Genomic DNA, 72,089 nt, shown 5'->3' with positions numbered 1-72,089 from the left:
AATGAATTCATGAATAAGAAGGACTAGTAGTCCCAAGCCTATACTATAAATCAAATTGAAAACTATGTCTAAATAACATCTTGTTAGCTTCGAAAAATTTTCAGTTGATCGAATAACCCAACCGACTTTATACCAGTTAAATCTTACAAAATCTAAACCAAAATTTTTTGATATGTTGAATAATTCAAAATTATTTTAAATAACAAATATAAATCTCATTTAAGCAAAAATTGTTTAGTCAACTATGCATATAGTTCTGAGAGATTTTTAAGAACAAAACAATCTCAAACATAACCTAAAATTGTATGACTCCCAATATGGTTTATGTTTGAGAGAATCAAGAATAATGATATGTTAAATACCTACGTACCTTATAATGTGCGATCAAACTTCAAAAGCAATTCGTGCTGATAACGTGTTGTGAAACTAGCCTAATAGCCAAACATGTGAGAAAGAGATGTAGGGAGAAAGATGGAGATTTCATTTATTAGGTGTGTAGAATACAATGAGATACAAGACGATATTTATAGGAGATGAAAACTTGGGGATAAGCTAATCTATATTAGGTATTGATAACCATAATATTAATATAGGGTTAGGTTATAATAGGAAGTATAGTTTTTGTAGGAAGGATAAGAAGTAATTTTGTCTATTGATTTTGAATATGGAGGGTTGAGATTAGTTTAGGGGGAAATCAAGTGTGAACACAAGGTAAAGGGCATAAAAGGAATAACACATTTGTTGACTTTCTCTCTCCACATGCAAGGCACATGCCAAATTCCTCCATCATTTTAAAATGTTCATAACTTTTTTTTACGTCGTTTCTATTGAAAAACAAAATCACCATAATAACGAGTGTCTTTTTATCTTTCATATGAGTACCATATTGTAATATAAAATTTTAAAAAAAAATTAGTGGGTTTTTTACAAATTGTGTTTTACCAAATTGTGTTATACAATAGTATTTTTCATTGTGTTTTTTTTATTGTGTTTTTTCCATTGTGTCATACAATTGTGTTTTTTTCCATTGTGTTTTTTACATTGTGTTTTTCATAGTGTTTTCCATTGTGTTTTTTCGGACTTTTCCGGCGAGGTGGTGGCGGTGGGTGACGGTTATGGTAGTGGTTGTAGAGAGTAAATATGTAATTGGGTTTTATGTAAGTGGGTTTTTGAAATTAATGTAAGTGGGTTTTGATATTTAAGTGTTAGACTAAAATACCCCCCTTCCTAACCTTCTTAGAAAAATCAAACTTCTTATTTGAACCTAACCCTATTAATATATTTATAACATATATGATATATTGGTATGCATAACACTAAAACAAAAGCCTATATCGTCTTGTAACAGGAGAAATATATTAACACAACCTCATTATACAAAATATCAAATATGGACAATACTCGATGTAGTTTCAATCAATAACCTTTCTCAAACACATGATCCACAGGAAAATTAATATTTCATATCATACAAGTTAATCTAATATGGCAAGAACAAAGACACCAAGTCCTAGGCTAGTAGTGAAGAATAAGTCGTCGGGAACAGAGAGTACAATAATATTTGCGTTTGGTCTTGTACCACAAAGGAAGGAAGCACAGTCTCCACTGGCTCTCCACATCCATGGCTTTTATCAAGCCGCCGCAGTACGGACATGATCCCGGCGCGGGTTGTTGCCCGACGATTCGCTCATCTTCATCGCACACAAATACTAAACACATCTTCTCCGAAATTCTTTAATTAACCGCCCCGCGTAGTTATTAGTTTCACAAACAATCATCGATGACTGTACACATTTATAACACCTCCGGAGATGTTTATGTTTGATTGAGAGAAAAGTCGAGAATGTTCTCCCTGGCAACTTGAAAGTAGAACATTCCAGAGTACTAGGAAAAGTAATGAAGAGGAAAAGTTTTTAAAATGTGGAATTATTTTTTGCCTTGCGCTTAACACGTCATATTTATATTTGTGTGTGCGTGTTTTTATAGGAAACGTAAGGAGGAAAAGTTTTTAAAATGTGTGAAGTAAAGGCGTGTTTGGGATTGAGTTTGAAAAATGCTTATTGGGTTATTAGTGTTTTCAAAATGCCAAAAAATTAAAATGTGTTTGGCAATCATAATAATCTTTCTTATTTTAGATTTTTGAAAGGGTTGAAAAACAGTTTTTCAAAAGCCCTAAATTCTGACTTTTTGAAAAAACCAATAAGCTAATAAACATTTTTCAAACTCAATCCCAAACATGATCTAAATAACCTTCTATGAATGCCTGTAAACGAACTGGGGCTGAGCACGGTTCGGTTCGGTTTTTAGGTGAAACCGAAACCGAAAAGTCGGTTTTTCAAATACACAAACCGTTTGGTTTTCAGTTTTTCAGTTTTTTTTCGGTTTCGGTTCGATTATAATCGGTTTTTTTTGTGTGTGTAGGCATTGCAAAAAAATGAAAATGCATGTTGTATTCAAAACAGAAAAATAGGCATTTGCTACGTGGAACCAAACGAATACAAACTTGCAAGAGTACTAGAGTTTAAAAATTCAACAAAATTTTTAATCAAAAGACACTAAAAGTTTAGTTCCAATCTTCATTCTTCATCTTATTCATCTTCAAACTTTACTCCTAATCTTCATCATCTTCATCACTATCAACGGTAGATCCTTTAAGTGTTTTGTTTCCGGTCATAACATCTAAAAAAATCCACATATAATTGTATTAATATTTAAGTAAAAACAAATATCGGTTCGGTTCGGGTTTTTTCAGTTTTTTAAAAATGGAAACCGAACTGAAACCGAAAATTCGGTTTTTCAAAAAAATAAAAAATTAACCGTCAGTTAATGCTTCGGTTCGGTTTTTTCGGTTCAGTTAATTCGGTTTCCTACTCACCCCTAAAACGAACCAAACGTTCGGTGAACTATTCGTGAACCGTTTGGCGGGAAGTTCGTTTATGTTCGTTTATTTGATAAACGAACGAGCATGCCCAAAATATTTGTGTTCGTTTAATTAAACAAACGAACATTAACACATGTTCCGTTCGTTCATTTATGTTCATGAACGTCCATTTATGTTCGTTTATGTCTGTTTATTTATGTTAGTTTATGTACTGATATAAAATAATTAAATGTTATCTAGATAGGTCATCTGCTTAAAGGTTTTATATTTGTTAATTTGTGTTCATTTAAGTTCGTTTATGTTTGTTTGTGTTTATTTACATTTGTTCATGTATGTTCGTTTATCTTTGTTCAATTATGTTCGTTTAGATTTTAAACAAACGAACACAAATGTCCCTTTTTAAATAAACGAACATGAACATAAATACTTGTTCGATTAAGTGTCCGTGTTCTTTTAAAGTTAAATGAACAAATACGAACATGCCCTTGTTCGTGTTCATTCGATTCGCTTACAGGCTTTCATTATTCACATTGATGAATACATCGGTCTCAATCTCTAGGCTCTGCCGATTTTATATGTGTTCGTTTGTGTTCGTGAACCGTTCGTGAACACATTAATTTCTTTAATGAACGAACACGAACATAAAATCTCGTTTGGTAAGTGTTCGTGAACCGTTCGTAAACACATTATTTTCTTAACGAACTAACATGAACAAGGCCTTATTCATGTTCGTTCGGCTCGTTTACAACCCTACTTCAATGTTATAAAAAAATATCCAAATATAAATTAATTAATTGATTTAATTGGTGTGATTTAACCTTATGTAAGGACTGTTAGGTACACTTGTTATGGTTATTAAAAGGTAGTCTCTTAATAATCATTAAGAGATTACCAAACAGCCCCGTAGTATTGTTGTTTGTTTGTTGGCGGCTCTCCATTGTTGTGGAGTAAGCTTGCTCGGAGTTTGATGATTATTTACAAAAGTATACGGTTTGGAGAAAAAAAAGTAAACAACCTTCTTTTACTTTGATTTGCACAAAGGCTAAATTGTATGAAAAACAACTTTGTATATATGAAAATCTAAAAGGTTACCAAGTATATTTTCAATTTTTCATTAAGACTCGTAAATTTTTGTAGGAGAAAATTATGTAAACAAAAATATTGTTGTCAGGAACAGGATCTCGTGCAACACAAACAGTTGACAAGAATATAGTTTCAAACCGCCCTAACTAGGAGCTAATCTTTTCAAGCTAATCGTTTCTCCGGTCTTCTAATGAACGCTCAAAGCACCTTAACTAGGAGCTACTTGATTGGCATCCCTTTATATGCAAGCCAAGTTTTAACAACATATCGGTCTCGGTCTTATAATGGTAAACCGAAGCACTAAAACCGATTCAAACCGAAACCGGAAATGGTGATATCGGTCCGCCCTCGGTTAAGGATTCTGCATATCAATTGGTCTCGGGTCGGGTAGGGTCGATTTCATCACTTTGCACAGCCCGCACCATACCAAACCATCACCACTGAACCACCAACACCCTACAACCAACACCACACCACCATTGTTCGTTCATGGGGAAGTTAACATGCAAATTAACTTAGCGTGCTAATTGTGCGAATCAAGTCGTGTAATTATATAAATATATATACAAGTAGTGCAATTATTTAATTACATCATAGTGTATATATAATTACATTATAATTACAATATGTACAATATGTTGTGTAACTATAATTCACTACACTATAATTACAATATGTTGTATATATAATTACATTACTTGATTCACACAGACAACACGTTAATTTAATTTGTATTTAATCCAAACTCGTTTGTTCATATATAGCTACCCCCAACATAAGATCCAGCACCACTATCTTCCATCTACGACCACCGCCGCCATCTATGGCCAAACCCCATACCCCACTTGATAAAGACAAATGTTTGAACAAAAATGACAAAATTAACCAAAACCATTTCGTTTTTCCATTTAAAGAGGTCAGCCCTCTCTTAGTGGAGATGCAAATTTGATTCTCACATGTGCCAGTTCGAAGGATATCTAGGTGAAAGGACGAATCAGGGCTTCAATCCTGAGTTCGAACCCGAGAAGGGGGCAGTGGTTCACGGATCCATCAAGTTCCTACACATCAGGAGGCACAGTCTCACAGCGATCGAGGAGTCCATCCTAAACGTAACCCCGAAAAAAGTAGGTTTACAATATTTGCCCGTTAAAATTTTTTCTTCACAAATAACTTAAAACAAGAGCGTAGGGAAAAACTCTGAACCGGCACTCCACTGCCTTACAACATTAACCGGAAGAAATGGCCGCCGCCGCCGCCGCCGCCGCCACGTCATCGGCCGACGAATTCGAAGAAGAAAGCATCAGCAAATGGGAAGCCATCCGCCTGAAAACCCTAGCCGACCAAACCTACACTAATTCCTCCAACGATCTCAAATCAGCTCTCAAATACGCCAAACGCGCCCACCGTCTCTGCCCTACACTCCACGGCGTATCCGAAACCCTAACCGCCTTCAAAATACTCACCGCCGCCGCAGAGTCCGCCACCACACCTCACTGGTACAAAATCCTTGACCTAGAACCCTTTTCACATATTAATTCAATTAAAAAACAGTATGAAAATTTAACCCTAGTTTTACACCCCGATAAGAACCCGAACACGTCTGTTGCGACCGAAGCGGCTTTTAAACTCGTAGCCGAAGCGTTTAGTGTTTTGAATGATAAGATTAGGAGACAGGAGTATGATATGAAACTTAGAATTAGTATGCATGGTGCGGTGACGGTCGAGGCGTTTTGGACGGTGTGTTTGTCGTGTCGATGGTTGCATCAGTTTGAGAGGAGGTATTTGGGGAATAAGTTGTTGTGTCCTAATTGTAAGAGGGGTTTTGTGGCCGTGGAGGTGGAATACGGTGAGAAGGTGCGGACGGATGATGAGAGGGTTTTGAGTCGGAGGGAGTCGAAGAGGAAAATGAGTAGTGTTGGAGATATTATGAGGAGGTCGGAGTTAGCTAAAGAGAGTGGTGGGATGAATGGTGCGGTGAGTAAACGTAGGAAGGCTGGGAATAATGGGAAACTGAAGGAGAATGGGAAGATGATTGATTATGATTATGATTATGATTACGATGACGGTGACGATGACGATGGTGATGATGAGGAAATGATGACGTTAGCTGAAATGCAGAGATCAGTGAAGGCAAACGTGAACGTAAGTAAATCGAAAGTAAACGAGAAAGATAAGATAAAAAGAAGTGGATCGACAAGTAGTAAATCAAAGAACCAGAATCTTGATGCAATGACGGTGGAAGACTCGGACTTTTATGATTTTGATGAGGGAAGAGTGGAAAAGAGTTTCAAGAAAGGACAGATATGGGCTTTATATGATGATGATGACGGGATGCCAAGACATTACGGTTTGATTGATGAAGTGGTGTCAACGAAGCCGTTTCAGGTCAACATGTCATGGCTGGAACCACAAGTCAACGGTGATGATGCGTTAACCAGTTTAGAAAAAACAGGATTTCATATATCTTGTGGGAGGTTTAAAGTTTCCACAAAAACTTCAGTCGCATCTCTTAATGTGTTTTCACATATTGTCAACTGTGAGAGAGCGGCTCGAGAGGTTTATAGGATTTATCCCAAAAAGGGTTCAGTGTGGGCCCTTTATAATCAACTAGATCGTGACAAAAGACGTTATGATATTGTTGTGTTTTTAACAAGTTATAGTGAGGTACATGGGTTAAGTATGGCGTACCTTGAGAAGGTGAGCGGGTTAAAAACAACTTTTAGAAGACGAGAAATGGGTTGTCATGCGATTAAATGGCTTGAAAAACACGAGGCTCGGTTATTTTCTCATCAGATTCCTGCAAGGAAGCTTTCCCAGGAAGAGGTCCCAAGTCTTTCTGGAGATTGTTGGGAATTAGATCCTGCCTCGCTTCCTACAGAAATGAGCAAAACATGAAGCCGGTCAAGTTTGGTGACCCGACCCGACTCATTTTTTAGTAGCATTATAAGGTTCCTGTTTCGATCTGTTTGGTTGAACTTTTATGTTCATCGATTGACTGTCTAAAATCCGTTTTCAATGTAAATGGTGCTGCATCTTTACTTTTACATAGGCAAATGCCCGGGTCTTTGTATGTAAGTATTTTATATTTATGTTACAACTTGAGAACGATAAAGAACCCTTGCTGCCATTTCCATGTTCATGCCAATTTAACTGCCATATTTTATCTGAATATTGTTATTTTCTAAAGATATATATTCTTTTTTACTTGGATTTACCAGTCAACGTTTTGAGCAAGTTTTGGACTCCCATGTTTAGTGTTTAGGCAGTTTCTTCTTCAAGTCTTCAGAAAGTTCTATGTATTAATTCGAACTCTTAGGGCGCGTTCGTTTCACGCTTATATGTGTGATGCTTCCCCTCCTTTAACTACATAAAGTGCCCAAAATTCCAAAATTTTTGTTTTCGCTTAACACCCTATTTCTAAGAATCGATAGAGAGTCATATCGCAGAAATATGTCTCGGTTTTTTCAAAACCAAACACGTGAAAAAAACTTCTTCAACTTTTTAACCTTTGTAACCTTTAAAAGGTGTTTGTTAATTCATCTTGGGACTTGATCTTATATATCAAATGTTTTTTACTTGAAATTATTTAACAACTTATTATCAACTCTGAAGTGAGAATACATGATACAATACATAGCTAAGTGTTTTAACTCAAAACAATAATACACAAATTCACCTCAACTTACCGTACGCTTGTGGGCGTATGGTATGTCGCTCCTTTTCATTTCAGCGTACGCCCGACATACAATAGTAGTTATGGGTGTATTGTACACTCGTAGGCATATTGTACACCACCTACATGTTTGAGTGTTTTCACTTTAAACACCATTCCAAGTTAACTACATCAAAGGTAACTCATCCATTACAACATGTAGTTCATTCTGTAGTCAACTTCAAACAAAATTCAACATGGCAATAACTTTTAACGCCTTTTTAGATCCATTACCCCTTTCTGACTCCATATAATCACTTAGTCTAGTGGTTCTACCAATTCAGCATAATTACACATAAACCGTAAATTATTACCAACATAACATCAAACAGAAACACACTATACGGTATACACTACATTGTCGATTCATTAGCATTGTATAATACTTTAAAGCGACATGCTCAACTATGGTTCTTAAGTTATAACACACAACATGATTAACCGAATGATTAAATCACATCCAAATACTATCACTAACCCTACACTTGGAAATAATCACAAGTGATTTACCCAAAGTCGATCTAAGGAAGTCCCCTTCCGATCTAGGTTATAATACTTATATAGTGGGAATAAAAAACCGAAAACGGTGGAAGAAAACTTGACACGGACGTAAGCTACGTTGGATCAGTGTAGCCTCACACCAGGCATAAAAAAACCTTACGCCAGACTTTTCTACATTATGTGAATAATTACGGAGCAGGCCTCACACCAGGCATAGAAAACCTTACGCCAGACTTTTCTACGTTATGTGAAAAATTACGGAGCAGGGATATGCGTTCCACAACATAGCCTACGCCCTCAACCCAAATTTCACCAATTTCTTTATTTTCACTTTCGTATGCTTTCCGAGCCTTCTACATGCTTTCTCCTTCTCGAGTTTGGCCAAATCTCTACCCTGGTGCTCCTAAAGTTTTCATTTAAGCTCTTGTAACATGCATGCACAAAACTAGACAAAGTAAACACATTTGATGCAAAAAAATTTTTTTTTCTTTGAACGACCAACAAAGTCAGGCACCCGTGTACATCCATTGGTAATAGGCCACCCACGCCCACGATCACAAACAACACTAGTGACCAGGCCCGCCTCCCATTCCTGGGGACTCAATTGCCCATAGGCCCACTATTGTAAAACCCTTAGCTCGTGCACGACATTTTGTCAAGAACGAGACTTAAACCAGTGACTTCCCTAGAGAAAGTCACTGAGGTACCGCTAGAGCATTGTTCATTTGGAATATTATATAGTTCCCATGTTTTGCATTTCCTAGCTGCATGTTTCCCTTCTTGCTAATTAGAGTATTGGAGTTATATTGGTTAATTAATTCCCTTGCATGTAGCCTATAAAACGCTTGGTGATTATGAAGCAACTTGAAGAAGAAAACTGAAGTAAAAGTTCTTATTTATGTTTATTGCATTTTGATTCTTGGGAGACTACAAATCTCGAATCCGGTATCTATCACCATCCCCTATCTTTCAACCTTGGTTTGTAGTGAACTAGTGGCATCTAACCTTGACTCCTTTTGACTTTGTTGACCTGCTTCCATAAACACCCTTTAACCTTGTAATCTCTAGTTTCATCTTTCCACACCTCAGTCCTCATCACTCCTGTAGCTTTCCATATATACTCCTTTTGACCTCCATAAACAGGAAATAGCAGTCTTCAAATCCCCTGTACTCTAACTTCTCAAAAAATAAGGACTTAGGGATTTCATGTCCAAGGAAATGAACTAGAAAATGTAGATTACTGATTCATGGGCCATATTTGCAACACTCCGGTGCGGTTCTTGATTCCCATTTTTATTGGTCCTCGGTTTCGGTCTTGTTTGCCACCGAACGAGAACACCATAACTTCATACTAGACTATCAATCTAACTCATATCCATTGTGATTCATTCCAAATTAAGAAATAAACATCAGAATTCATACTAGACTAACAAATACATGGCCATTTCTCCATACACAACAAGGCCATAAATTCATATGAAAATAAAAAGACAAGTTCAAGAAAAGTAAATTTATAAACGATGCAATACAAACACGCAACAGTCAAATGCACTAACATTAATCTAGATGCCACATAAAAACATTTTTGAAGTTCAAGTCCAAACCATACGCCACGTTAATACATTCTAGACCTAAAAATACGCAAAATCAATTTTAGCTACAGTGGAGGCTCGAGGGAGCTTCAATAACTTCGTTGCAATTATCAATTGATCACGGGATGCTAGACGACAGGAGGGACAAATAAGACACTTTTCTAAGGAAGGGGAGCACGCAAGTAAGTATTTTGTCAAACACATTTCATTCTCTGAACCAGCAAAAGATGTAAACATCACAATCCGAAGCCCTGGAATTGGGTCAACATCCTGCAACAGTAACCAACCAGTGTTCAAATCTAAAACTAAATAAGTATGAGATTATATAGTATGAACGATACTTACACATTGAATTGCTAAGATTCGAAGGGTCTGCAGATTTGGTAAGCTTTTAATCAATTCAAAAGCACATGACAAGTTCAGACCATTGCCTAAATCCATTCTAACTAAATTTAGAGCCTTGAGGGAGAGAAAGGCGGTGGGGAACTTCTTTTTAGCGCCACCTTCTGTCAACTATACAAAAGTATAATGAGAGAGAGAGAGAGAGAGGGGCTATGTTTCTTTAAAGCAAGCAAACTTCAAAGGCACAACTTAGCATAAATTACCTGGTAGTCTTGAAAATCCAGTTGAAGCTCTTCAAGTTTTGGAAGAGAACCCAAAAGCTCAAATATATTGTAGGAATTTATGATCGTCGTAGTGCTAAGATCACACAATGACAAGGTTAATACTTTGAGATTTTAAGTTTTGCAATCTCAATAATTTTTAATTTGCCTGAACGATACAGTTTCAATTTCTCAAGTAAGGGACACCGAGTAATAAACTCCCCAAGTTCACTGTTTTCTCTAGCCAGTTCTAAGCTCAATAGGTTTGGAAAACCATGAAAAGTAGGTGGCTGAGGACTAAAACAACAATTACAAAGATTCAAATGTTCCAACTCTAAACAAGAGAAAAGATGGGTCGGCAACTTCAAGAGTCTTCCATCCAGATGCCTAATAGTGAGGTCCTTGATTCCTTTACCAGACAAGTTCAAAATCCAATGACTAATATCTTCATCTTCAACATTCAAACCGTCATGCACTGAGAGGAAAAACTTTGTAATGGCTCCTCTAATACTAAGAAGAAGCCTGCTAATTATAACTCTCATTTGATTGTTTTCAGCTTTTTTTTTTGATAAATATGTAAGAAAGTTGTCACCCAATATGAGTTGGCTAAGTATAGTCCACTTAAATCTCCAGTTTCTCGCCAAGATACCCGTCCTCACCGCATCCTGTATCGGCAATCGATCTAGTATACTGGTTACCACGTTGTCTGGCATGTTGCTAATGAAATCTCGAGGTGCTTTATGTGCCCCGTCCATTATTCTACATGCATATATTAATCATATCATAAACGTAAATTACAAACCCTAGAAGGCTTGATTTCCCCAATTTTTATAAGCCCTAGGTTCAGAAACCTAGCGATTGAGCATGGGTATCGAGTAAACATACACGATTCAGTATCGTTGGTGGTGTTTATGGTTGAGTGAACGAGTGATTTCGGAATTGGTACAGAAAAGGAAGGAAGCAACTCATGTTCTAACCTTTGGAATGAAGAAAGCAGAACGCGGTGTCGGCCGATGAGTGAGTAGTTGCTCCGGCCGAATGAGTTTCAACTGCCGGCGGACAAACAACTGGGAGTTTGGGATGGCTTATTTTACGGGGTGTTTGGTATTTGCTTATTTTAGAGGGTGTTTGGCAAAACTAGCCGCTGGTAAGTGGAGGATGGTGGCTGGAAGCTAAATTTTTTTAGAAATATTAAGATGTTTAGCAGAGTAGCTGAAGGTTTTAATAAAAATAGTTGTGTGCCCGTGTAGTGCACTGTTCTAATCTGAAACCTGTTCTGACCTAACCCATTTCGACTCAAAACCGTACCAACACGAACCGAACTAAATTAGCCCTTTTTGCATCGAATCATTCCGACCCTGATTTGGTCTTACACATGACCCGAGCTCGCCTGACTCGATTTGTTGCCAATCGTAACCGGTAATCACATAATATGTTAATTTTTTAAAGTTAAAAAAGGTATAACAATACCATACTCAAATTAAAGAGAATAAAATGCTCATTTTTATAATGTAATTTTTAAAAAAAAATATTAACTCAAAAAGTGTTGGGGGTAGTTGATTTTCAATAAGGGTTAAATATATAACTATTATATAAATTAACAAAAGATGATGGGAGTTCAAGTACCAAAATTATAAAAGTTTAAATATTAAAAGCTTGTAGCTTTTTTTAAACACTACTAGTTGGAGCTTTTAGCTTCAAGTTTTTTCTCATAACCTAAAAACTTCAAGCTATTCCAACCAAACAAGACTTTTTATTAAATAGGAGTTTTTCTTTAAAGTTTGTAGCTAAAAGTTCTTTGCCAAACATACCCTTAAGCAACACTTATGACTAGTGTGTGTGGGGTGCGGTTCAGTGTGGTTTTGGGTTAAAACCAAACAAAAAACTAAATCTTTGGTTTTTGGAGTTTTGAAAGTTTCGCTTTTTTCGGGTTTTGGCATTTGAGCTTGAAAATTTTAGACCGAAAATAAAGTTGATCGAAAATAATGAATTTATGGATAAATAATTTTGTTAATTGTTAACTAATAGACTATTGTACATTTGGACAAAAGTTTATGAGTTACATATTTATTAAATTCTCATAAATTACTTAAAATAAAAAATAAAAAATATATAGAAATTCGGTTATGTTTTTTCGGTTTTTATTACATGCAAAACCAAAACCGAACTGATAATTCGGATTTTTACAAAAACATAAAACAAAGCCGTCAGTTTTTGTTTCAGTTTGGATTTTTCGGTTTCGGATAAGTTTTTTCAGTTTTCCGCACACCCCTACTTATGACTTATTAACTTTTGAAAATGTTAAAAAGTGTTTGGTATTGTGTGTTATTGTGAGATGAAAAGTTAATAAATTACAAAGTTGTAACTTATTAACTTATGGGAAAAGCTACAAGGATGTAAAATAATTTTGTCTTTTCTTACGTAGAGAAACATGGAGGTGTGCTGTTTGAAACGTGGGGGGTGTGTTGAGTTGTTTTCTTTGATTTTCTTTGTTTTTCTTAGCGTTTCTCACTTGTTTCTTTATTTGAGGTTAGAATATACATGAAAATAGAAATTAATGCAATAAGTAGTTATTTGAACTAGATAATATGATAAATATGCAGTTTTGGAGATTATTCGATGTATTGTTATTTTATTGAAAACAATTGTGTACTTGCGATTATTTGAAATGAAATAAATATATTATCACTTTAATGTGTTACGAGCTAGTGAACAATCTAAGTACCGCCCCAGCGTATAATTCGCCCGAGGTTGGGGTGTTACAACTTTTAGTTTCCTTTTAAATCTATATCTAATTCATATTTGCAAGCCAAAAGGTGTCGGTATCAATAAGAATTATTAACCAAAGACCAATTAGTCCAATGGTAGCCTCATGGCTTTCAAGTCTTGCTGAAGCAATTCGCTCCGTATTGAGCACAACATTTTCCCATTCTGTTGGTTTCCTTCTAGATGGGTGGGCTAAGTCACCACATGATGTTCCTCGGGCGGGCGGAAGGGTGTTCTCGGGTGGGTGTTTGGGTCTTTCCTGTTTAAGAAAAAGCCGATAAGAATTATCTGTCGTGCCCCTTGAGTTTGTAGTTATTACAATAACCCCCTCTTCTTCAGCATTATAACAAAACCCGTCCTTCATATTCTGTATATCATCATCCTTCGATTCTCCACCTTCTCCCCTCTTTCTCTTTCGTTTCGTTTATCATTTACCAGACTATAAATCCAACTTCTTCTTCTTCTTCTTTTAGGGTTTATTAATCTCCACCATGGGTTATGAAAACGATCCGTAAGTACCAATTCTCTCTACCCTAACCTAGGGTTTGCTAATCCCCAATTCTCTATAACCTAGGGTTTTAATTTCATTTCAGGTACCGTGATGAAGACGGCGAGCCGTTGATGGACTTCGACGACGGATTCCAATCCGATCACGACAACAACAATGATAATCTCGAAGACGAGGTGGACGATAACAACGATTGGCAGGCGCCGGTGTTCGACGACTCTGATTCCACGTCACGGCCACGTAAACGCTTGATTAAGAAGAGTACGGCGGAGGAGGCGGTGCCGGATTTCGGAATGGATGATGACGTGGAAGATGACGTGGCTGCGTTTGTGAGAGATGAGTCGGATGGCGGTGGGAAGAGGAAGAAGGTTTCGGGTGACGGTGGGAGTGCGAGTGGGAAAAAGATGGAGAAGAAGTTTAATTCTTCTAAGTTTTCGGATAAAGGAGGGCGGTCGGGTGAGAAAGGCGGGTCGAAGTTTAAGGGGAGTGGTAGTAGTAGTAAGAGGAGTGGGCGGTCGGGTGGGCATGATGCGGAGGTGAAGGAGATGTGGGATACGATTGCGGGAGGCGATTCTGAGGTACATTTTAGGTTTCATTTTGATTGTGAACTTGTGATGGCTCTAGGGATGTTAACTGACTGTACGTTCAACGAACCGTTTGTGATATAAGAGGAAGTTTGTTTGCGTTTGATCGTTTAATTAACCAACGAAATGAAATTAACAAAGATTTTGTTGTTCGTTTACATTCGCTTATGTTCGTTCGGAGAATTAATTTTAAGTACTTTACTTGTTTATGCTTTGGCCGGCTATGTATTATGTCTGGGATTAAGAATGTTGTTTATTATTTTAAATATATATACGTTCAATTGTGTTCATTTATGTAGTTATATGCTGGTTTGCATTCGTTTATGAAATTAACGAACGAACGCAAACGATACAAACAAATTCATTTCCTTAATGAACGAACACGAACAAGATATTTCGTTGGATATGTGTTGGTGAACTGTTCGTTTGTTTGGTAAACTCTTAACGAACGAAGACGAACAAGGTTTTGTTCGGTTTGATTGGCTCGCTTATAGCCCTAGATATTCCTGTTATTGACACTGTCAAGTTCACAGTTCTAAACTGATTTAACAACTATGTTGCAGGATGACAAGGAGGGACCTAGGATGGTAGATGATGATAACTTCATAGATGATTCAGGTGTTGATCCATCAGATCGTTATGGAAGTGACCATGGTGGCTATTCTCCCAGTCGTGCTCCTCAGGTAAAAATATTCACATATAAATGAACTTGAACTCTTGAAGCATGTATGTTTGCCACTTTTTTTTTTTACTGTAAATTGCTTGAAATTGTAGGCCGAGGAGGGTGAAGAAGATGATGAAATCAAGGATCTTTTCAAGATGGGTAAGAAAAAGAAGAAAAATGAGAAAAGTGCTGCAGAGATTGCACTACTTGTTGAGAATGTGATGGCTGAACTTGAAGTTGTAGCAGAAGAAGATGCAGAGCTAAATAGAAAATCACAACCAGCTATAAATAAACTAAGGAAGCTGCCTCTTTTAACTGAAGTATTATCCAAGTAAGTTCATTATTATATTCAAATGCCTTACATCTGCTTCATGTCACACTCATTTGATTTATTTATGTTTTAACAAATGTTAATGCAGGAAACAACTTCAACTAGAGTTCTTGGATCATGGAGTTCTAACACTTTTGAAAAACTGGCTCGAACCCCTCCCTGATGGAAGCTTGCCTAACATCAACATTCGAGCAGCAATATTAAAGGTCCTAACTGAGGTATGCAAAAACATGATTTATATTAGGGTTAGATTATATGCTTTTATGTTTTTATGATTATTAATTAGTTATTCGTCGTTATCCTCCTGCAGTTTCCAATTGATTTAGATCAGTATGACAGGAGAGAACAATTGAAGAAGAGTGGACTGGGAAAGGTTGGCCCTTTTTTTAACTGGAACTAATTAAGATTAATGATACTAAATTATTATCATCTTTGATTAGGTCATTATGTTCTTGTCAAAGTCTGATGAAGAGACAACATCCAATAGAAAGCTGGCTAAAGACTTGGTTGACAAATGGGTAAGTATAAAGATTCTGTTTAACCTCAATTTTTAAGGTTAAATATGCCACTCATCCTTGTTTAGCAACCTAATGTTTACATTAACGTTTTACATGTAATTCAGAGTAGACCAATATTTAACAAAAGCACGCGATTTGAGGACATGAGGAACTATGAGGACGAAAGAGCCCCTGTTCGCCGACCATCAGTGAAAAAGTATGTTGCAATAAATTTTAACACCTTACAAAATTAAATTTGTTTTCTTTGTTCAAGTCTTTATGATCTGTTTTGTTACTTTCTAACAGGCCTATGAATAGAGCTTCAGGGATGCAGTCCAGAGATGATGACCTGGATTTGGGTGATAACTCTCAGTAAGTTAATTTTATTTTTATATAATAATCACTTCATGAATGCACTTGTTTCTTGTTGATGAAATGGAGGTTGTTGCAGAGAACCAAAGTCTGGAAGTTCATCTTCTAGACTACATGCATCAAGGCCCGAAGCAATGCCTCTAGATTTTGTGGTGCGGCCTCAATCTAAAATTGACCCGGATGAAGTTAGAGCTCGAGCCAAACAAGTGGTGCATGATCAACGTCGACTCAAGGTCTGTTTTTTATTATTTTCGTCATATTATCCCTAATTGTGATGACCGGATGAAATATGATTAAATTGGGATACGATGACAGATGAACAAGAGGCTGCAACAGTTAAAGGCGCCTAAAAAGAAGCAACTTCAAGCTACTAAGCTTAGTGTAGAGGGTCGGGGTATGGTCAAGTACTTGTAGACCAGGCTTGAGGTCCGGGCAGCAGTTGTATTCGTGGCCATTTGATCGTTTGTTGTGAACAAGACGAGAACACTCGGCGCTTGCTAAGGTGCTCGATGGTTTATATTTTCAGTCGATCTTTTATGTTTTTTAATATGACTAGATTTGTCACTGTTTTCTGGTGAAAGTATTCAGAATGACGCCTTGTCCTGTATAATGATAAAGTTGCAATATTTTCCAGTCTTTTCAAGTTTTTGTTATTGTCCTGCATTTAAATTTTGAACCTTGTCAATCTCCCACAAACAAGGTTTGGTTATGCTTCTTGATAATAGTTATATTTTTATCGAAATTGAAAGTTTTCCCGTGGGTATGATTGATTGATCGAAATTGGAAGTTTATATTGGATTAAGGATAAAAACTAGTTTTACAAAAAGTACAACTTGTTAACCTGTTAAGCATATTAAAGGTTAATTGTTTTGGTTTTTGACTTCTCGAATACACGCGTCTAATTGAATAAAGTTTTAATTGTATTCATTTAAAATTTGTTAAATGTTAATACTACATTAACAAATCTTTTAAAATAGTAAGGTAATAATTTGTGCTGTTTACATGGTAAACTTCCAAGGATCGTTTGTAAATCGTAATTGCATCATCGTTCCAACCTTTTAGAAATTATGGATCTATTCTCAGATAGTTTCTGACCTGTGAGCCATTGTTTGTTAGCCATTGTGTGTTTCTTTCGATAAGGGTGGGCGGGCACCTAGCTTGCCCCACCCGGGCACCCGAGCTTGCATGGGAATTTTCACTGCCTTCCTTTCTAGGTGGGAATTCAGGTTAGAATTTGAGTTCTGAGTTCCACTATGGATGGAAGGCTAGTGACTGTGTGAGGGTAGATGAAGCCAAAAGTCTAGTATGAGAATTAGGTTGGGTAAACAACCCTCTTAACTAAAGTTGTGACTTAAAACACGTGGCGCATTGTAATTGGAAGTTGTTGTGGGTTCAAGGGGGACTGGGGGAGTGTGCCCCCCCATTCCAAGTCCTAACCAATGTTGAAAATGTTAAATTTAGTAGAATACATTTTAACATTTCATCTTAGAGGTACAAAACGACCCCCTATCTCCTTTCTTTGATGCACTGTGTTCACAACTCCACAAATAAGGTTCTGACAAGCGGATCTCTCATAAACCGTCTGCCTTACCAATCTCATCGACCGGACATGTGTCAAAAACCAATTGATGCCAAAGATAACCTTGAAATTTTATGTATGTATAACTTTAAGCTAATTATGAAACTAATTTATATATGTTGTGGATTTACAATCTTAACAAAAAATATTTATGTTTAAAATAAGCAAAACTTGAAGCACTAACTAGTAAGTTGGAAGAAAAATACCAAAGAGAAAAAGAAATCCAGCATAATCACATCGTTTGTTTTCCTGGTTCAGCTGGATCGACCAATGACATAAAAGTTATCTATTCAAGAAATCTAACGTAGTAGTTTATAGGGTCCTCCCAAAATTCTTTTTCCCGCGTCTTGATTAATTTTGATGGTAATGTCATTTCACTTATTCATTGGATTGACCTGAGAGAGAAGTGGTTGAATGGCTTCATATTAACCTTGTTTAAAAAATACGAAAACCATTAGTCGCATAATAAAAATCCAACCTAGTATTATATTCACACCGACCTACTTCCGCAATCTTGTGTTTATTTTATGTAAAGGATAAAAAGTAAAAAGAAAAAAGAAATCCGGAAGTCTAACTTAAAAAGACGATATTTGACCCTACCCCCCATTCTTATTCTTCTTGGCTCGTTTCTCTTTCATCTCTCTGGAACATACGACGCGCAGCCTCAAACCACAACAACAATCAATCTTCCTGCCTGCCACATCATCCACTAATTGCCGGTAATTTCTGTTTACGCTTGCTTTATATTTATCTTTCCTACCCTAATTTAATAAAATCCTTTACTTTATTACCACCGTTACGATTAGGGCACAGATGTATTTACGTTATCTTCATTACCAATTTCAATTGATGTTCCAAAGCATATTACTTTCTTTCTTACTCCAAAACGTTTCAATTTCATATCAATTAGTTTTTTTTTTCAGTTAAAGCAGGAGCTATAGAGTTTAATGAATTAGACAATTATTATTACTAGTTATAAAACCTACTCATTATTGTCCATACTAGCACACAAGTTTATTGGCTGTGCCCGGGGTTTAACTAACTCATGTCACTTCTCAACCCCCCCCCCCCCCCCCCCCCGTCTAGAACCAACTCGTTTTACTTTTCTTGCGGAGCTGAATTTGATTATCATGTTATTTGTAAAATGTCTGTCTGTTATTGTTAATCATTAATCTGTTCTGCAACATTATTTGGAGAGGACGAGAGACTATGATAGAAACTAAATATCGAAAGCTTTAATTTCTGAAAATACAACCCAATTTGAGATAGGGAATCTCTGATTACAAGAAGCACGATAATAATTTCAAATTCTAGGATACCTAGCTGTTAAACCTAATAACCTATAAATAAGCTACTGCTACTACTAACTGCAACTAAGCCTCCCACTCAGCCACGTTTCTTGTTCTGCAAGCTGTAATTTAACCCCTGGGTTGGGATCTTTTCTTTTGGGTAGGTCTGACCAATTAGAACTTCTAGGTACGTATCATTACCGCCCTCCTTGAAAATCGGCCTCTCCTCAAGTCGAGGAGAGAAATGATTTGCTGGCTCCTGGGGCTGTCTCCAGAGTGGTATGAGTTGTAGATGGCGGAACGAACCATTTTTTTTGTTATCTTGTGTTAACCCCTGCAACTTGACTTCTTGACCATTGATGGTAAAGATTAGGAACATCTAGTTCTAGTTAGCTTGGACCGTGTTTAAGGTAGCTAGTCATTGGATGCCAAAAATCACATCCGCCCCGCCCAACGAGAACAGTAGAAGTCTTGAGTTATTTGTTGTCTGCATAATATTTTGCAAATTTGGTTGCAAAGGATAACGTCACCATTGCTGATTCGCACAGCCCAAAGGAGCCACCACCTGAGTTGGGAGATCTGCCTTCTTGATGAAGGTGTTGGCCACGGAATTATGGGTTGAGCTTGAGCCTCTATCAACCAGAACTAATACATGCTTCGAATTGATGGAACCTTGAAGCGTCAAGGCTGGAACATGGGATCTCCCAATAATGGCTTGAAGGCTGATTTCAGCTGATTCTTCTCGACCAGCGAGTGAGTACGAGACAATTCTCGCCGGTGCAGATGTCCTGATAGCCTACATCGTTAGCCACTTTAAGTAGGTGATACTGTGATAGTTATTAGTTACCTGTTTTGCTATAGTGACCTGGCCCAAATTTGTCCCGACGTCTGATGCATTCTTCCTTGAGATACATGGACTGTTTCTCTTTATTTTGAAATGTGAAATGGAAAGTTCTGTGTGGTGGTCATCGGTGGGTTGGCTGCTGTTGATGAGGCAGGGCTACTCAGTTTCAGGTCAGGTTTGGGGGCATTTTCAGTAGACTTCTTTTCAGTTGAACTGTTGCTGAGTTTTGATTCAAATTTGAGTGCAAGACTCACAGTTTTGTAGAAGGAACGCGGTTTAGGAATACGGACACCAGCCCTTCAATTCCTCTTTAAGCCCATTGAGGAAGACCCCCAATAAGCGGTGATCTGGCCATTTTTGAAACTCTGGTTGATCGTCTTCGACAGAATCGGACAGAATCGGTTTGCATGCTGCTGCACTTGTCTGAATTTTGGAATTCCAGTGGCCCAACGTGCTTCTGTAATGCGCTAACCAGCTCCCAATAAGCCCGCTTTTGGTCAGTGGGTTACCACGAGTAAAGGTCCAATGCATCTCCCTCCAAGTGCATTGCAGCAACATCGATGATCTCGGTTTCACGAGTGTTGTAAAACCGAAAGTATTTTTTCTGTCTTTAATAGCCAACTCCTTGGATCACCCCGCTAAAGTAGGGGAGTTCAATTTTGTGATAGGGCCAGTGATTGAACTTAGGGTAACTGGTTTTTCCATCGTTTTGTCTACTCCGCCCTCGCTCGACTTCTCTATGCCTGTTATTTGACATTTCAACATGGCCATGTCCTCCTTTAAGGACTTCATAGCCTTGATTTTAGCAACAATAGCCGCTAATTGGGTATCGGCGGAATCAGAAGAACTGCCACCTCCTTTAGAACCACTTCGAGTTTGCACCATCGCTGCTTCTTTGGATGTTCCCGGCAATGGAACCGGTTGATAGAAACTAAAAATCAAAAGCTTAAGTTTCTGAAAGTAAAACCCAATGCAAGATGAGGCATCTCCGATTACAAGAAGTACTATAATGATTTCAAATTCATGGATACTTAAATTGTAAACCTAATAACCTATTAATAAGCTACTGCCACTACTAACTGAAATTAAACCTCCCGCTCAGCCACGTTTCTTGTTCTGCAAGCCATCATTTAACCTCTAGGTTGGGATCTTCTTTTCTTTTGGGTAGGCCCGTTTGACCCATTAGAACTCCTAGGCACGTATCAGACTATCTAGCGGTTTCTCTTTTCATATGATTATGTAGTTATTTTGCATATGAAACAGGTTGTCATCAGTCATCTGTTTAGTGATTTGCAAAATAGACCTAAGATGTATACATGTAAACTAATAAGGCAATGATAAGAGTTGGGGACTGATATAGTTGTAATTTCTTTCTTCTAAGGGCACAAAGTAGATAAGAGGAAATTTACAGTTTTATAAATATTCACATCTCTCTGTGATTTTTGTTTGATTCATCTAGTTTGTTAACTTATGAAACGGGCTGGCCAAATATTGAATCTTGGCATGTGAGGCTAGTTGAGTCCGATTTAGTTAAGGGCTTAGGGTCGGTTTGGTGTTTTAATGGGATAAGTTTATTATGGTGAGTTTATTTATTTCATTTTTGGGGCGTTGTCTAATTCCTAGTTTAGAGGTATTGAATTTGGATTCAAATTTGTTTTGATTTAGCTTGGAGGTTAACTTAAGTTTGGGTCAAGTAGGTATTAGAATAGTGGCTTAAGACGTCTTTGTTTGGTGTACTTTAGTTTTCGGTTTACGAATGAATAAAAGAGTTGATTGATGTTTGATAAAAAACCATGTTTCTGTGTTTAATTCGACAGGGGCCATCAATTTTTCTGATCAAAGTTGATATATATTATTATTTCATGAAAATTGGTTTCTTTATTGGCTACAAATTTGTAAGTTGTTTCCAATTTGTGACAATGCATACAAAGTCTAGTGATCTTTTAGTTTCTTTAATGGATCTGTAGTTGTTCTTGATCATGAGCAGGTTTATTTTCATAAATTCTACTTTTGAGTTTGAACTTGGAATGCATTGTTTCTTGTGTTGCAACTTGCACACAGTCACTGACATGCTGCAAGCATGGTGTTCTTCATGGTGGTTTATGCAGTGCAAAATCAAAACTTGTCATTTTTTAGTGTTGAAGAACTTCCGCATAATGAATATTGCAAACATATTGGAGCTTGTATTTATGTGAAACTTGTTGCCTGCAAACTTGTTTAGGACAAGCTTCCCATAGAAAACATGCTCTTTAGGAAAATATATGAGTAATTGATTTGTGGATGCTATGCTGCGTTTGTATTTCCTTGCACTGTTGCCAGTTTGCCATACTTATGTTAAATTATACCTTAAACACGGAGAAACTTTATTTAAAAAAAAATATCTGTTGGCTCATGGAGGTACCTCTGAATGATTCTATTAAGAGGGTACCTCTGAATCGGGCAAGAGGTAGTGTGTGTTTGGTTACGCCTCTTAATGGCTCATGGAGCCTCTTAATGGTTAAGCTTCAGAGACATGCTGAATGATTCAGAGGCTACCTCTTAATCAGTTAGATCTCTTGTTGATTCAGCACTACATTGCCAAACAACCCTTAAATTTGTTAGTACACATACAATGCAGGTCGTAGAAGTTACTTTAAGGCCCATTGTGAACTAGGGGGACTCTATCTTCATTTTTCGACATTTTATAGAGAACCAAAAACCGCCAATGACTGCTTTGGTGTCCAATGATCCAATGCATTTTGGAATGTATGAAGGCGGTCAAGGCGGTCCATATAGACATTCTGATGATAATATGGAAGAACATGGTGGTCGCTGGTATTTTTCACGCAAAGAAATTGAAGAAAATTCTCCATCTAGACCCGATGGCATTGATTTAAAGAAAGAAACTTATCTTCGCAAATCATATTGCACATTTTTGCAAGATTTGGGCATGAGGCTGAAAGTGTACGTTCCTTTATTCTTTATTTCCCCCCTTCAAAATCATCTTTCTTGTTCTGTTCAGTTTATTATTAGTATGAAACATGGATCGATAGCTATGTAAAACACATGTTGTGCTTCTTTATTGATAATGATTGTTTTACATTTGTAACACATGGTTTGTGTTTGAAATTTTGTCATTTAGGCCTCAAGTAACAATTGCTACAGCTATAATATTCTGCCACCGTTTCTTTCTCCGTCAATCACATGCAAAGAATGACCGAAGGGTGAGTTGTATCTCATTTCACTTCTTTTTAATTACTTTTTTTGCCTATGTATTAATAAAAGCAGTTGGTTTTATCTTGTGTATTAACATGTTTTGATTGCAGACGATTGCAACTGTCTGCATGTTTCTTGCAGGCAAGGTCGAAGAAACCCCTCGCCCTTTAAAAGATGTTATCCTTGTTTCTTTTGAAATCAATAACAAAAAGGACCCTGAGGCTATTCAAAGAATCAAACAGAAGGTATCATCATTTCTACTAAAAACCACCTGTTAGATCCACTAGATGGTTTTTATAACTATTGTTATGTTATGTGTTGCAGGAGGTGTATGAACAACAAAAGGAACTAATATTACTAGGGGAGCGAGTCGTTCTAGCAACTCTTGGTTTTGATTTTAACGTGCATCATCCATATAAACCACTAGTTGAGGCAATAAAGAAGTTCAAAGTTGCCCAAAATGCCCTTGCTCAAGTGGCTTGGAATTTTGTCAATGATGGGTATGCTGCTGTATTTCTTAATTTGTGGTTTCTCTATGTATATGCCAGCCTGTCCATTTTGACATGCAAAAGAGGCATGCAGACTTCGGACGTCCCTCTGCTTGCAATTTAAACCCCACCACATCGCGGCTGGGGCTATTTTTCTTGCCGCCAAGTTTCTAAAAGTCAAACTCCCGTCAGATGGTGAAAAAGTTTGGTGGCAGGAGTTCGATGTCACCCCACGCCAACTAGAGGGTCTGTGTTTTTACTATTATTATTATTATTATATTTATTTATTTTTATTTCTATTTACATATTCTTAGGTGGTTTTCTTTTCTGAAATTTGTTTACATTTTGCAGAGGTCAGTAACCAAATGCTAGAACTGTATGAACAAAATCAAATGGCGCCTTCTCAAACGAGTGAAGTTGTTGACGGCAGTAAAGGTGGCGGGGCAACTCAAAAGGGACCCGCCAGATCTCTTCCGACTGATGAAGATGGCCCAAACAATTCCAGGCCCGGTACCTTATCAAGGCCCACTCCTGATCAATCAGGCCAGAGCATAAAGGGAGATGTTGAAGTCAAAGAAAGTCAACAGCATAACGGGCCTGAAGACGGTAACAGGTCTGAAAGACATAAGGAGGAAACTCGAGAAAGAAGGGAACCGGTGGAATCATTGAAGGAGAAATACCAGGGAAGGAATCTGTCACCTCAAGATGCTATTAAAAGGATTGATAAAGATAAAGTGAAAGCGGCTATTGAGAAACGAAAGAAGGCCCGTGTTAGCGATGTGGCCCGAAAACCAGATTTTATGGATGAAGATGATTTAATCGAGAGAGCGTTAGAAGACGGTATAGAGCTGGCTGCTGAGTCAGAGAAAAACAAACAAGATGGAAAACACAGTTGGTCAAAACCAGATAACGATCTGGAAGACGGTCAGTATCACTCTTTGGTTAAGGGACAGTTGTCGCGTGGTCAAGATTTTGACCCTGTGGAAGAAGGGGAAGTGGGAATGATGGATGATGAATATAGGTCAAGGTCAAGGTCACCTAATTCTAGCAGTAGAAAAAGAAAGGGTGGTGGGACCCCACCTGATAAAAGGAGAAACTAATTCATGCTTCTAAAGATAATATGTGGTTAATCAATGTATTGTTTAAACTAAATTTTGGTTTCCTTGAGTTATTTTCTGGTCATGAAATATTCAGACATACCATTTCATCAATGAGCTTCTCTAAGGTACGACATTCGCCTGCCAACCATGTTTATATCTTTATATGCGCTTTGTTCCTGCTTGTTTCTTTTTCTTATTTTGGTTGATTGTTAGACGCTTAATTTTTAAGTAGAAACACACACCTTAGTTAGATCCATAGACATGTTTGTTTGGTTCTATACTTGTTCTATCTCCTTATTTTGTAATGTTGTGAAAGTTTTGATTTGTTTGCTTTTATGTATAATGTATCACTGTTGAACCATTACTGACCATTAATTTAGAGCAAGTACATTGAGTTATATATGCACATAATCTTTCGTCTTTTCTGATAAGGCTAATGGGAATATGGGATTTTAATAATTTAAACGATTACCGATTGACTGATAATAATCCATATTGATTTTGCCTTATAGATAACCCGACAGGATCACACAAAGCCTCAAGAGTTGAAAACGTAGTTGTCACTTGTTCAGTTGTTTGACGTACTATTAATAATATTATCGACCTCTGAAGTTGACACGCAGTGGTAGTTTAAGAGAAAAAAGAGGTGAATTTTTAAGAGAACTAAATAGTATTAATTTTATGCCCAAATTATAATAACAGATAAATACACTATTTGTTAAATCATTAGTATTTATAATTTATTAACCGATGAATACATGTAATGTAAGTGGATACACTATATATGGAACCACTAGAATGTCATACTAGTATATTTCTAGGTGAATAAAAGATGTTCATCATTGAATGAAATATTTATAAATACTTAACTAACATTTTGCTTTTTAAAATCTTGAAAACTGAGCACACATGAATAAACCTGTTTCCATCAACTTTACCGGAAAGACCAATAAAGTTAAAAATCAAAAGTTAATTTACAAAGATATGAAATTATGAAGTCATCATATCATACCTATGAAACAAATGGAACATGTGATCGGTCGAAAAAAACAAGAAAAGAATGATCCTTTATACCTACCACCTATGCAATTGAGCATTACAAAGCCAAGCCAAATCTCTTGTTACCTCCACTCTCCCAGCTGGTCATTTCACACACCAAGTTTTAAACCTCAATTACCCCCTTAACTTCTCAAACTGTTTTCTGTTTTCTTAACCACAAACAATGTCCGAAGAGAGTCTCGATACGAATGTAAGTACCAGCGCTGCACCAAGGAGGCCGAGGTCCATGGAGGACGATGACAGCGGAAACTCGGTGGACATGAAAGCCATGGAGAGCGGTCAGGGCGCGCGTGTGAAAAGTGAAATCGAGAGTGAAGATGATGAGGAATACTATGAAGATAAGCCCACAAAGGGTGAGGTGATGAGTTGGTGTTTTTACGAACTGTGTTCGTATTTTACGCACACGGTTCTTCTTACCATCGTGTTTCCGCTCATCATAAGTCAGAGTTTTGGTGATGAGCCACCAGAACCGGCTCAAGGGTGGTACAAGAATGGGAAAGGTTTTCGTTGCACGAAAAAAGAAACCATTTTGTAAGTCTCGTTAACTTATAAAGTTTTATAACTGTTTGGCGCTTAACAAGCCCTAAATCAAATCGGCTGAATCATATGCTAATGAGAAAACCAACATGAATCCGAATTTATAAACCCGATTCAACTTTAAAGTGTTAAATCCATGATACGATGTTTGACTAGATTATTTTTGCTTGATTAATTACCTGGTTCTTTGTTGATGATTTAACCTTTTTATTTATAGTTAACTTTAGACTCTATAATCAATCAGAGTGGGAATTGACTACATAGTCGGTCTAGTTGAATCTATCAGAACTCAGGACTGGATTGTCGACATTGATTTTAAAAGTTTTAATTTAGTCTTCTTTTTTAAAACTTTTTTTATTAATTGATTTAATTTTGTATAATCTCCATATTTTATTTAATTAAAGGTTTCATATCTTATCGGTATAGTCAATTCATATAAAAGATAAAATATTTGCATATTTCGTTTTTGAATTAGTGTTATATATACAATTTTTATATTATTTTAACGTCATTCGTTTTTTTCAACTTGAATAACCGGTCATTTCATGAAAACAAAATTTATACAAATTAACACTCATGATTCAATTCATGATTGCATAAAAGTAGTAAATTTGATTTTGGTTCATATGTTTTTTTACACAATGAAATATAATGCTACTTGCGTTTTTAACTTGTATCACATATTGTTTATTTAAAATATCATAGTTTGTTAATATTAAAAATTCATATCAAAATATCAAAATGTCCTATATTTTTATTTTTAAATTAGTTGTATATGCGTTTTTGGTTATTATTTTCATTATTTATAACGTTATGCGATTTTTTTAAAAACCGACGAGCTAGTCTTATAACCGATCCGTCATTAAAGACATTGTTTATACACATCAAGAGTCATGATTAAACGAAAACAATAAATTTGATTATGGTTCACATGCTTTTAGAGGAGGTAATTTTATGGTTGTTGAGATATCATGTTTCACTTTTGATATCTTTAATACATTGTTTATCCACATTAACAATCATGATCACCTGAACATAATAAAGTTGATTTTGGTTCACATGTTTTTTTGGGAAGTAACTTTTAAGGAAGTTGAGATATGATGTTGCACTTTTCATATTTACATTATTCGTTATCCATATTTAGACATCTTTACAAAACTCTTTACATCTCATTCTTTATTTTTATTTTTTTAAATATTTTGTTATTATATGATCTCTTTATTTCAATAAGCACATTTGATAACAAGAAAATTAAAAATTTCATATCATCATTAATCATTATTAGTAATATACTAATATGCATTACTTAAAAGTAATTAACAATTAAGATGCTAATTACAGGTTTGAAGCATTGACATATGCAAGAATAAAAGTTGGCAGCATGAAGTTCTCTCCACTAGAATGGACTTCAATCTCTTGGTTCTCCGGCCTAATCCTCGCCGCGCCGCTCCTCGCCTCCGTCTCCATCCACCTCGACCACCGCCCCAACTCCCAGCTCATAACCGCTACCACCACCGCCATTGGCGCCATCTTCTGCCTCCCCGCAGGCGCCATCAAAACCGTCTGGATCATGCCACCCTACGTCGCTGCCATTGTCTCCTCCAACACCGTGGGGTCCGCCTTCCACAACCGCCACCTCGGCCTCATGGTCCGCGGCTTCGTGGGCCCCACCATTCGAAAACTCCAATTCTCGGACCGCCAGGCAGTCTCCAGCTGGCTGTCTATCTATGCGACAGCTGGAGGTTGCCTCGGGTCCGCGGCTATTGCATCATTTACTTATTACATGCTTCGAAACTCTGAAGGGTTTATCAGTTTATGGATTGTTTCGATCTTCAGTGGTATATTATGGTTCGCGGGAATCACACATATACTCACCGCCACTCGATCAAACGAAAACGAATTATTAAGTAACAATGAGCGAGTCTACACTCGTTATTTTGTTTCAATCTTTGACCACCCGCATGCTGCGGGTAGTCTGGTTGGGGTTTTACTGTCATCCTTTTCAACAATGAGCATATTCACCGGCGGTGTGCTTTACATCGTCGGTGAACTATGCGTCCCGCCAAAGGACATACTATTCGTGTGGCTGACATATTTCTTCTTTCCAATATTCGCTCTCCCGTTACTCCACCCGATTCAGAAAGTCATCCAATCCGACGCTGTAAAGATGCAGATATTCGGGTTCTTGTTAACCACACTCGCTTCGGGCATGGGGTGTTACTACAGGCAACACCACTGGCATTTCAACCACGTGTTATTTCTTGCGGCTGCGCAGAGTGTGGCTTCGGGTGTTCTTCATGCGTATAGTCGGATATTGTTGATGGATTGTGCGCCTGCAGGAAAAGAAGGTGTGTTTGCAGCGTGGTTTTCGTGGGTGAGGATGTTTGGGGCGTTTGTCGGGTTTGTTATTGGTTCGAGTGGTGTAGGGAATATTAACCGGTCGTTTGGGGCTGCGTTTGCTGCGGCTGTCGTTGGTATAGTTGCATTGATTTTTAGTAATGTTAGTAGTTATGGTGGAGCTGTGGCGGCAGGGCACGTGCATAAGCGTCGCGAGTCGGGGTCGCTGGTGCTGGTGAGGGGATCAGAGGATTTAGCTGGTGGTAAAGTGAAAAGGGATTCGGAAGGGACACAAGATAGAAGCATGGAAGTTTGATTTGTGTTATGTTTTTTTTTTTTTTTGGTGGTAATTGAGGAATGCAAAATGTAATAAAGACTTGACTAGCTTTGAATTCTTTTAAGTAATTTAGGTTGGAATTCAGCATTCACATTTGAAAAATATGTTTTGTGTATTCATTCGTTTGGTTCAAATATTCATATGCTTCATTAACTATTTTAAGTATACTGTGTGAACTTAGATCACAATGTAAGATAAATATTTGATTATATTTAGTTAACCACCAACATTACTGACGTACAACTGAACATAATATTAACAAAGATCTTTTATATGTACTTAAAGTTGAGATAAAGATGATAATTTCAACAAGATCTAACTAAAAAGTCAAGTGGGTAAAAATTGTGGGAGATATCAAAATCGGTGTTAAATCATAAACGACTTATAAAATAGTACCTGCCAACAAACAACGAACCGAAGCAACTTGAGTTATTCAAGAAGGGCACTTAAGTCATGTTTTCTCAGTTAAGAAAAAAGTTGGTTTATGTTTCTTTTGGAATCTTAGAAGATGCTATTAGAACTAACTAGTATTTTGTCACCCAGATGGAGGTATCTGTGGACTTCAATTCCCCGTCTCAAACTCAGTATCTCAAGTGAGGATTTCTACGAGTTGTTAAGCTTTTCTCTCGCCACAAAAATGTGTCGAATTTCTTCGAAAAGAAGGCGACCACGTCCAAAGGATTATCAACCATGCATTCTCCCTTAATGTCCAACAACTAAACGTTGCATGTTTGTTTGCAAAAAACAAATATTCCTACAACAAGAGAGCCGCATTCCCTCTTTCTCTTCCGGGTTCTCAGACTCTCAAACATCTCTCCTTAAGGGACTCAAGTGGCCATTTTGACGAGGAGATCGTACTCGCATCATCACAACACTTTTCATCTCTAACAACCTTGCTTCTTCATAGCATCACATTCTATGATGGTGTTTTCTCCATGTGCCCCAACTTGAAGAACCTGACCTTATATAGCTGCAAAATGACCGGATCGCCTGTTTTAAGGATTAGTCATCCGCGGCTTTCTAACCTCACGCTTGAAAAAGGAGTCTTTTACACACACTTTCAATGGAGGGCGATATCAAGTTTCCGCACCCGAGCTTGCTTCCTTGCGCTTTTTTGGCTTTTGTCCTCAGATGTTCTCAACAGAAGATGGCTTCCCTTGTTTGGAAAAAGCACACCTCTCTTTTCACAGTCGTCTAGAGTATATAAGCAGCTTGTATGCTCCTACCATTATCAATCTGCTTCAACAGTTCCGCAATGTCAAACATCTTACTTTGAGCATGGAAATCATTGAGGTTAATTAGTTTCTTTCTTACCATGTAACATTAGCCTTATATGTATATATACATATAGTTTTCTTGAATATATAGACTTTAATTTCTGCAGCGTCTGAACTCATCCGTGGAACTAATCTCACACCGACTCTGCCCACTTGCTAGCTTAGAGAGTTTGAGGCTTCTTCCAAAAGTTGTTACTTTTGTGGTGCACAGACACACAAGAGTTATTATGTCTACTGAAGTGAAAAAGTATTTGCTAAGTAGTTCTCCAAAAGCACCTTGACCGAGGTATATATTTACACTTATATCATCATTAAAGTTAATGCACTGCTAAGAGGAAGCATGTATATAATTACAGGTGCTGTGAGAGGAATGCTATGCTTTAGATGCAGGTGCTCATCGTTAATGAATATATATGTGATGACTAGAAATATATATATAGAATCAACTGTTGATGCCATTAATTATCTTTTCTATTTTTGATTCAGGTCCTATTCTGGTGCAATAGTCAATCATCTTTCACCTGTTTGAGCCACTTTTCTTATTTTATTGGAGTATGTCGATCTCTAACCAACTTATAACGTTCATCTTGTTATGTTTAGAACCAAAGTTAAGTTTATTATTGTTGTGTTTAAAGCCAAATTTGCGTGTAGTTAAGTCTTGGTTTAAGCACCATCCAAATTGCATAGTTTCTAGTGGCATAATTAACGTTACATCACAGATCATGTTTTGTGTTTGAAACTGAAATTGCAGCATCGACAACGTCAATCAGGCTGCAAGGCCGTCTCCAAGAATCATGAAAATATATTAGGCCAAAGGCAAAAAAAAATAAAAATTGGGGGACTTAAATTAGTTAAGTAATTGGGTTTAAACATTAAGAATACGTTTTTTTTCAAATATATAAATATAATCTTTATTAAAAAAAAATTGGGCCTATCGAGGTGTCGGGCCAGAGTCGATTGACCACCTGACCCTGCCTCATAGCCGGCCTTGTCAGGGTGCTATGTTTTCCCTCTTCCTATTCAAATTCTTTTGTTTTGGGGCTGTGTTTTGTTGTGAAATCATTTCAAATTTTAAGATGATATTTTGGCTTTTTATTCATAAACATAACCCTCCCGGTTTTGAGCAACGTGTCATATTCGAGCATTTGCCTTTTGGATTTGAAATACACACCACAACGTATTTAAATTTGCTTGCTTGTACCATGTCATCTTCATCAAAATCATTTAAGGGGCATATAATCCTCAGACCACTTATCGTTTCCAGTATGTTCAATCATAACATTGTACGCTTATGAGTCAATTACTCAATTGTGCATCCTGCATAACAGAAAACCAATTTAAAGTAGAGAACTACTAAAAGTGAATATTTAACGGTACAACACATTTTCAAATAGGTCCGATCAATTCTCTAATAAAATATCAATAACTTAAAAGTAAACAAAATAGGGTATGAAAAAATCATTGAAAATAATGTGAACAAAACTAGTAAATACATGTATACAACGGTCAATCATTTCTCACTCTAGATCAGCATAAAGAAAATTCATTGTCATGTTAAAGACTAATTAACAGGAACCTAGTTAAATGATAAGCAGTAAATTCATATATTCAATAATGCATATTAGATCGATATACTAATGTTAAATAATATCATCATCATCATCATCATCATCATCATCATCGTACTCAGTATATCCCACCAATAGCAAAGTTATGGTAGTGTCTGAGGTGGGTAAGATGTAGACAACTTTACCTCTACTCCATAGGAATAGAGAGGCTGCTTCCAGTGAGACCCCCGGCTCGATAGTGGTTTTGCATCAAGCCTTGGACATAAGGCACATAACACTCAACCACAGGACCCCAGCCGATTGGTGCATGTACCCTTGTCTTTCGGCACGCCACCACATGATGCCTGATTAACCTTCTGCCGCTTGTAACGTTATTTTCACGAAATTAGTAAAATAACGTCAAAATTAGTGCAATTTCACTTTTGTCCACCCAAAAGCCCACACATATATACATTATATGCGCGCACCGCGAACAGGCTTACTAATGTTAAATAATATATATAATGTTAAATAATATATATATTAAATGTTACATTAATTAAAAAAATGTCTGTACATAGTTTTATGTAACATGCTTGTTTTGTGTGCGTCTTATGGCATCCTTGAATCTACGCTCACATATAATTGAGATTTACTGGTTTGTCATACCTTCGAGTCTTTTAACTTATAAGGGTTGTGGTTTAACCCCAACTAGGGCTATAAATGAACCGAACGAACACGAACAAGGCCTTGTTCATGTTCGTTTGTTAAGGAAATAATGTGTTCACGAACACAAACGAACACATATAAAATTGGCAGAGCCTAGAGATTGAGACTGATGTATTCATCAATGTGAATAATGAAAGCTTGTAAACGAGTCGAACGAACATGAACAAGGGGGTGTTCATTCATTTAACTTTAAACGAACATGAACACTTAATCGAACGAATATTTATGTTCATATTCGTTTGTTTAAAAAAATGAACATTTGTGTTCGTTTATGTTCGTTTGTTTAAAATCTAAATGAACATATATGCACAAATGTAAATGATCACAAACATAAATGAAAACACTTAAATGAACACATATTAACAAATATAAAACCTTTAGGTAGGTGACTTATCTAATAATATTTAATTATTTTCTGTTAATACATAAACGAACATAAATAAACAGACATAAATGGACATAAATAAACGGGCATAAACGAAAGTTCATGAACATAAATGAACGAACAAAACATGTGTTCATGAATGAACACAATTTTTTTTGTTTATGTACGTTCGTTTATTAAATAAACAAACTTTCCGCCAAACGTTCACGAACAATTAACCGAGCGTTCGGTTCGTTTACAGGCCTAACCCCAACCAACGGGGTGATAAAAGAGTATTTATAATCATTGACCTAACCGTATTTGAGAGTTTCCTACCTCCAACTGCTCACCGATCAACTCTTTTTGTATCCCATTTTCCATATAAGGAAAAACGAGACTGATCAGAAACCCACTCAAACACATTTGTTAATGGACCCGATCCCCAAACATTCTGACTACTACATACAATAAAATATAATTTTTTTGTGTGTACTTTAAAACAATACACCTACAATATTGTTAAGAGACTAATTATATGTTGTTTAATGATTTTCATGTAAGTATGTAACCACTCTAATGGTACCTTTTTGCAATTCACGTCATGGAGGAGTGAGGACTCAACTAATGGATCAAATATAAAATTCCAACGTTTATATTTATTTTAGATATTAAAATAACTAAAATATACCAACATTTATATTTTATAAATCTTGTGACAAGAAGGTTTTTTTATTTGAAACAGTTGCAAAAATTAAAAAAAAAAGAATTCAACGGTTTTATGTATAAACCAAAACATTTTAAAAGTCCAAACAGGGTCAATCTATTGGCCCAGATCACCAAAAAGAGAAAAACAGTGACCAGCTGGCTGCTGCCCTTTATGACAAAATGGGACCATATTATATATTTGTTTCAGTCCACCACACTTGGAAGTTAGAACAACTTGTTTTTTTTATTTACTTGTTACTTTATAGAAATATATTCCCAAAAGGTTCTCCCAATTGTAATTATAAAACTAATTGTTAAAAATTTATATTCTGTAAATAAGACCAAACGATGGCATCATCTTATTACATTTATGTAGTTCAGATTCAATACATCAGAGTTGACATTCTAAATTGAACCCTTTTACAATTACAAGGGTCTACTAAGCAATCTATAATCTCATTACATGCACCATAAATTACACAAAACTAAGCTCTATGCATCAGGGTTCTGTTGCACAACGGGCCAAACCGATAGCCTGATCACCGTTTGAGCATCTGGTTGTCTAAATGCATCCAACGATGCAGTCAAGTCATTGTCACACGCAATCAGTATCACATCACCATCTTCATCTTCATATTTCAGGCTAAAGCTTCCATGGCCGACCTGGAACCGTGCTGCAACCACTTTCTCCAACTTTTCCAGTCCATCTGATGGTCTGAATGAGAACTTTACAGTATTCTTTTGGTATGTAACCTTGAACGTATAAGTGTCTGCTGCAGGGTTCTTGATATTCTTGCCTCTGGCGGTTGTAGGTGGATCTTTTGGTTCCTTGGGGTGTGGTACAAGTGTGGAAGTATGATTACGTGGTTCAGTAAGAGTGACGGGATCATAAGTTATGTTTGTTGTTCCTAAAACGAGGGTAGTAAGCGCCTGGTCGGATGCATCCGGCTTGAGAAGGGGATCGGTTTCACTGTGAGTCCTTGTATATGGCCACCTTGGTATTCCATGACTCCTGCAAATGCGTTTTAAAGTTGACCTGCTGACTGCAATGTAAAAGGTCAAATGTGAGATTGAGAATGTTAGAAGCAAGTTGACAAAAATAGACGTCAATTTGGAGGTGGCAAAATGGACAGGCTGGACTGGCATATTTGATAAAAGTAGCGGTGTTTGCAGTTCGGTCAACCTCAAGATTTTTGAGAACTCTGACCGAGCTTGACTATGCTCACGGACCCAAAAAGTGCATTATTTGTATAAATATATCCTTTTTTTATTTTAGAATTTAAATATATATATCATCATCATCATCATCATCGTACTCAGTATATCCCACCAATAGCAATGCTATGGTAGGGTCTGAGGAGGGTAAGATGTAGACAGCCTTACCTCTATCCCATAGGGATAGAGAGGCTGCTTCCGGTGAGACCCCCGGCTCGATAGTAGTTTTGCATCAAGCCTTGGACATAAGGCACATAACACTCAATCATCGGGACACCAGCTGACTGGTGCATGTGCCCTTGTCTTTCGGCTATCAAAGCCAACACATGATGCCTGATTAACCTTCCGCCACTTTTAACGTTATTTTCACGTGATTAGTAAAATAACGTCAAAATTAGTGCAATTTTACTTTTGCCCACCCAAGGGTTCACACATATATACATTATATGCGCGCACCGCAAGCAGGGCGTAGAATTTAAATATATTATTACATAATAAATATTATCGTATATAAATAATATAAAATTAAATATTTATTAAATAATAACAAGCTGAGCTCGAGCTTTAGAAACATAGCTTGAAATGAGCGAGCCCGGTTCGTTTACACAGCTAGTCTTCCTTATCTATACCTAACAAATAAGTAGCTTGTTACACAGCGTGTCACAATTCTGTGAGCCCAGCATTCTTTTTCTGCTTCTCTTATTTCACCCCTTTCCATTCTAGTTCTTAGTTTAAAAAAGTTGATTAAAAAAGGAAAATCGGAGTTAAATAATCCCAACTTTCCTAAATCTTCAAATAAGTTTTTTCCGAATTTCAAGCTGATTTTTTAGGGCTTTTGATCGGAAGGAGGATACATGTCGATTAACGTAAAAATTAGCTCGAAATGATTATTCGAATGACTTGATTAGTGCTTCAAATCGGGTGTTCGAACTTCAAATGAACAAATATTAAGTTGTTTGGAGTATCGTTTCGAGCTAATTTTTATGTTAATCGACTCGTATCCTCCTTCCGATCAAAAGCCCTAAAAAATCAGCTTGAAATTCAGAAAAAACTTAACGGCGTTAGGTTTTTTCCAACGGGGGACCATTGAGAGTCAACTTTTTTAAATTTGGGACCACTGGTGGGAATAAACTAAGTTGGGATATTATCGGCCAATAACAGAAAGTGGGATTATTAAAATCCAATTTTCCATTAAAAAGGAAGGAATAGTAATAAAACATAATATACAATACGTAATTTCAATAATATCCTATCTAAAAATATTGTTTTATAATTCCAAAATCTTCAATTAGTAACTATTTAATATTTCATTTATTTAACCTATATAATACAGGTATTTCTAACCTAGTAAAATATATGCTTATTAAGGGTTCAGTTCAGTTAATCGCATTATTTAAAGTACCAAACCTAAAATGACCCAAACAATGAAATGCCTTTCTTGGCTTGGTTAACCGAGCCACCTAAATAAATCCACAATGTAACGTTATTGTCTTTTGATTTGGTATGTGGTCCAGTTTCAGTATAGCAATTCTTTTAAACGGCCTTAGGTCAAAACGGGTAACTTTTAGTGCGAGATAAAACTAGTCCAGCGCGCTTTTTATGACTAAGGATACTACAGGTAAAGACGCCCCCCCCCCCCAAAAAAAAAAAAAAAAAAAAAAAAGCAAATGTCTTCAACTTGTTACATTAATCATACCCACATATTGAAACTACTTTCTGGGCTACCCAAGTATAAATATGATTTCACTTGGTATTTCAGGCCAAAAACATTTTAGATGACAACTCAGGTCAACTCACTTTTTATCCGTCTTATTTTTTGCTAGAATTGACATAAATGATACAAATACTGTTTGGCCTACAAAGCAGGTTCGCTCAATATATGGGTGACCTTAATGTAAGAAGTTGAAAAATAGGGAGTACCACATGCAAAAATCCCATTAATGTGTTAAGTGACTAGAAAAACTATATTAATAATAATAATCCAACTTCCTTCAATAATTTTATTTTGACTATTTATGCATTTGATTACACCTCGAATAACTTTCAACCCATTTGACCTGGTTCATTTTTAGTTAAATCTTTTAGTTTGACAAATCGACCAATTTGACCTTAAACCTGCCACCTCTAGACATCACAAACAAGCTATTAACTCACCACGAAGGCTCTCTGCAGCTTCCTCCATCGTTTTTCCATAATGTTTGCTGATTTCCTCTAAACTAATTGACCTGTCGGTCCTCTTCCTTTTTCTAATCGGTCCTTTGGAAAAGTCAATGTACTTTTCCTTTCTTTTCCCTTTGTTATTAATATCCGCATGTTCATTCCCGACATCCAAATAAGGAACAACATTCTGGTCTGTCCCTACAGCAGCAGAATTTGTCGGCTTATCTTCCTCTAAACTAACTGATCGGTCGGTTCTCTTTTTTCTGACCAGTTCTTTGGAATAATCAGCGTCGTTTTCCATCACTTTCCCATTATTAATAATATCAGCATCTTCATTCCCAACATCCATATAAGAAACAACCACATTCTCAATTATCCCTGCAGCAGAACTTGATGGCTTATCTTCCTCCTCCAGATGCTCCAAATCAACATTAACATCACAATCATTATGTCCATTCTCTGCCATTAAATTTAAGTTTTCCAACGCTGGTGGTAGTGGTACCTCTCGTTTTTCAGTCAAAGTTGGAGACTCGAGATTCCACTTAAAAGAAACTCCCCCGATAACTTGGGGACACAAGATATCACCTAGTAGTATCCTAGAAACATTCTTAATCTGCTGTTTCAATGTAATCACCAAACTTTGTAACTCAGCCTCATTTTCACTCTGAGTTGGCAAAAACAACTCTACAACATATTCATCATCCACTTCAACACTCTTGAAATAGACAGCTAGACAACTAAATATCCCATGCATACGTGCATACGGAGCCAATGGATACTCATCTTCACCTAGTTTACTCACATCTCCACAAAAACATACACCACGAGACGACAACGATCTCCCAGCAAGTCCTTGTGATTTTTCCAGGTGTCGCAATCCACACGCTTCATGGAATCCCCACATGCTCAAGTCTCGCACATAGAACGGCAGACCAGCGGTTGACATGCAGACTTTACCTATACAGTTTCTACTAAAGCTACTACAACTCTTTACAAGATTCCCAGAATCAGTCACTACACTACTGTATCCACACGGACCCCACGTCTGAGCAAGAGGTAGATTATGAATATCGCATACCATCTTTATAGCCCCGAAGATTTCTTCCAACTCAAGTTTCCATCTTTCATCTTTAACACGCGCCTGAAATTTCAAAGATAAAATCACATGAAATAAACACAGATAGACACATACACATTCACATACAAATATACAATCATGCATGCACATAACTCACATAAAAGGTGGCATCTTCAAGCACGTTTGGCGACTTCAGATTCTCTTCCTGCAAACAGAATATAATCATTTAAAGAAATGAACAGAATAATGATACATGTACGTATGTATGAATGCGTGCATGCATGTATCATCTATGAAGTGAATGAAAATAAGAACATGGTAGCTAACTACCTTCAGTGCTCTGCAGACTTGTCGAACCTCAAAAGCATAATCCGTATACCTTGATGATGTTATAATTTCAAGTACACCAACACAACCACCACTGATTGGTTCAAACACAGGCAAGTTAACATAACCATGAATGCTATAAGCAGCCCAATCTTGTCTGGTTGATAACCCGTGTACGTCCAAACTCCATTCCGGTAACTTTTGTCGGTAAACACGACCGGGAGGACCTAACTCTTCTCTGTGCTCACCATCCACAACAAACACGCGATTCTCAGACTCCAACCTGTGCAAGTAAAGCCCTTCATCAGCCACACCAAGACCAAACGGTTGGTCCAATGTGGTTAGCAAGCACCGTTTCCTGACTGCAACAGGTGACCAAAACTGAACCAGCACACGTGGCTCACGGAAACTTAAAGCCTTAAGCGCAGACGTAACTTTCTCTTTAATGATGTTTGGATCGACTGTCGGCGTAGACGAACCTATGAATAAGCGAGGCACAGTGAAGACACATTTAAAATCCATTAAGCAAAATAATAATAATAATGTTTTAACAAATTACATTTAAATTTGTATAATGAATTTCCATCTGTCTTAGTTTCCAAATTAGGTTTTCTAATAAATTAATCCGTCTAATTAATTAGGTCATTTTGGAACTCACTTCTTCAAAATAATAATAATCAAAGATGAGGTGGTGTGCACATTTACTCAAACGTCGTAGTCATGGAGTTGACTCAAATCAAAGAAGTTGTCTATATGAATGTATATTATAAGCTAACAATAAGATGTTTAGGGTTATGAAAATAAATAAATAGTCAAACTTACTAGTAAGAGGAAGAGGTGATTGAGGTTCTTCAACCTCTCGACTGACAAAAACCCTAAGAGAAGTTAAATATCTTCTTCCATTATCATTATTAATATTAGCAGAATCAGCAGGTGGCTCATGTATGCAATTGTATCTCGATTTCAAGTCATCTAAACGACGGGGATCTCCCTTCATTTTCTTGTTTGGTTTACAGATCGATCGTTTTGGGAAAGTATAAAAGGTCCACAAAGATGTTTGAACTCCCACCGGTGAACTATTGCTTTGAACTGCCAATCTACAGACCTAAAGCTACTTATAGGTCGTTTTTACCATCTATTTAATTACTATGTTTGAGATAACTAGGGTTAAACGATTTGTTTAAGCATGTTGGAGTTAAGGTTAATGCTTTTTTACACGAATAGATATATGGGTTGTGTTGGGGTTGAGCTGTCCAGCTCGTTAACCCTAAACTCGATAACCAGAAACCCTACATAGAAGCATTGTGCTGCGCACTATCTAGAGCTGTAAACAAACCGAACGAACACGAACAAGGCCTTGTTCGTGCTCGTTCGTTCAGAAAATAATGTGTTCACGAACACTTACCGAACACGGTTTTATGTTTGTGTTCTTTCATTAAGTAATTTAATGTGTTTACAAACGGTTCACGAACACAAGTGAACACAAATAAAATCGGCAGAGCCTAGAGATTGAGACCGATGTATTCATCAATGTGAATAATGAAAGCCTGTTAATGAAAGCATGCTCATGTTCGTTCATTTAACTTTAAAAGAGCATGAACACTTAATCGAACAAATTTTTATGTTCATGTTCGTTTATTTAAAAATAGACATTTGTGTTTGTTTGTTTAAAATCTAAACGAACATAACTGAACAAAGATAAACAAACATGTATGAACAAGCGTAAATGAACACAAATATAAACGAACTTAAATGAAAACAATTAAATGAACACAAATTAACAAATATAAAACCTTTAAGCAGACGATTTATCCAGATAATATTAAATTATTTTCTATTTATACATAAACGAACATAAATAAACAAACATAAATGAACGTTCATGAACATAAATGAAAGAACGTAATATGTGTTCATGTTCGTTCGTTTAATTAAGCGAACACAAATTTTTTGTTCATGTTCGTTCGTATAAACGAACTTCCCGCCGAACGGTTCACGAATAGTTCACCGAACGCTCAATTCGTTTATAGGCCTAGCACTATCGGTTGACCAGCTAAAGCAGAAACCAATATCGGGTCGATGACAAAGAAAATTGATAACCGGGTCAAAACTAATAAAAACCGAACCAAATCAGTAACTTCACAAACTATATTTTGTTGAAATATTTTTAAATGCAAGTAAAATCATATATTGTATACTTTTGATAAAGAGATATTTTGTATTTAAATGAGTTCACTTTTTTCTCTCTCTGTCTTTATTCCATTCTCCATCAAAAGAACGAAAATTAGAAATAAATAATCCTATCTTTTATGTATTGACCGATAATAATCCTATCTTTAAATATCAGTAGCAATGGTCCCACCTTTTAACTATTTTTGTCTCACTGGTCCTCTGTTAAAAATTACTTAACGTCGTTATGTTTTTTCCCTGGTTTCAAACCGACGTTTTAGGGCTTTTGATCGGAAAAACGATACGAGTCGACCGATGTAAAACTTATCTCGAAATGGTGATCCAAACGATGAAATAATGTTTCAATTAGGGTGCTTGAATTTCCAATTAACAAAAATCAAGCCATTTGAATCACCGTTTCAAAATAAGTTTTATATCAGTCAACTCATATCGTTCTTCCGATCAAAATCCCTAAAACATCGGTTTGAAACTAGCGAAAAAACATAACGACGTTAAGTATTTTTTAACGGAGGACCAGTGAGACAAAAATAGTCAAAAGGTGGGATCATTGCTAGTGATTTTTAAACGTGAGACTATTATCAGCCAATACACAAAAAATGAGATTATTTACTTCCAATTTTTCTCAAAAGAATGATGGAATTCGGGAAGAATTAGCTAAAGCAGTGTCTTCTTCCCTTCCATATTTCTACCATTACTTGGGGCTTTAGATGTGGGTTATGTGACTGATAAATGTGATTTAAAAAAATATATGGTAAAATAAATACTAAAAAAACAAACCAATACATATATTAAATGCACCACACAATTTTATTGGTTAGTTAGTTAGATCTAAATAAACATATATACTATTTTTTTTCAAATACGTCCCGCTTGTGATGTATTCATATAATGTATGTATGTATGAACCGTTGGGTGGACAAAAGTGAAATTACACTAATTTTGACGTTATTTTACTAATCTCATGAAGTGGCGGAAGGTTAATCAGGCATCATGTGGTGGCGTTGATAGCCGAAAGACAAGGTTACACGCACCAATCGGCCGGTGTCCCGGTGGTTGAGTGTTATGTGCCTTATGTCCAAGGCTTGATACAAAACTACTATCGAACCGGAGGTCTTACCGGAAGCAGCATCTCTATTCCTACGGGGTAGAGGTAAGACTATCTACATCTTACCCTCCTCAGACCCTACCATAGCTTTGCTATAGGATTTACTGAGTACGATGATGATGACAACGACTATTTTTTTTTCAAAATCATTATGATTAATTGTACTATGCTCCCCCTGTTTATAAAGTGAGTTTTTTGACAACCAAGTTATAAATTACCTCAATATGCTTTTTTTTGGACATTGAAGACATTTTAATTTTAGATATGTTTATATGCAATAAAGGGTTTAAGTTCAAGTACCGGAAAATAGAAGAAATTAAAATCAATAAATACATATAGCAAAAATCACTTATAATTCTCAAGAAGTTATATCTTTTAGAAGTTTTCTTCAATACATTAATTCAGTTATTACACATTATTGGTGTTTATTCTTTATAATGCTACTAGAAAAGAAACACACACATTGTTAAATAATATAACAATTCTTTTATAAGTTTATTCTTGAAAGGTTTTTTAGTTTACACTCCTTTATATCTAAACTATTATATTATTTACATTTATTCTAACTTTAAATTATTATATATGTATAATAATAATGTAAAAATTGATATGTATATATTTACTAAAGTAGATTCATGGAGTAGAAATAAAGTGGTCATAATGTTAAACAATATCACTGATATCACTGTGCTACTGTATTGAATGACAAATGTTTACTGGTAATTAGTTTCTATTGATGATCAATTACTACAGATGAATCAAACAACCACGTTATATCATAAGCAATTTTCAAAAGCTTTCAAACATGGTAATCAAATTTGCCCTCAGCTTAGATCCCACCCGGGGCGTCGCCTCCTTGAACCCGCAAGGTTCAATGGTGTCGAAAATCAAAATAATCTTGGACAGGTTTACACTATAGTCTATACCTCACAACTCGTATCAGATGTATATTGTGATTTTCATTGCCCTAAGTAAATACAATTAACAAGAATAACTAGGTTACATTAAAATCACAAATACAAGCTCCAATTATAAACTAGAGTGTGTTATCTTCACAACTAAGATCTCTATGATGATCGAGGGGACTGTTCTATTAGATTTTTGTAATTCATTTGCCATTTAATAACAATTTTGAGTTATAAACTTTACGTGTTCAGTTCAATTTATATAAACAATGTGACTTATACCAAGTTTTGGGACAAAACTACTGCTTAGAAAGTGTTTCGGCTAAATTGATTGATATGGGCTCAATTCTATATAAATATTACGAATATTTCCTACACTTATAATAGATTTTGGCTTCGTTTTTATTAAATAATACTCTTAAGCGTTACATAGTTCAGTTTTAAAGAGTTTAAAAGAAAACAAGCTAAAATGGTTTAAAACTCATTTTTATGTTGGAAACTTAATTTTTAAATACAAACTGAAACTATGTTAAATATAATTTTAAAGAGAAATTATTATTAATGTGCGATTGTATGTTAATGTGGGTGTTAGTTAGTGAAGAGTATTAGTAGTTTCCATTTTAACTTGAAATAAATAACTGATTAATAATAATACTATTTATTCTTTATTAAGGATGGTTCATATAATTACTAATTACTATCACTATTACTAATATATATAATTATGAACTTTGGTGCCGCAAAGTTCATAATTATATATATCACTATATTGGTCCGTGATTTTGTTTTTCGTTTTTGGTTTTTTTAGTTCGATTAATATAACGAACGTAAAGGAAACCGATCAAACGTATTTTTTTGTTTTAGTTCCGGTAGCATAACAAAAACTCATAGAAACCGTTAAATTCAAGCACACTTGTCGTCTCAATGCCCGTGATCGATTACGCTCGGATTTTACCAAAGTGCAAGTTTACCGACCGACCCCCACCCCCAAATTGGCCATTGGTACAACTCAATTTTTATATATATATGTTTTTTTTGTTTTTTTTAGCTCCGGTACCGTAACGCACGTAATCAAAACTGACCAAATTTGTGTCGAGTTATTGCCTCAATGGCCGGGAGCAACAACACTTGGGAACCGTCAAGATTTGCCGACCAAATAAACATCGTTTCAAATATTTTATTTTCTATATTAATTTGATGAATTAATTTTTTTGGGTTTTAACACTAAATTTTTTTACCAATGATGTGTATATTGTAACGAACGTATCCGATACAGACCAAATTCATGTCGACCCACCTTAGTGACGCTCGGGTTAGACCGACGCCCGGAATTTAACGCTGGTGATTTGCCAGCTGCCCGACGCATTGCACCTAAAAAAACTAGTTTATTAACAAACGCATGCTTGTTCCACAGAAACATCAATTGGAAAATTAATTTGAAGGCTTATATTGAACGTGAGCCACAGGATTAGGCTCCATTCCTCCAATACCGTGGAAAGCTAGGAACGAGGGAGTATCACAACAATTGCAACAAGGTCACATGGGCTGAAATTAAACATAACAGTAGGAATCGTTATAATTTTATCTTTTGTTAGTTTTTGTCATTATGGTTTATTTTCGACGTTTTCTTTTTCGGGAATGACAGGGAAAATATTTTAGTTTTTAAATTTTTTTCTATTTATATTTATATTTTGAGTTATGATTTTTTTATTATTATTTTTTGAATTTTTTAAAGGTTTTTTATATAATCACAAATACTTCTCACACTTCTCATTTTTATATCCCTTTGTATTTAAAATTTTCCCTGGTTTTGTATCACCGTACATATTTTATATTATTATTATTATTGTGTTCAAAGATACAAAACACATGTACAAAAATATAAAAAGGATAATCGCCAACACATAACTAATGCAGAACTGTCATAAAATCCATAAGTGATGCACACCTTATTATGAGATATTTTAACATTACAATTTGTACCATGCATGCTAGTTATAAACATGATAATATAAAAACACATTATTGCATAAAAAATAACGTGTTGGAAAAGACAAAAATCAATTCAGGCTTGCCTTTCCTCTTACTAGCTACATTCAATTAGAGTAGTCAGGTGCCCGCGCGATGCAGCGGAGTATGTACGCAAACATGACATCGAACGCGTAACCGGTGTTACTGTTTCAGTAAGTGCGTGACTTCTCAACAGTACGTGCGTAACCTGACGATAGTATGCTCATAATGCGGCATTGGAAGCTTAACCGGTGTTAGTAAGCACGTCACACAACGACTGTGCGCACGCAATCAAGTGTCGGATACACAGGTAACGCTACATTAAACGCGCCTTGACCCGCAACACGTTCCGCCTGACACTGTTCTAACACGAAATCCGATATGACTTGACCCCTTTCGGCCCGAACCCGTCTCGACCCATTCCAACCTTAACCTTTTAGACCCATGACCCGAATGGCGGAACCCGCCCGACACGTTTGCCGGCCCTTAATGGTAATCATGTAACGCATTAAGTTTTTAAAATGAAAAAATATAGCAATACCATACTCAATTTAAAGAGAATAAAATACTCGTTTTTATGATATAATGTTTTTTATAAAATATTAACGTGTGAAAAAGTTATAAACTTTTAAACGTCATGGGGATAGTTGGTTTAAAAATAGGGGTATATATTTAACTATTTTATAAATTCACAAAATGTGATTAAAGTTAAAGGACCAATCTTGTAATTTTCTTTAATAAATTAAAATTAATGGTACATGATTTTGCTAAAAGACAAAATTGTCAAAAGACAAAAGTGCCACTAAAATGTCTTAATCCTATGCATTATGGTTTGTATTTAAAGCAACAAGTTTGGGTCCCTCACTCATGCTTTATATACAGTACAGATATAGATTAACCAACAACGTTCTTATCTTTATTGGTTGGTAACCGATAACCACCAATTTACAAAAGTGACACTGCACTGTTATTATCGACTGTTAAGGTACCAAATATCACCACCAATCGAAAATCAAACTAATTACCATAATAAATATTCGGTTTCAACATGACCGAAAAGTTAAGAGCATTATAAACCAATAGACAGAAGCCATACCTAAAAAGGTCATTCCTTCTGGACAAATATCCAAATAGGCTATCAACATTCAGCCATTCAGGGCCATCTGATCAATTAATGAAATTAGAACATATTAAGCTGATATTGCTATTACTGCCCGAAACATCCAGAGCAAACTTCAAGGCTTCGTTATCACAAGCGAGTATCAAATCATCGTATTCGTCAATGGATTCTAGTTTAAACCCTTGACCTTATAACTTTAAGCTCTTTGCAACTTCCTTTTTCAATTTTGACACTTCACTAAAAAGAGGAAATGCAAACCATTCCATAGACTTGTTAAAGTTGCATCCACCATCACCATGCTAGTAAAGTTATCGCAAACAATCTCCATAACCACAAGTGACTCTAAATAGTAAATATGATGAATCCGTCTTGTCGAGAGACAAATCCAGAGGTGGGCCAATAGCTTCAATGGATGACCTGTCACCTAATTAAAAATCAAAGGAAAAACTCCAATGCATAGTCATTATTGTCTTAAACACTATGCAAGCAGATTGCAAAGCGGCTGGTTAACATAGACAAACTATAAAACTGTAATAGAATTTGAGAATATAAACCACCTGGATCCAACTCGCATTTAAGCAGGGGCATCAAGTACTTCAAATACTTGTGGGCTTGTTATATTCCCTTTCTGTAAGATAATCCAGTGGAAAACGTACAAGTGTGTGAACACATACTCGCACAAAACACATAGAAGTTTGAATTTGAAAGGTAAGATGGAAACCTTGTGAATATGCTCAACCTCATAAGCAAAATCTTCCAACTTGGAAAATGTCAAAAGCTCAAGCACACCAACACGTAACCCTGTAGTAGGATCAGATACTGGTAAAGCCAAACGCCCATGAAGATTGCAGCGAATCCCAGTCTTCTTGTGGAAATCTTTTGTGTTGTAACTAGTTAGACCTGAAGCCCACTCTGGCAGTCCTAGCGACTTGTTCTTCATGATCCACTGATTACACCAAGACCAGACAGTTGATCCATGGTTGTAAGTACTTGGTGTTTGCCAGCAACATGAGGCGACCAAAAATTGAAACCTTTTTTCCAAGTTTGACCACCGTCTCCAAATACAAGAATCTATAATCTCATTACAGGCACCAATGCACCATAAAATATATAAAACTAAGCTCTAAGCATCAGGGTTCTGTTGTGCAATAGGCCAAACCGATAGCCTGATCACAGTTTGAGCATCTGGCTGTCTAAAAGTACCCAATGATGATGTCAAGTCACTGTCACACGCAATCAATATCATATCACCATCTTCATCTTCATATTTCAGGCTAAAGTTTCCATGGCTAAGCCGGAACCGTGCTGCAACCAGTTTCTCCAAATTTTCTAGTCCATCTGACAATGTGAACGAAAACTTTATAGTATTCTTTTGGTATGTTACCTTAAACACATACGTGCTGGCTGCAGTATTCTTGATATTGTTCTCTAGGAAAGTTCTAGGCAGGTCTTTTTGTTCCTTGGGGTGTGGTACATGTGTGGAAGTATGGCTACCGGGTTCAGTAAGAGTGTCAGGATAATAAGCTATGTTTGTTGCACGAGAAGTCCCTAAAACGAGGGTAGTGAGGTCTCGGTTAGATGCATGGGTTGCTGCAACTGTTTGATCTGGCTTGAGGAGGGGGTCGGTTTCATTGGGATTCCTAGTATATGGCCATCTTGGTATACCATGACTCCTGCAAATGCGCTTTAAAGTTGACCTGCTCACTGCATACATACAATGTTAGAAGAAAAGGCGACATATATTGATATTACTAGAGGTGGCAAAATGGACGGGTTGAACTGGCATATTGGCTAAATTAGTGGTGTTTGCAGTTCAGTTGGTTGACCTTATCCTATTTAGTGGTTAACCTGTGGGACGGCTCAGTTAGCGGCCTGCCTCTACAACGACCAATAATTTATGCCAGTCAGAGGAGCTAATAGGTTTCAACACAAGAAAAATGAATTTGAATTTTATTAGTTTGTTAAAAAAAACCTTAATATGGTATGACAAAATCAAATAACTTTATTAGTATGATATGACAAAATTAAATAAGTTATTTATTTATGTAAAACATGTCTTCCTTAGTGGTGTAAACGAGCTGACCCGCTTGCGAGCTACTTGAGATTGGCATGCTAAAAGCTCAAATCGAGGCGAGCTTAAACAAGCATGAGCCAGATCTCAAACCTAAATCTGAGCTCATCTAATAAACGAGTTTGAGTCCGAACTTGACTAGGCTCGTGAGCCTAAAAAGCACATCATTTATATAAATATAATATTTCTATTCAATATGATAAATAACTAAATATTATACGTTGTGTTATATATAAAATTATATATGCAGAGACAGCACCCCCCCCCCCATCTTCTTTTCCCCACGTCTTCAACTAGTTCATTAATCCCGCCCATATCATATATTTACTTTCTGGGCTCCCCAAGTATCAAGTATGAATATCATATATAGGCCAAAAACATTTTGGAAGACAACTCAGGTCAGCTAACTTTTTATCTGCCTTATTTTTTGCTAGACTTTGTATAAATGATACATATACCGTGTGGCCTACAAAGCAGGTTCGTTCAACTTACAGGTGGCCTTAATGTACGATGTTGACCAATTGGGGACCACCACATGCGATATCCCCCATAATTAATATATTAAGTAACTAGAGAAAACTATATTATTAGCAATCCAGCTACCTTCAATAAACTGGCTTTGATGATTTATGCATTTTGAATACACATGGAATGACTTTTGAGTTCGACCCAGTTGACCTGATTCATTTTCAGTTAAATCTTTTAGTTTGACTAACAGACCCATTTGACCTGGTCAAACCTGCCACCTCTAGACATCACAAACAAGCTATTAGCTCACCATGAAGGCTATCTGCAGCTTCCTCCATAGTTTTTCCATAATGTTTGCTGATTTCGTCTAAACTAATTGACCTATCAGTCCTCTTCCGTTTCCTATTTGGCTGTTTGGAAAAGTCAAAGTATTTTTCCTGCGTTTTCCCTTTATTAATATTATCCACATCCTCAATCCCTGCATCTAAATAAGGAACAACAACATTCTCGTTTATCCCGACAGCAGCCACAGAATTTAATGCCGTATCTTCCGCTAAACTAATTGACCTGTCAGTTCTCGTGTTTATAATTGGTTCTTTGGAATTATCAACGTCGCTTTCCATCACTTTCCCTGTATTAACAATATCAACATCTTCATTTCTGACATCCATATAAGAAGCAACAACATTCTCAGTTGTCCCAGCAGCAGCAGAATTTGATGGCTTATCTTCCTCCTCCATATGCTCCACATCAGCATTAACATGACCGTCATTATTTTTATTCTCCGCCATTAAATTTAAATTTTCCAACTCTGGTGGTAATGGAACCTCTCGTTTTTCAGTCAAAGTTGGAGACTCGAGATTCCAAATAAGAGGAACGCCCCCGATAACTTGGGGAGACAAGATATCACCTAGCTGTATCCTAGAAACATTCTTAATTTGCTGTTTCAGTGTTGTCACCAAACTTTGTAAGTCTGCCTCATTTTCAGTCTGAGTTGGTAAAAACAACTCTACAACATATTCATCATCCACTTCAACACCCTTGAGATATAAAGCTAGACAACTAGTTATCCCATGCATACGTGCATAAGGAGCCAAAGGATATTCATCTTCACCAAGTTTACTTACATCTCCACAAATACATATACAACGGGACGACAATGATCTCCCAACAACTCCTTGTAATTTGTCCAGGTGTCTCGATCTACACGCTTCATGGAATCCCCACATGCTTAAGTCTCGCACGTAGAATGGTAGACCAACGGTTGACAGGCATACTTTACCTATACAGTTTCTACTAAAGCTACTACAACTCTTTGCAAGATTCCCAGAAATAGCCACCACACTACTGTGTCCACACGTACCCCACGTCTGAGCGAGAGGTAGATCATGAATATCACAAACAATCTTTAAAGCCCGGAAGATTTCTTCCAATTCAAGTTGCCTTTTTTCATCTTTAACACGTGCCTGAAAGTTCAAAGATAAACTCACATGAAATACACATTTAATCACACATGCACATAATATCATATATGTATGTAGTTATGTACATAACTCACATAAAAGGTGGCATCTTCAAGCACGTCTGGGGACTTCAGATTCTCTTCCTGCAAAGTAGAACACAAGAAATGAATAAAGTAATGGTATGTATCTATGTATGTATGTGTGCATGTATCATGTATGCAGTACCTTGAGTGCTCTGCAGACTTGTCGAACCTCAAAAGCATAATCAGTATACTTTGATGAAGTTATGACTTCAAGCACACCTACACAGCAACCACTGCAAGGTTCAAACACAGGCAGATTAATGTATCCGTGTACGTCCAAACTCCACTCTGGTAACTTTTGTCGGTAAACACGACCGGGAGGACCTAATTCTTCTCTGTGCTCACCATCCACAACAAACACGCGCTGCTCAGACTCCAACCTGTACAAGTAAAGGCCTTCATCAACCACACCAAGACCAAATGGTTGATCCAAAGTGGTTAGCAAGCACCGCTTCCGGACTGCAACAGGTGACCAAAACTGGACCAGTACACGTGGCTCACGGAAACTTAAAGCCGTAAGTGCAGATGTAACTTTCTGTTTAATGATGCTTGGATTGACCGGCGTCGTAGATGAACCTATGAATATGTGAATCAAAGTAAATACACATCTTGAATACATTATATAAATCAGGGCCGTCTCCGAGGATTTAAATACCTCGGCCGAGCCAGAAAAAAAAGGCCCATAGCCTTAACGAGTAACGAAATATATAAGCTAATTTTTTTAAACGAGGCAATAACAATAAACATAGAAAAAGTATTATTAAAATCAAATACCGTAATAATTAACGATTAACCAATGATTCGTGAAACTCTTCTAAGTCCTAACATTGGAAAAAAAATAGCTTGGTCCTTGGTGGCTAGCTTGGTCAACCGTGGAGGAGCCTGGTGGTGAACAACGAACCAACAGTGGTGGTCGGCTAGGTTGGTCGTTGTTCAGCATTCGCAAAGAAGGAAGGAACCAAAGAGAAATTTCAATGGACCGCTATTTCTTTTATTTTGCATCGGGTTTTTATTTAATTTTTTTAGTTATTAGTTTTAGTTTGGGCCAAATAATTTAAACTTAATTATATGGATTATGGATAAAAATTAATTTCGGGCCAATAATTATAAGATGGTAAAGAGCAATTCATATTTTACAAGTTTTATATTTTTAAATGTATATATATATATAAAATATAAATATAAAAAATTTTGGCCCCTAAAAATTACGTGCCCCGGCCTTGATATAAATTACAGTTGAACTTGTGTTACATTTGTAGTTGTATGACGAAAATTGAATAGTGCTATGCGGTCGATATCGCCAATATATCGGTTATCAGTCCCTTGGTAAAATATCGGTGCAAAATATCAGTCCCGATATTATCGGTGATATTGACTAATACTGGACCGATATATCATCAATTTTCCCGATATCAGTTTTTTAGGTCTTAATTGTCAATGTTTAGTGTTTAAAGTCTTAATCAGTTCCTACTTGCTTGCTCCAACTGTTAGGCGGAATGTGGGTGTTTGGTGTGGGTGGGTGTGTGGGGCGGGGGGGGGGGGGGGGTATTGTGAGTTGGGGCTGCATCTTCTCTCTCTCTCACACACACACACGCACACGCACAAACACATATATATGTATATATATAACGGGGCAACAAAGGGGCGACAAACCACAGTGGGGCGTTATGGAGAGGGGCTTCGAAGCCCCGTTTACTACATGGCGATTACGTGGAGGGGCTATGCTGCCCCTCCATAGAGGAGGGCCTTAGTGTTTTGTAAGTTGGAAAAGGTTAATTTGTTAACGTTAGGAGGAGAGTATAATGAATTGTTAGTATTAAATTGCTATACATATAAATTTTGCATGATATTCAAATTACCGATATCCCACGGACCGTGATAACTTATATCTCAAATATCGGTCCTTGACCAATATGCGGTATTTTTCCACATGAACTGAGTAGATAGTTTCTATCAAGCATGGATGAATAAGAATCAGTTTCCATATTTTTGTTTCCAAATTAGGGTTTGAAATAAACCGATGAATCAAAGTAGGTGAGTTTTTAAGACACTGCAAAATAATAATAATAATAATAATAATAATAATAATAATAATAATAATAATAATAATCCAGAGCAGCATCGATGACAAGGGAAGTGATGAGGTGGTATGTATTGTATGATAGATTATTTAGCCAAAACATCAGTGTCATAGCGTTGACTGAAATCACACAGCAAGTCTTGTCCCAAAAATCAACGAAACTTACTGGATTGAGGAGGTTCTTCAGCCTCTCGACTGCTATAAACCACAAGAGATGTCAGGTATCTTCCACCAGAATTAGAATCTGGTTCAGGTTCATGTATGCAGGTGTATTTCGATTTCAAGTCATCTAAACGACTGCTTGCTATCGGATTCATTTTGTTATCTATCGTTTTGGGAAAGCGGTCAGGTCATGAATAATAATAATAATAAGTAATAAGGGTCCACAAAGATGATAGATTGATGTTTGAACCACCACTGGAGGTGAACTGTACGTTTCTTATCTTTCTCTCTTTCAACTACCAACACAGACCAGACCCTATTTATACGACCCACACAGTTTTAAGCCAGCTGACCCGTTATCATTTATATTATCCATCTAATCTAATACAACTCAATTTACCCCCTTGCTCATTCACACAATTAGCGCCTTCATGTAAATACGTCTAACGAGTAGTGTTCGAGTTACAAGATTTTAAGCGTGCTAGAGTTAAGGTTAATTTTCTTTTTTTTTTCTTTGGATGAATAGATAGATATACAGGTTGTGTTTGGGTTGAGCAATTCTACTTGTCAACCGTAAATTCAATGACCATACGTGATTCATGACGATTGGCACCCCTGCATAAAAGCATTGTTTTAAGAACTAAATATGATCGACTGGTTAAAAGCAGGAACCATAGTTTGTTTGATTACAACCCAATAAATTAGACGTAGAAAAAATAGTTTTATGTGAATCGAGTATAATCGATGATCGGGTCAAAACTAATGAACTGTCTGGTTCAAATCAGTAATTTAGCAAATCATATTTTGTTGAAAATCTTTCTAAATGCAAAGTAAAATATGTGTTATACTTTTGATAGGATATATTTTGTGTATAAAGACTTCATCTTTTCTCTTTTATCTTTATTCCATTATTTCTCAAAAGTAGGGCTGGTAAACGAACCAAATGAATATGAACACGGCATTGTTCATGTTCGTTTATTAAAGAAATAATGTGTTCATGAACGATTCACGAACACTTATCGAACGAGATTTTATGTTCATGTTCGTTCACTAAGGAAATGAATGTGTTCACGAACACAAATAAAATCAGCAGAGCCTAGAGATTGAGACCGATGTATTCATCAATGTGAATAATGAATGTAAACGAATTGAATGAACAAGAGCAAGGGCATTCTCGTGTTCGTTCATTTAACTTTAAATGAACACGAACACTTAATCAAACAAATGTTTATGTTCATGTTCGTTTATTTAAAAAATGGACATTTGTGTTTGCTTATGTTCGTTTGTTTAATCTAAACGAGCATAACTGAACAAAGATAAACGAACATTATTGAACATATATGAACAAATGTAAATGAACAAAAACAAACATAAACGAACATAAATGGAAACACTTAAATGAACACAAATTAACAAATATAAAACCTTTAAGTAGGTGACTCATCCATATAATATTTAATTATTATCTATTAATACATAAATAAACATAAATAAGTAGACATAAATGGGCAGATATAAACGAACGTTCGTGAACATACATGAGCGAACGAAACATATTTCCATGTTCCCTCGTTTAATTAAATGATTATAAATTTTTTGTTCATGTTCGTTACATAAACGAACTTCACGACGAACGGATCACAAACAGTTTACCGAACATTCAGTTCGTTTACAGGCCTACTCAAAAGAATGAGGGAATCAAGGAAAAGATAACTAAACCTTCCACATTTCCACCATAACTTGAGGCATTAGACGTGGATTATGCTATGCATTATGGTTCATTCTTCTCATTTTCCATCATCCATCACGTATGCGCAACTTTAGAGCCACCTCAGTTTTTCTTCCATCTGATTGGGTGGATAGGCGAATGACTCGTATAACCGTGGTCATTTGGACCCCGTCATACGTGAAGTGAGGGGCAGGGGTGTGTTGTTTGCGTGACCATCCATGAGCCACATCAGCCCCTTGCCTAATCATCGCGAGCCATCCCGCTTCTTCTAATGTGAACGCTCTTACACATTTCCATCATGACTTGGGGCTTTAGATATGGGTTATGCGAATGATAAACTACTCTTGATTTTGGGCCTTGTTTGTTTGATGGTTGTCATATGAGTTTCTATCGATTTCAAATTGAACATTTTTAGTATTATAATGTTTCGTCATTTATTTAATTTGGTAAAAACAAGTATATATGTTGTTAATTGATGCTAGATACATTAATGAAAGAAGTTTAAACTAACGTTTGCACTGTTGGACCATCCAGTTAGCCTAGGTCCCTCGAAATCTAGCTATCTGGTTCACACTTGTTAGGCACATGACCATGATTCGGCCAGATCGGGTGGTAGGACATGTAATCTACTTCAATGGGTAAGATTGGAATTAATATATATATTTTTTGGTTGATTGATTGATTTTTTGGGGCTTGTTTGGCTTCAACATGTCAGTAATGCATTGATTGGTTAAGCGGTTAAGTGGGTTTGACTGATTGATAGCTAAAATTAATTAATTTAATGAGATCTAAACCCATTAGGCCATCACCACTTAGATAAAGATTTATAGCTTTAACAAATACTTTATTATCAACATAATGCATATCTATCTACTATTTTAATAAACAAAAACAATAGTTGTGCCACATGACATCTAATTATCTCATAATTATGTCAAATGGCATCATTATTATTTAAGTTTGAAAGTCACAACTATCTAATTAAAAAACTAATAAATATTTTAAACATTCCATATTAATGGTATATTTATAATTTTTTAGTAGTAAATAAATTTAAAAAAAATAGAAATAAAAGAAAGTATGTAGAATTTTTAAACTCATTTTAGTGCGTGTAATTTGTGTTGTATATTTTTAGTTTATTAGTGACCGGTTCAGAAGCTGCACGATTCGTCTTTGCTCTGAGCAATACGAATGGTTCACCTCATTTGATTATTTTTTACTATTAATTTTATATAATAAGCTTTTTTTATATGTATTGATAACTTTTGTTAAAGTAACATAATTTAGCACTCACGGAGAATAGTAGATTGATGATAGCGCATATCAGCACTTTTTTTTAGATCTAATAATTGTGTGCATTTTTTATCATGTGTTAACTGATAGTGAATTTATTGTGCTTATTCATTGGCACAAACTTTCATCAACTAGAGTTTCGGGCTAAGCTGATAAAAAAAAATAAGTTGTTTTGATCCCTAAAATAAAGTGGTGTCACGGTGAGTTTTGTTTCATTGATGAGATAAACACATTGTGTTGTCAGTTATAGGCACAACACTCATTTTTTTTTTAAAATCTTGCAAGTTAAGGCCATAAAATATACTTGACTATTATAAATGATAGGAAAATAGTTGTAATTACGGGGTATTGCAAATCGATTTTATACAAATCATTGTAAGAAGTAAGATCATAAGCAGGGTGTTCAAAATACTAATATGCTTCTTTTAAGTTGGTTGTTTATTATTATGATTTGTTTGTGTTCTATCTTCTATGCAAGTATCTCAAAATTGTTTAATATATGGGAGGAATGATGGTTTGGTTTTCAGTGAGATACTTATTTGTTGTAGTTAAAACCTTTCCAATAATTTTTTTACTCTGATTTACATAATGGGTCACAACAAGTTCCACTTAAAATAGACACACTTTTAGTATGACTTGGAACATTTCAGACAAGTTCAACTTGTATTCGACCCTTTAAGTAAACATGTTAAATTTGCTACTTGTGTTCTCTTATAACTGGCAAAACGGATGGGTCGTGTCAATCGGCGCAACGCGTAAGAACCGGTTTGGTCGGTATAAGTTAGGGTCTAAGCTGGCTATTTTAAGAAAAATATTACTTTTGGTTTAGAATATGTTTTCTTTACAACTTATTTTGTTTTTACCTATACACACAAATATAAAACTCACTACAACTACTAGTTTCTTGTATGTTGGAGTTGAGTAAAATGTATCAAGGTCGTCTAAAAGTAAAAGTTTACTAAGATGACAATGTTTGAAACAAAAAAAAAACATTGTGATAAAATGCCTATAACTTTATCAGTATTACATTTTCTTTACCGATATTATCAAATATGCAGTTGTCCTTACTTCTAATTTTATAACCTAAAGTATGAATTAGAAAAAAAAGACATGAAGTAAGCCACACAAGTTTATTTTTTGTTGGTTATGGATGGATTAATTTAATATCATTAAACCCTCAATTTGAATCATTTGGTAAATTTTTTTCACCGATAGAAACTATTGCAGTTGTTTGTTCAATAACAAGATATGTTGAAACTAACACAACAATATACTTGAAAGCAGTTTATTTACATTCTTCAGCTATTGTGATTGTTCAAAAGTTTTGATGTTTGTTTTGTATATGATTATTGTAACTTGAAGAAATAAAATCATATAATAAGATAATGAATGAGATTTATATTTTCAAACCCGTGTAATACACGGGTTTATAATCTAGTTTAACAACAAAAAAAAACCCCTTTAATTAGCACATGTTGCCAAGAGAAGTCACAATTTACACTCTATACAAAAAAATTTAAAACCAAAAGTAGTAAAGTCAAACTTACATCCTAGATCTTCTAATGTTCTAGGCCATCAAAATAGCGATGTCGAAGAGCAGCTCAAGCTGATATCCATTTTGAAGGATCATACATAAGCATTTTCGGAAACACCAAATAACAGAATTAACAAATTAACGTTTAAAAAGTCCTCAGTAACTCACTTTGTGTATAAGAATGATGCCATCAAGAGATCAACTTTCTCATGTCCAATGACTGAGCAGCAAGTGCCAACTCTTGTGTGCCCCCACTTGGGATAACTTTCATGCTAGTTTTTCAGTTGGTGTCCCAAATGACGTAGAGTGTCACGGTCTACTCAAACAATCAATTTTAAATACTTAAATACCTATAACTAGTACGGGTAAATAAGGTCGTCTCCACAGGAACTCAAGGAAAGTGCTAATTTAATATTATTATTTAACTAAAGGCGGACAGACGATGTTAAGCAGTTTTTGAAAAAGATTAATTAAAACTAAATGATTACTTTTAAAGATTTATAAATAATATTAAGAAAAGTATTCACTCTAGGTTCGGGTAATGTGACATTCAACTTAATCACAGATTCACTTGACTTGATTGCACAATAATTGCTAGACCTATTAGTTTGATTATGATGACAAATGATAGTTTAACCGGATTGTTAACATAACTGAACTTAGTCTACCCAATTACCATTTACCAATTTATGTTATGAAAACCAATAAAGTGGCAATAATCGATGATTACTAGTTCAATGACACAAGAGCCTAACCCTAAGTGTTGATGAACACAACCAAACAAGTGATGCAACAATTAATAATCAATAACGCAAACTGTTCGAACAATCAAAGCAATAATCAAGCAAGATCAAATCATAAACTTAATCAAACTCTTAATCCTTAAGCATAATGAATCTGATCAGAAGTTAAAATACACAAACCCTAGCCTAGAATGAACACGGGAACTTAGCCGAGCATCGACATATTGCTTAAAGTACTTATCTTGATGAACATGTGATCCCAAGGTGAACCGAAAGCTTCGGGATGGTCGAAAGTCGTCCTCGAGAACCTCTTCTGCCTCTGGAAGTCGTGAGACGAATGGTGGGGTTAATGGATTTATATAGTGATTACCCTAGATTTTTTCGGTTTTAAGGCAGTTCACGTCGCGCGAAGCCTCATAGGCCTCATCTTCGCGTTGCGCGAAAGACAAAATAGTCGGGGCCTGAAATCCAAACTTCGCGTCGCGCGAAGTTTCTTCTCCAATCCTTCGCGTCGCGCAAAGGACAAAAACTTCAACAATTTTCTTTTTCTTTTCTTTAACTGCCTTGTGATGCGTGCACTCCCATTCCCGCACTTCTAAGTCTTCATTTCAAGCTCGTAAATACTCCCAATAAGCTCCTTAACTTCCAATGCCCTGAAAACACATAACAATGCTTGAAGTACCAATGTTCACTCGTTTATTTATCTAAAACTAACTAATTCATATATAAAAATAACTAACTTTTACCCAACCATCACCAAACAACGCGTAATGGGATGTAAGATTATACCACGTAGCTGGAAAACATTTCATTCATTAAATTAGGTTAAAGAAAAACCTAAAAATATGTTGTAGCTTGCCAAATCAGTGGATTCAGTATCAATGAGTTCATCATGGTTAGCACAGCCACTATTCCTTAAGTTCAGAAAGTACCAATTCTATAAGTTAGGGAAGAAAACCATCATAAAAGATGACGCGCCATGGTTTAAAAAAACAGTCTGAGGTGGCGCCTTGAGACCAGGCGGTGAGAAAACGCTTTTGAGGCGGCACTTTAGGGGGTTGTTTTGTACATACGCCTCTAAGGTCGAGGCAGTGAAATCTGAGTGAGGCGGTAGCGGTGTTGGAAACGAGTTCCATGGCTGATTTTTAGGGTTAGACAGAGCACTTAAATGTTCCATAGACAAGAAAAAGTGACGGATTGTTTGAGAGTTTAGCGGTTACGAGATGGAGATGGAGATGGAGATCTGCCATAGATGAAGATGCAGATCTTATGATAGAGAAAGAGGAACATGACGGCTGATAAAACTAACTAGGGTTTACGTGGGTTACTCCACTTTAGGTATGTTTGGCAAAAAGAACTTTTAGTTACAAGCTTTAAACAAAAAGCTCATATTTAATAAAAAGTTTTGTTTGGTTGGAGTAGCTTGAATCTTTTAGGTTAGGAGAAAAAGCTCGAAGCTAAAAGCTTCAACTAGTAGCTTTTAAGAAAAGCTACATTCTTTTAATATTTAAAATTTTACAATTTTGGTACTTGAACTTCCATCACATTTTGTTAATTTATATTATAGTTACATATTTAGCCCTTATTAAAAACCAACTACCCCCATGACTTTTAAGAGGCCATAACTTTTTCACACGTTAATATATTTTTCAAAAAATTACATCATAAAACGAGTATTTTATTCTCTTTACTTTTAGTATGGTATTGCTATACTTCTTTAACTTTAAAAAAAAATTAACATATTATGTGATTACTGGTTAGAATCGGCAACAAGTCTAGTCAGGTAAACTCGGGTCATGTGTAAGACCAAATAGGGTCGGAACGAGTCGATGAAAAAATGGCTAATTTAGTTCGGTTCGTGTCGGTACCGTTTTGAGTCGGAATGGGTCAGGTCAGAAAAAGGTTTTAGATTAGAACAGTGCACCGCGCAGGCAATCAACTAGTTTTATTAAAAGCTCCAGCTACTCTGCCAAACACATAAATATTTCTAAAAAACTACAGATACCAGCCAGCAGCTTCTATCTAACAGCCACCAGCTAGTTTTGCCAAACATACCCTTATTATTTATATCCTACGTTCGCCCATTTCCTTTCATATTCCAATTCTTTTGATGTTCTCTATTTTTATATTTTAACATTCAAAATGATTAATACATTTATTCATATTTCATAATCATATTTTATTATTTGTATAATTATAAAATCATAACTGAAAACTAATTTTATAATAAATAATAATAATTTTTTTTGAAGATATATAATTTTTATATTTATTTTTTAATTCCGCCTCAGGTTTACGTCTCGATTCGCCTCGAGGCTTACGCCTTTGTCTAGCTAGCAAGCCTTCGTCTAGCTACCATTAACAAATAACCACTAATCCACATTGTCTTTAAAATCACATAATTTTTTTTATCAGTTTAATATTACACTTTATATGAATTAAATCTTTGATCCTTTATTCTGTAACTTAACCAACTTAACACCTCATAAAGTGAGAATAACTAAAAACATATCAACTATCCACAGAGAAACTAGCATCACCACCGGCACCACCACCACCAACAACAACAAAAAAGAAAAAAAGAAAACAAGCAACAACCACATTGTCCATAAAGTATAAACGGTACCAAAAGCTAAAGGTGTACTACAAACTTTCTCTCAATTATGTTTTCTTACAGATCTTTGAAAGTAACAACACACATTGTCCTTTTGTGAACTTTAAAAAACATTTATCTACATCAAATATCTCATTAATCCATCTACAGACGGATTCTCCAACAAACCTAAAATACAAACTAGAGGCGAATTTGGCTGACTGATAGGCATAGGAAGTCATAAAATTAGGGGATGTTGTGTAAGGTTTATATATGCCATATGAATCACAAAACGATATCCTACGATTTTAAAATGGAAATCCATATATGCCCTTCGCATCGGATCCAGATTTGAGAGTTTTGTAACATGAGTTAAAATATATAAATTGTGTAGCATGCATGTCTCAAACTTGAAACCTCATGTCTACAAGTTAAATTAGCTACTAGCTGCACTAAATAGAATTTGTTATTATATTAATGATTTAAATGCCTAAAATATGTTTTCTTTTCTGTAAAGTCGTGGCCAATTTCACATATTTGTCTATTTCTATTTCATATTATTGATGTCTATAATAAATAAACTTCTATGTATTACTTATTACTATATATTTTATTATCTTGAAAATATTTATAATAGCATCCGATTCTTAAATCAGGTTCTACCTTTCTGACTGGTCCGACCAATAAACCTTTCATGCACCAGGTCATCAAGAATAAGGATGCAATTAGCGGCGGGGGGGGGGGGGGGGGGTGATTTCCGACTGCAATGGTGATGCTCGATCTGAACAAAGATGATGACAAAGGTAAAAATTGGGGAGAAAAACATGGGTTGTTCATGGTTGGAGGTGGTGATATTAAATTCTGATTTTATAAAATAAAGTTTATCTATTTTATGTGAGATAACTTGAATAAATGGCCTTTTTATATAAAAAAAGTGAACGCTTGAATCTATTATTTTGCCAAACCTCAAGGACCATTTGTGAAACTAAGTTAAAAAAAATTGTACCTGATACCTAAATCGGTTATGTTATTTTGTCCATAGCTTGCTTAGGGACCATTCTGTCTAAAATATTAATTTGTATTTTAATGCTGCCTACTCCTTCCCCACAGGCTACAAACCATAAATTGAAGTTTCTCTTCTCTCCATCCTATTTATTTACGATCCAGGCAGTCCTGTAATATTCATCTCCGTCAACGACAATCTGATCTTGCAGCAAAAAGGTATGTTTTTGCAAGAAATATATATATATATATAAATATATATTGGGAAGGGATATTTTGATAACCATGTTGAGTTTTAAGAACTTAAGAACTTTATTCCAGGCCACACATTTAATTAAATAGATTGGAATATGTGGTTGAGATTAAATCTAGCAAAAAAGTCAAAGTAGGAGAGAGATTAAATATGTAAGTGGTTACACTAACTTTTACGTCAGTTACACATGTATAAAAAGTCGACTCGATGCGTAAAAAATTCTGTAATTTTTTTACGTGTATGTAACTTACATATATTACGCATGTGTAAAAAAAATTCAAAAAAAAAATCGTTACACTGAGTTCTTTCGAGTTCTTAAAACTCAAAGGGGTTCTTAATTGAAATCTCCCATATATATATATATATATATATATATATATATGTATATGGGATGGATCTTGCGAAAAGTGATATTATAGTGAGAAGTTCGAGAAATAAATCTGAGCCATTGATATGCTTGATCTATGGTTCATAATCATAATGGCATTCTTGTAATAAATATGGAATTAATTTATAAGACTTTTATTGAAAATGGGTACTTTGGTGTTATTCTACCATAATAAATGTTTACAATTTAATGAATTCCCTAAACATTTGCTAATAAATCATTTAATGATTAATACTAGCATAATATTCCTATCGGTATTTAATACCAATGTTTGACTTCATTTTTTTTCTTTTCTTTCAAATATGCAAATATTGAAATACATCACGATATAACTTCAATTTGTTGTTTCTTTATTTTTTTTCATTTGTTTCAAATCATAAATAATCTAATTCATGAAATTATTTTACAAACTATTTTACACAAATAATATTATGTAAGTTAATATATGTACTGTGTAGATGATTTCACGAATGTGTATGCGGAAATATTATGGAAATTTTACAAGTGTAGGCTATTAGCATGATCTGTTATTTATTATATGTAGTTTAATGTAAAAAAAAATTATTTCATAGTATGTAGGTTCGTATATATACTGTGTAGGTGGTATTTTGAATTGTATATGTATAAATTATATCTTGTGTAGGTTCATATATGTACTGTGTAGGTGTTATTTCGAATTGTGTATGTGTATATTTTATCGTGTGTAGGTCCATATATGTACCATGTACATGGTATTTCGAATTGTGTATATGTAAATTTTATCGTATGTAGTTATGTAAGTTCATGTATGTACTGTAGGTGGTATTTCTAATTGTCTATGTGTAAATTTTATCGTGTTTAGGTTCATATATATACACTGTGGATGTGGAATTTTGAATTGTATGTGTAAATTTTATCGTGTTCATTTATGTACTGTATATGTGATTTTACGAATTCAGTATAAAGTTGAAAATCTTCATAAATTTGGTTAAGTTCAAAAAATTAAAATGAATGAATTAATCATAAATTAAAAATATAAAAAAACAAGCAATTTAAAAAATATAGTATGCAACTTAGTTATATTTGTTGATAAAATGAAATTATGAAGACCGATTATTTTATGGCAAATGAAACTAGTTATATTATAAAAATATTTAAATTAAAAACAAAAAATATGTAACTCATGACACACATAAGTTACTTGCCATATATGAAAAAAAAAACTTTTTACTAAGATGCTCTTTCTATTAAAATAAATCATAAATAAAAGAAAAATTATGATTGGTTATAATTACTTCTTGCACTTCTCACACTAAGAAACACTTCTGAAATGAACCTAATTACACACACACACACACACACACACACAGGGTTATGTTAGAATAAAAATCTGTGAAAACTTTAGAAACTCATTCTCAACCACATGTTTTTAATTAAAGATTAAATCTTGTGGTTTATAATTAAAGTTAATAAAAAAATGTAAACACTTTCTCTCTCCTGAAAACATATATAAAAATTAGTAAAAGAAATGTAAAAAAAATAGCAAAACATTTTTTTTTATGTTTTCGATATTTTGTATTAAATGTAACAACATATATTACATGTAACAAAAAAAACGATGTTACATAGGGTTTTCACAACTCAAGTGGGTTTTCATTCTATACTTTGCCTATATATATATATATCTATAATATATATAAACGAAAACCCTAAAATCCTACATGTCGCGATGTGGTCGCTCCCCCTTTTATGGAAGCCACCAGATTGCTTGATTTTTAAATGGAGACCTCTCATTGATTTAAACCAAATTCATGGGTATGGGTCTTACCAAAACCAGATAGCTTTAAACGGGTTATAACATCTCATTAAATTAAAAATTAATCTTACCAATTTAATATCCAATTTGAAAAGAAAAAGATATTATTTATAATTAATAAACAATTTTATAGTAAAAAACATAAGCGGGTCATGGGTCACCAAATCCATATAGCTTTTAAACAGGATATAACATATCATTTATTTATGAAACCCTTTCATCATCAAACCCTAAGTATATTATTAATTTTCTTACAAAAAAAAAATTAAAATCCAAAATATTAGTATTAAAAAACGAAAAATGTAAAACAACCATTCTCTCAAGCCATCAGATTGATTTATTTGTAAATGAAGGCTTCTCACGCATTTGACCCGAATTCACGGGTAAAGGTCTCACCAAACCCAGATAGCTCTTAAACGGGTTATAACATCTCATTATATTAAAAAAAATAATCTCATCAAATATTTGATATGAAAATCCTATAAAATAGGGATATACTAAAAATTAATATCCTATTTTATTTAAAAAGGGATATTATTTATAATTAAGAAACAATTTTATAATAAAAAAAATAAACGAGTAATGGGTATCACCAAACCCAGAAAGCTTTTAAACCGGATTATAGCATATCATTTATTTGTGAAACCATTTCATCATCAAACCTCAAGTATATTAATTATTAACTTTTTACAATAAATAAAATTAAAATCCAAATATACATATATAAATATTAAAAACGAATAATGTAAAACAAACCCCGTAATACGGGAGATAAAATCTAGTATATATGGTTATTTTGGCCCACGGGTTTGGGCTTGTCATCTCACCGTTATGGGTTTACTTATTGCCTATGCGGTATAATGCAATATATGCAGTATCTCATGATCATCTCTCCCCTCTCTCTCTCTCTCTCCACACACACACGATTTGTTTTGAAAATGAAATCAATTTTATTTAATTTTGAAAGCTAGAAATTTATATGTTAAGAAAGCTGAATTAAAAGAAATGAAAAATTTTTGGGTTACTACGCTTAACGCAAAAAAACCTAACTCACACCATCGACAACGCACCTTTCTCAACAGGCGTCAATGGTTCACGTCTCCAGTTTGGTACATGATGGCTACATTGTTTCTGTTCATCAGGATGTTGGATACATGATTAAAATAGAGAGAAAGGTCGAAAGAAAATGATGTATTAATATTTTGTAAGTTTAAACAGATATTTTTAAGAAGGACCATTTAATTTGAAAAAGAAAAGAGAGAGGGATAAAATGGTAACATTATCGTGTTACAACGGTCAAATGTCTTCACCACTAGCGAGTTCCGAAATCCACAAAACCAAGCCAAAAGAGATACTCGGAGTCAGAAAGAAAGGGGGGAGGGGGGGGGAGCATGCTGGGGCAACCTGCCCTAGAACGCCCAATGCGAGTTGAGTGCCCAGCCTCCTGTAAGAATAAAAATTCTTTTCATATCTGACATGTTTTCGGTAAAAAGGTAGTCAATGGTCACAGCCGACTAGGCGGTAGTGTGGTACAAAGTGAACTGTGGGACCTATGGCTGTCAATGGGCCTTGGACATAACTGGGTAGTTAAAATGAGTCAAAAGGTATGGGCCAAAGTTGATCCAATAAAAGAAGAATGATAGCTGGACACATGTAGCCCAGTGGGTTGTTCAACACTTCAACAGTTCAACGTAACTTCCTTTCTCAATTCTCAGTTTCTCCTCTTTAAAAATATACTGTATTTTTATGTTAAGTCATACATATACCTTCACTCTACTTATTTTTAATTTAGTTTCTTGTCAAAATACACATTATGAGAAACCAAGGCCTTAAATTCTATATTTACAAAAAGAACAGTTTAATGTGAATATTTGGGTTAAATCAATGAGATGCCTCAATTTTAAAAAATTAAGTAATCTGGTGGCTTCCATTAGAGGGGGGAGCGACCACATCGCGACACGTAGGATATTAACGGAAACTTTTCAAAACAAGTAAAGCTAGGAGATGCTATAATAAAAATAGTTTTTTGTTTTATAACATTAAAGAAACAGTTTCAAGTAAAGCCAAGCAGAAATGCAAAAATCGTTCACTTCTTTAACCAAACACATCCATGTTCGTTCCAAAGTTGGCTTTCATTTTCTTTGGCTGCTTCGAATTTATGGTTAGAGCCTTAAACCAAAATAATCAGTGAGTGTTGGAGGTGGCTCATTAGGGTTTAGTCTCTGACTAAGGATGAGATTTTTTCAGAATACATGTATCTGTACCTGTATCATACTCGTAGAATTTCGGTATTCGATACTTATGAGTATGTGTATAAATATGGGTATTTTGGTAGTTGATATTTGTTTGGAATGTGTAGAGGTATTTTGCATGTTTTAGTGTTATGTTAGTTGATTACGAATGGATTTAATATTGTCTTTTACTTAGATATTATGGTTTATTGTTTTTATTTTTTTTTTTTTGGTATTATGGTTTATTGAATGTCGGTATTGTACCACTACTTGTTCCGATTCAATTCATTTGCAATATCAAGATAATTGGATATTAAAAAAACACAACAATACCAAAGCGGGTGCCGTATCGATACTTGTACCTGTAATATTCGGTACTCGGTTTTATTAATATTTAGTACGTGTATGAGTATGGTACCAATCTCGTCTTTATCTATGGCCCCTTATAATGAGTGTTCGTGTTTTGCAGATCTGAGATGAGACAAAGAAAACGAGATACGGTTGTTTTCATCTTCATCATCGTTAGAGCACTTGCCTAATACTCCGGTATCAGCTTTGCTTCTTGAATACATGTTTCAACAAGTATTAAAGTTATAAACTAGAACAACTAGTTATAATTCTAGTGATTTGGTTATCATCAATAAATTTCAAAGAGGTGTAAATCCTAACCAAGTTTCGCTATGTTTTGGGACATGAGTTTGTGAGTGTAACGCCCTACAAATGCGTTCACATCTTAAAAAGACAAAAAAAAAACTAGATATAAGATGAAAGTGGTATGACAACCTCAAAACCAAGTCACATGGGGAGTGTTTGGCATTTCACTGCCTTTTGTGTACAAGTATTGCAAGTGAGACTGAGAGGCAAAGGAGACCGCATTGAACTAGCCTTGACTGAATGAAGACAGGCCGATTTGGAGTATGCATGACGACGATCAGTAAACGCCCCTGTGAGATATAAATCCACGATCTTTAAAACTCCTTTATTGATAAGCAAGTTCTAATCAGGTCTCGGTGAAGCACTCCAAGACCGTGACAAATGGACACGTCTTTCAAAAGCTGAAACAGGAACTCCAGATTTGATCATGGGGAAGGGGCTTCATATCAATTAAGGTCTTCAAATTCGTATCCAGTAATTCTAACACCACAATAACCTTCCTATTTGAAAGCTCAACCGAAAGAAGACTAATGAACCGACGGTAATCAAAATCAACAAGCATTTTCAAAATCCCAATCTCTCTCAAGGCATATGGGTTAATCCCTTTCTTCTCATTAACTATTTTGATCTGTTTCAAGGCCACAACCTGATTTGTTTCCTTGTCTCGGGCTTTAGTAACACTGCCCTCCCTGATCCAATTTTATCAATAATCTCATAGTTATCGTCCTTGTCGTCACTAGAATCCAATCAAGTTGTGTATGAAATGCCGGATCGAGATAAATTGTCCATGAATTGAGATAGATTGTCCGTGACAGATTCACGAAGATAGCTCGAAAATTCTTTGTTTCCTTTGCTTTAGGGTTTAAGTTGTGCGAATAAAAGACGGAAAAGGTTACATTATTAGACACGTATTAAGGGTTAGGATATAATCTTGGCCATTCGATATTGCAATGGAAGGTTAAGACTAAATGGATGGAGTTCATCAAAACAAAAATGTGCTTGGGGTATTATGGTCTATAGTTTCTTTTATTCATTACTAGGTTAGAACCCGTGCATTACACGGGTTGAAAGGAAAATAACATTAAAAAATTAATATAAAAAATACATCTAGCACTAATTCAAACTTTATCCCGTTGCAAAATCGCGCTTTCTAGCAGCGTAAAACTGCATTTTTGAACAGTATAAAAAGCTAGATTTTAACAGCACTAAAATTGCAATTTAAACATCATTAGCTGCATTTTAGATAGCTTAAAAACTGCAATTTTTGACAACTTTACAACTACATTTTTGCATTTTAAGCAACATAAGAGGGTATCATTAGTCGTATCTAAATACATATATGTATATTATAACAAGTTTGCCTAAGAGCATTCTCAATCCATCCCCTAAAATTATGTGATAGGATTTTTCAAATTTTAGTGTGGGTTGGAAGTGGTTATGAGTGTAGAGAGAAAATGTAATATTTTTTTGTAAATTTGGGAAAACTTTGTTTGTCCCTATTTATTTTTTAATATTTGTTGAAGTGATTGTGAGTAGAGGAGATAGAAAACTTTAATTATAAATGTGTAAAAAAGTATTATTTAATTAAACAGGAGAGAAAAGTGTAATGTTTTTAGTGTAATTATAGAGACAGTGATTGGGGACGGGCTATGAATGCTCTAAGGTTCAAACTAAAACACATCTTATAAACTCCAAATCAGTCCAATCTATATAAATTCTTAGCAAGCTTAAACCAAAACAGAAAATTTAGTTATATTTACCCCAAAAAAAATTTAACAAAAACCCCTCACTTTTATTTACAACGTTCACTTTTATAAACAACACATGACACAAAAGACAAAACAAATTGTCACAAAGAATAATAAACATAAGTACCTTAAACTCACTAAGCTAACGAATGCAGACAGGCGTGCAAGTCTTCAACCAAAAGCTCTCCTTCTACATATGCAACATAAAGCAAACACGGTAGCATTCGGACTTATGGTTTACCAAATACAAAGTACTGGTCGTCTTGAATCACATATTTTGGCAACTTTGTATCATGTAAGAATAGTCAAGATTTTACAAAGGAGACTATTGATGTAAACGTGCCTTTTGCAAACGTTTGAAAGCATAAAACTCACGTCAAGAAAAGTAATAAAATATAAACAAAATCCACCTTTTTAAAAGGTGTGAATTGAAAAAATAGCCTAACATAATTCACAATTAAAATCACAGAAGAAGTAACTTAGATGATATATTTGAAGAAATGGCGGTACGCAGTCAGTTTCACACAGTACAACGTAAGCATCCACATTACATACAATAAACGAACTTGAATATTAGAGGAAAATCAAAGAAACTTGCAGAATGCACCATTGTATCTCAAGCTAGCTAATAGCAGAGTATTCAAATTAAATCAAAGTATCACGCAAAATAATAATCAATGAAGAACAAAAAAACATCTAAATAATTAAATATCATCCAACAAAACCCTAAAACATATTCAACATAATAAATTAGGTCAAGATGTGCAAAATTAATGAGATCTAGGGTGGTTGTTTATGAACTGGAAAATTAATTAAACACATTAAATCTATGAAGAAATCGAATAATAAAGTTAAATCGGATACTGCTAGTACCTTAAATTTGAATACGACGAACGATTCTGTTGTAGATTGAAGATGTGTGCAATGAGACCTTTAACTGATTTTGTTCAAATTATAGGGTGGGGTTGTAAGTGGTTATGAGCGTAAATTATAGGATGGAGAGAGAAAATATTCCGATTTTTTGTTAATTTGGAGAAATTTTGTTTGCCCCTATTTATTTTTTAATATTTGTTGGATTGGTTGTGAGTTGAGTTGAGAGAAAATTGGAATGATAAAAGTATAAAAAAATATTATTTAATTGAACATGAAGAAAAAATGTGGTGTTTTTTAATGTAATTTTAGAGATTGAAATGCGGGACGGACTAGAAATGCTCTAAAGAAGCTATAAACATAAATTAGGGTTATTTATATACTTTTATGATAATTAGTGCATCAAGCATAACTGCAAAGTAAAATAAAACAATAAGAATGTAATTTTTTAATTAATCACCCCGTGTTTGCAGGTTGGCTCATTTGACCCGGCATGAAGCTGAAAAATTGACACGAATCCGAACACGATCTGAAAAATTGGTGATTGCTGTTTTTTATAGGACATTGTATTTTTGTTTGGTGATTTATTCCAGAAAGTAGTTATATACTTAATTGTTTTGGTTTATTAGTGTTGACCCTTTGTTTTATTAATATACTAGGTTATAAACCCGTGTAATACACGGGATTGGGTACCAAACATATTGAAAATAAGAATAATTTATGATAAATAAATACAAATTATATTTAATAACGTTTCATTTACAATTAAACATTTATGATAAATATTAATTGGATGTGGCTTAATAGTAGAGCACTCACTTTACTAGTGAGAGGTAGGCGGTTCAAACCTCACTATCACCAATTTATATTGAAGATATGAGAGATGACCCTGGCTTGCTAGGGTTCGAGTCCTGATCTCACCTGGTTTTACCAGCTCCTCGCTGTCGTGCCGTTTGGCGGGTGTGGGGGTCGGATTTTATCCGGGGAATCCCTCAATAGGTGGACCGCTAGGGGCTCCGTCCGTCCGGACTCATGGCCGGCTCGGGCTACCTTTAGCCATTGGGGGCCGCGTACAGAGTACCCGGCGTTACTTAGTTGGTCGTTCAAAAAAAAAAAGTTTCACCTAAGTAGACATGTAGATCTTATCTACTTCTAAACACTCATTCAAGACCTAAAAGTAGTAGATAATTTTAACTCTAGTAGATTAGAACGCGTGTACCACACATGGTGATAATAAAACAGTAACAAAAAATATGATAAATACATTTCGATTCATACCACTAAAATTAAAAAATACAATGTAATAAGTGGAAATGAAGATCCATATAACATTAAATTAGATATTACATGGGTAGCATAAATATACTGATTTCTAACTTTTTGTATACAACATTTCTAGTTATAAGGCGTATTAGCCAGTTTGGCATTTGCCAATGGTGCTAACAGTTAGCCCTCTGTACCATTAGACCCCTTCTTGGTGTTACGTCGCCTTTTGTTTTGTAAAGACAAACACATTAGTATGCAGTTATAAGTTAACAATAAACATATTATCGATAACGGTATTTTAAATAATTCATTTGAAGAAAAAAAAGTATATGCCGTCGTTGTTTATATAAGCAAATTTGGATCAAGGATTATTGTAAAAAGTCAAAACATCATGTCAAATATAACAAAAATGTTAATCATGTGAAGAAACACTAAGTGACCCCGGGCAGATTATGGGTAATCTGGGGGCTAAGTAATGTTTCCCACGAAGGTTAGGTCCAGCAGAGTAAGTTGTACTTCAAGGAACCTGCAAAACAGACACCGTAAGCTCGTCACTGAGAAGGGGGGGGGGGTTCCTCCTTGTGACCACCCTCCGGCGTGAGAATCAGTCTATATTGCTCTTTAAATATAAAAGTATATGAATACTATTAGAGCAATTATCAAGTAAGTTATACGAGACAGTAGATGATGAAATGATAATACCATTTGCTGTCTTTTATAGCCGAAGGTGGGTTTCCAAGGGGTTTAGCCGGCCCAACACGCTACCAACTGTAACCTATGCACGTGCCCTACCTGTGAGTGGTGGATAGGTAGCGGCTGACACAGAGCAGGCGTGCCGTGCACTCTTCGTCTTCTACCAACTGCAGGCTAGGCACGTGGTCTGGCAGGAGTTGGTGGGCAGGCGGCGGCTATTGGTCACAGTGCTGTGGCGTGCTGTCTGCCACGCTGCTGTCAGTGAGCTGTCGCATTCTTGGTCAGATCTTTTGTCTTTACCTCGTCAGGTATCACGCAAAAGATCCTCCATCATACAGACTGGCCCATTTTGGCGGGAGTTTTCCCCCTCCCGCCTCTGCTCATTCTTTCAGGTGACACTGAATATTTGTAAGTGTTAAGCCTTATGCGTGTAGCTATGCTGTGCGGGTAGCCTTCCCTGATGGCTTGTATCCGCAACTGCGGGAACAGGCGGGTTACTTTACCATTGGGAGGCTTTTCCCTGCGTATGCAGCTTGCATACTGCGCGTAGGCTTCTCTGAGCATGGTGGGTCCTGCGGGAGTAGATGGTCTTTGCGCAGACATCCCTGTTCAAGGTGAGTCATGCGGGACCAACTGAGCCCTGCTGGGACCTACCTCTTCAAGTCCCCCCAGTCCAATGTTCTTTTCACGAATGTCTAATAAAGTGAGGTGAACTTTTGGACTTAAGCAAAGGGTTTTGAAAAGGGGTTTTTGTAAGGTTTTCCATGGGGGTTCTTCCCGCGGAAGTCCTTGTCACTTGCAGAAATTCCCGAGTTTCCTGCTTGGTCTTTGGGTATGATGCGGGTAGGTCTGTAACCTCCTCGCAAGTCAGGAGCATTGAGTCTTAGTTGTGCGGATTCTCCCTGTGGTTCTGGTAGTTTTTTGAACATAGTGATCAATTATGTTTAAACCACCAATTCCATCTTGGAGCCTCAAACAACGTAGTACTCGATGTTCCCGCTATGCGGGGATATTATTTCCGTTTTCACAAGCATTGCCCAGAAGATCCTTCCTGGTTTCAATTCTCAGCGGGTGCTAGGTATGTGAAGGGTTTTGCCTTTACACTGTACCTGCATCCGTCTTATGGTTACTTTACTTCCAAGGTATTCCTGGCGTCCATTCCCTGCGGGTGCTAGGTATGTGAAGGGTTTTGCCTTTACACTGTACCCGCACCCGTCTTATGGTTACTTGGTTGCCAAATATTTTGGCTTCAATTCCCTGCGGGTGTTAGGTATGTGAAGGGTTTTGCCTTTACACTGTACCCACACCCGGCTTATGGTTACTTGTTTGCCAAGGTAAGGGGTATTTTCCCGCTTACTTTTTTGAACCTTAGTCTTCAAA

The 72,089-nt window shown here is 35.7% G+C and overlaps 7 protein-coding genes and 2 pseudogenes across 7 annotated transcripts; 5 read left to right on the top strand and 4 right to left on the bottom strand.

The window, feature by feature from the left end:
- Nucleotides 1–1,515: 1,515 nt before the first annotated feature.
- Nucleotides 1,516–1,719, bottom strand: LOC143568806 (uncharacterized). The gene has a single exon (XM_077054865.1). It carries the CDS (start codon nt 1,717–1,719, stop codon nt 1,516–1,518), a length of 204 nt encoding a protein of 67 aa, XP_076910980.1.
- Nucleotides 1,720–5,137: 3,418 nt separating this feature from the next.
- LOC143568819 (uncharacterized) lies at nt 5,138–6,883 on the top strand. Its single transcript, XM_077054874.1, has one exon. The coding sequence runs from the start codon at nt 5,204–5,206 to the stop codon at nt 6,857–6,859; it is 1,656 nt and encodes a 551-aa protein (XP_076910989.1). The 5' UTR covers nt 5,138–5,203; the 3' UTR covers nt 6,860–6,883.
- Nucleotides 6,884–9,808: 2,925 nt separating this feature from the next.
- Nucleotides 9,809–11,126, bottom strand: LOC143568818 (F-box/FBD/LRR-repeat protein At1g13570-like; annotated as a pseudogene).
- A 2,498-nt stretch (nt 11,127–13,624) lies between these two features.
- Nucleotides 13,625–16,661, top strand: LOC143568814 (protein IWS1 homolog 1-like). The gene is made up of 11 exons (XM_077054871.1): nt 13,625–13,648; nt 13,731–14,223; nt 14,793–14,912; nt 15,004–15,224; nt 15,313–15,442; nt 15,535–15,597; nt 15,665–15,742; nt 15,847–15,938; nt 16,028–16,093; nt 16,173–16,326; nt 16,409–16,661. Exons 1-11 carry the CDS (start codon nt 13,629–13,631, stop codon nt 16,505–16,507), a joined length of 1,536 nt encoding a protein of 511 aa, XP_076910986.1. The 5' UTR covers nt 13,625–13,628; the 3' UTR covers nt 16,508–16,661.
- A 5,819-nt stretch (nt 16,662–22,480) lies between these two features.
- On the top strand, nt 22,481–24,787 carry LOC143568805 (cyclin-T1-3-like). Its single transcript, XM_077054864.1, has 6 exons — nt 22,481–22,748; nt 22,927–23,008; nt 23,111–23,245; nt 23,325–23,500; nt 23,583–23,734; nt 23,840–24,787. Exons 1-6 carry the CDS (start codon nt 22,510–22,512, stop codon nt 24,586–24,588), a joined length of 1,533 nt encoding a protein of 510 aa, XP_076910979.1. The 5' UTR covers nt 22,481–22,509; the 3' UTR covers nt 24,589–24,787.
- A 1,075-nt stretch (nt 24,788–25,862) lies between these two features.
- LOC143568804 (uncharacterized) lies at nt 25,863–28,857 on the top strand. The gene is made up of 2 exons (XM_077054863.1): nt 25,863–26,178; nt 27,526–28,857. Exons 1-2 carry the CDS (start codon nt 25,874–25,876, stop codon nt 28,835–28,837), a joined length of 1,617 nt encoding a protein of 538 aa, XP_076910978.1. The 5' UTR covers nt 25,863–25,873; the 3' UTR covers nt 28,838–28,857.
- A 544-nt stretch (nt 28,858–29,401) lies between these two features.
- Nucleotides 29,402–30,416, top strand: LOC143568817 (uncharacterized; annotated as a pseudogene).
- A 3,491-nt stretch (nt 30,417–33,907) lies between these two features.
- On the bottom strand, nt 33,908–39,257 carry LOC143568816 (protein NLP6-like). Its single transcript, XM_077054873.1, has 5 exons — nt 39,083–39,257; nt 38,264–38,739; nt 38,091–38,138; nt 36,850–37,996; nt 33,908–34,523 (listed from the first exon to the last, which is right to left on the bottom strand). The coding sequence occupies exons 1-5, from the start codon at nt 39,255–39,257 to the stop codon at nt 33,973–33,975; spliced, it is 2,397 nt and encodes a 798-aa protein (XP_076910988.1). The 3' UTR covers nt 33,908–33,972.
- A 7,440-nt stretch (nt 39,258–46,697) lies between these two features.
- LOC143568815 (protein NLP6-like) lies at nt 46,698–52,072 on the bottom strand. Its single transcript, XM_077054872.1, has 5 exons — nt 51,922–52,072; nt 49,818–50,251; nt 49,688–49,735; nt 48,440–49,595; nt 46,698–47,294 (listed from the first exon to the last, which is right to left on the bottom strand). The coding sequence occupies exons 1-5, from the start codon at nt 52,070–52,072 to the stop codon at nt 46,714–46,716; spliced, it is 2,370 nt and encodes a 789-aa protein (XP_076910987.1). The 3' UTR covers nt 46,698–46,713.
- Between the last annotated feature and the right edge of the window lie 20,017 nt (nt 52,073–72,089).

This window comes from Bidens hawaiensis, unplaced genomic scaffold, assembly GCF_021521415.1.
Source record: "Bidens hawaiensis isolate Kalapana, Puna unplaced genomic scaffold, B.hawaiensis_p1.1 tig00024231_1, whole genome shotgun sequence".
Classification (NCBI taxonomy): Eukaryota; Viridiplantae; Streptophyta; class Magnoliopsida; order Asterales; family Asteraceae; genus Bidens; species Bidens hawaiensis.
Note: the sequence above shows the minus strand (reverse complement) of the source record. Positions and strands in the feature narration are given on the sequence as shown.

Coding starts and splice junctions, on each gene's coding strand:
- LOC143568806 (XM_077054865.1), bottom strand. CDS start 1,719: ATGTGTTTAGTATTTGTGTGCGATGAAGATGAGCGAATCGTCGGGCAA.
- LOC143568819 (XM_077054874.1), top strand. CDS start 5,204: ATGGCCGCCGCCGCCGCCGCCGCCGCCACGTCATCGGCCGACGAATTC.
- LOC143568814 (XM_077054871.1), top strand. CDS start 13,629: ATGGGTTATGAAAACGATCC. Junction 13,649..13,730: donor ATGGGTTATGAAAACGATCC/GTAAGTACCAAT, acceptor ATTTCATTTCAG/GTACCGTGATGAAGACGGCG. Junction 16,094..16,172: donor GATTTGGGTGATAACTCTCA/GTAAGTTAATTT, acceptor AGGTTGTTGCAG/AGAACCAAAGTCTGGAAGTT.
- LOC143568805 (XM_077054864.1), top strand. CDS start 22,510: ATGACTGCTTTGGTGTCCAATGATCCAATGCATTTTGGAATGTATGAA. Junction 23,501..23,582: donor TGGAATTTTGTCAATGATGG/GTATGCTGCTGT, acceptor AGAGGCATGCAG/ACTTCGGACGTCCCTCTGCT. Junction 23,735..23,839: donor CACCCCACGCCAACTAGAGG/GTCTGTGTTTTT, acceptor TACATTTTGCAG/AGGTCAGTAACCAAATGCTA.
- LOC143568804 (XM_077054863.1), top strand. CDS start 25,874: ATGGAGGACGATGACAGCGGAAACTCGGTGGACATGAAAGCCATGGAG. Junction 26,179..27,525: donor ACGAAAAAAGAAACCATTTT/GTAAGTCTCGTT, acceptor TGCTAATTACAG/GTTTGAAGCATTGACATATG.
- LOC143568816 (XM_077054873.1), bottom strand. CDS start 39,257: ATGAAGGGAGATCCCCGTCGTTTAGATGACTTGAAATCGAGATACAAT. Junction 38,139..38,263: donor AAGTCTGCAGAGCACTGAAG/GTAGTTAGCTAC, acceptor TTCTGTTTGCAG/GAAGAGAATCTGAAGTCGCC. Junction 37,997..38,090: donor TTGAAGATGCCACCTTTTAT/GTGAGTTATGTG, acceptor TTGAAATTTCAG/GCGCGTGTTAAAGATGAAAG.
- LOC143568815 (XM_077054872.1), bottom strand. CDS start 52,072: ATGAATCCGATAGCAAGCAGTCGTTTAGATGACTTGAAATCGAAATAC. Junction 50,252..51,921: donor TGAAGAACCTCCTCAATCCA/GTAAGTTTCGTT, acceptor ACATATTCATAG/GTTCATCTACGACGCCGGTC. Junction 47,295..48,439: donor AGCTGCAGATAGCCTTCATG/GTGAGCTAATAG, acceptor GTATGTATGCAG/TGAGCAGGTCAACTTTAAAG.